Raw genomic sequence first — 68,410 nt, forward strand, 5'->3', positions numbered from 1 at the left:
CACCTTGATGACCAGCTTCACCTGGAATGCTTTTCCAACAGTCTTAAAGGAGTTCCCACATATGCTGAGCACTTGTTGGTTCTTTTCCTTCACTCTGCAGTCCAACTCATCCCAAACCATCTCAATTGGGTTGAGGTCGGGTGATTGTGGAGGACAGGTCAACTGATGCAGCCCTCCATCACTCTCCTATATGTCAAATAGCCCTTACACACCCTGGAGGTGAGCTTTGGGTTATTGTCCTGTTGAAACACAATTGATAGTACCACTAAGCACAAACCAGATGGGATAGCATATCACTGCAGAATGCTGTTGTAGCCTTGCTGGTTAAGTGTGCCTTGAATTCTAAATAAATCACTGACAGTGTCACCAGCAAAGAGCCCCCACACCATCACACCTCCTCCTCCATGCTTCACGTTGGAACCACACATGCGGAGAACATCTGTTCACCTACTCTGTCTCACAAAGACTCGGCGGTTGGAACCAAAAATCTAAAATTTGGACTCATCAGACCAAAGGACAGATGTCCACCGGTCTAATGTCCATTGCTCATGATTCTTGGCTCAAGCGAGTCTATTCTTATTATTGGTGTCCTTTAGAAGTAGTTTCTTTGCAGAAATTTGACCATGAAGGCCTGATTCATGCACTCTCATCTGAACAGTTGATGTTGAGATGTGTCTATTACTTGAACTCTGTGAAGCATTTATTTGGGCTGCAATCTGAGATGCCGTTAACTCTAATTAATCTATCCTCTGCAGCAGAGGTAACTCTGGGTCTTCCTTTCCTGTGCGGTCCTCATGAGAGCCAGTTTCATCATAGCGCTTGGTTGGTTTTATGGATTGACTGACCTCCATGTCTTAAAGTAATGAAGTAACGTGCCCTCTATTTTCTTATATGAGCTGTTCTTGCTGTAATATGGACTTGGTCTTTTACCGAATAGGGATATCTTCTGTATACCAACCCTACCTTGTCACAACATAACTGATTGGCTCAAACGAATTAAGAAGGAAAGAAATTCCGCCAATTAACTTTTGACAAGGCACACCTGTTAATTGAAATACATTCCAGGTGAATACCTCATGAAGCTGGTTGAGAGAATGGCAAGAGTGTGCAAAGGCAAATTGAAGAATCTCAAATATAAAATATATTTTGATTTGTGTAACACTTTTTTGGTTACTAGATGATTCCATATGTGTTATTACATAGTTTTGATGTCTTCACTATTGCTCTATAATGTAGAAAATAGTACAAATATAGAAAAATATAGAAAACCCCTGTAATGAGCAGGTGTGTCCAAACTTTTGACTGGTATGTAAGTATGTAGCACTCTTATGGCTTGGGGATAAAAGCTGTTCATGGTCCTGTTGGTTCCAGACTTGGTTCATCTGTACCGCATGCTGTGCGGTAGCAGAGAGAACAGTCTATGGCTGGAGTCTTTGACCATTTTTAGGGCTTCCTCTGACACTGCCTGGTATAGTGGTCCTGGATGGCAGAGCGCTCGGCCCTGCTGATGTGCTGGGCTGTAAGCACTACCCTCTTTAGCGCCTTGCTGTCGGATGCCAAGCAGTTGCCATACCAGGCGATGATGCAGCCAGTCAAGATGCTTTTAATGGTGCAGCAGTAGATATTTTTGAGGACCCATGCCAAATATTTTCAGCCTCCTGAGGGGGAAGAGGCGTTGTCGTGCCCTCTTCACAACTGTGTTGGTGTGTTTGGACCATGACAGATTCTTAGTGATGTGACAGAAAGGAACACAAAGCTCTCAACCCGCTCCACTACAGCCCTGTAGATGTAAATGGGTGTGTGTGTGCTCTGCCCTCCCTTTCCTGTAGTCCACCATCAGCTCCTTTGTCTTGCTTAAGTTAAGGGAGGTCTCTGACCTGCTCCCTATAGGCTGTTTCATCATCGTCGGTGATCAGGCCTACCACCGTCGTGTGCTCAACAAACTTAATTATGGTGTTGGAGTCGTGTACAGCCATGCAGTCGTGGGTGAACAGGGGGTACAGGAGGGGACTAACTACGCACCCCTGAGGGGCCCCCGTGTTGAGTGCCAGCGTGGCAGATGCATTGTTGCCCACCCTCACCACCTGGAGGTGTTCCGTCAGGAAATCCAGGATCACGTTGCAGTGGGAGGTGTTCAGTCCTAAGCTTAGTGATGAACTTGGAGGGCACTGGTGTTGAACGCTTTGCTGTTGTCGATGAAAAGCGTTCTTACGTAGGTGTTCCTTTTGTCCGAATGGGAAAGAGCAGTGTGGAATGCAATAGAGATTTTGGCATCCGCGGATCTGTTTGGGCGGTATGTGAATTGGAGTTGTGTCTGGGATAATTGTTTCTGGGATGATGGTGTTGATGTGAGCGATGACCAGCCTTTTAAAGCCTTTCATGGCAACAGATGTGAGTGCGATAGTCATTCAGAAATGTTACCTTGGCGTTCTTGGACACAGGGACTATGGTGGTCTGCTTGAAATATGTAGGTAATACAGATTGGGTCAGGGAGTGGTTAAAAATGAAATGTCAGTGAAGACACTGCCAACTGGTCAGCGCATGCTCTGAGTACGCCTCCTGGTAATCCGTCTGTTGAAGGTTAACCTGTTTAAAGGTCTTGGTCACATCAGCTCCGGAGAGCGTGATTGCACGTCTGGAACAGCTTGTGCTCTCACGCATGGTTCAGTGTTGCTTGCCTCGAAGAGAGCATAGAAGGCATCTTCATTTGATCACGCATTAGGAAATGCGAATTGTAGTGTTTTTGAGGTGTAGAATGCTTTGAAAGTTTGTAATTGCCACATTAAATTGTCAGACTGGATTTATCCTAACTGAAAATGTATCAACCTGTCACGTTCTGACCTTAGTTCCTTTGTTATGTCTTTGTTTTAGTTTGGTCAGGGGGTGAGTTGTGGTGGGTAGTCTATGTTCTTTTTTCTATGTTGTGTTTATGTATTTGGCCTAGTATGGTTCTCAATCAGAGGCAGGTGTCGTTCGTTGTCTCTGATTGAGAATCATACTTAGGCAGCCTTTTCCCACCTGTGTTTTGTGGGTGATTATTTTCTGTTTAGTGTTTTCTGCACCTTACAGGACTGTTTCGTTTTTTTTGTTTATTCACGTTGTTATTTTGCATTTCAGTGCTCAGTAAATAAAGCATCATGAACACATACCACGCTGAGCATTGGTTCGATCTCTCATACTCCTCGTCAGAGGAAGACGAATGCCGTTACACAACCCCTCGAAAAATGTCCATTCATTATTATCCACATAATAATTCACATGTTCTGTTTCTGCAGGATTATTTTCCTGCTGTGGTCAAACTGGTCAAATTAAGAGCATAACTTTAGACCCTAGACATTTTAATAGGTGTAGTAGGCTGAGGCAAAAATATCCTTCAGGTATGATTGTAATTTGGTTTATGCACAGTGCTGAGAGCTGTATGATGGAAAGGTTATTCAAAACTCAAATCCTGCCCTGAGGTGATGTACAGAACTTGACTAGTTTTCACTTCTGTACTACAGGTAATCATCATATAGCTTCTCTTTATGATAGTCTCACTGCCAGTGCCTGAGCAAAGGGAATGTCCTACTGCAAATCAGCCAGCACTGAAAGAGCTAAGTTCACCATAATCCCACAGAAAGAATAAGTAATATTGCATAAAATAACAAGTGCTACTGTTGTTTACTGTTACATATGCATTCCTACTGCTCTCCAGTATGTTCTCCACTATTTGCATTATATTCCTTGGCATAAAGACACCGGTAATAATGATATGAAGGGCTCTTTACCTCAAGTATCTCTTCTCCTCTATTAATGGCTGAGTCAGAAAGTGGGCTATGGAGAGCAGCACCCACCCCCAGTCCAAATCCATTTACTTTGATTTCCACTCAGCTAGGCTGACAGCTGCTTACATTGTAATCAAATCAATTAGTAGTGTGGTTGTGGAAACTTGTGGGCAGAATCAAACAGGTTCGGGGAATAATAAAGATGGATAGCAGTGGGCTTTGGTTACTATGGCAGAGCTACAATAGTGTCAGAAGGTGAGTGTAGCTGGTGCATGAAGTCAGGCGCAGGAGAGCAAAATGAGTGAGCAACGTACTTTACTCAAAAAATAAAGGCACAAGTTAAACAAATATACTTGACCAATAACCCACGGTAAATAGTACGCACGGGTGAACACAGCACCCTTCGAAAAAACACAGCCATCATGAACCAAACTGAACATAGAAATAAACACGCACAACAAACATGGGGGAAACAGAGGGTTAAATACATGAACATGTAATTGGATAATGAAAACCAGGTGAGTAGAAAATAAAGACAAAACCAATGGAAAATGAAAGATGGATCAGCGATGGCTAGAAGACCGGTGACGTCGACCGCCGAACGCCGCCCGAACAAGGAGAGGGACCGACGAAAGTGTACACTTTAGATCTTGTGTATACTTAATTATAAATACAATAGTGAAAATTAATTAATTAAAGGAGGACAGGGGCAGATTACCGAAAGGGGCACACAGGGCACGTGTGTATAATTGCAGGAAATTAGCTTTAAAACAGCTAAATATTCTCTCAGACTCATGGCAAAATGTGTATAATTGCAAGAAATTAGTTTTACAAAGGCTAAATATTCTCTCAGTCTCATTAAAAAATGTGTAGAATAGCAAGAACTTTGCTTTGAAAAGGCTAAATGTTCTCTCAGCCTCCTGGCAAAATGTGTATAATTGTAGGAGATTAGCTTTAAAACAGCTAAATGTTCTCTCAGCCTCATGGCAAAATGTGTAGAATTGCAGGAAATTAGCTATAAAACAGCTAAATGTCCTCTCAGCCTCATGGCAAAATGTGTAGAATTGCAGGAAATTCGTTTTAAAACGGCTAAATGTTCTCTCAGCCTCATGGCAGAATGTGTGGAATAGCAGAACATTACCTTTAAAACTAGGGGTAAATTAAATTGACCAGCTAATTGAATGTTATCTTATAGCGGATAAGACACAGCCACCTGCTGAGAAAGTCCAATTAAGAAGAGACACTACTGTCTCTAAGGCCTGGAGCAAACAAACGTGCACTCTCCCTCCCCTTCTGTGCTAGATATAGAGACATACTGGCTGCCAAATAGATATGCTTTATTCTAAATCCAACTACAATTTTGGAAATAGTCCTTAATGAAGAAACAACAATAATATTTCATATTATTCAGTCCAAATTATTGGCGAAGATGTTTTTTTTTTGTTGAGTGCACTCAACTATAGAGAAATATTTGGCAGATGGAACATTGGTTGAAGCTGTTGATTTCCTGATAAAATTAAAGAAGGTTTTCTGAAGATAGAGATTCTAGAGGGAAATCCAGCAAACTCAACAATACTCCCAATTGAAAACGTTTGCTATTTTTGGACTTTTCTATCACTGTTTTCTCCTAAAGGGTTTCTTTTTTTAATCCATTTGGGTCTGTCCCAGATTCCATAATGTACTGCAAGCCCATTGGCCCATGAACCAATCTACAATCTACATTCCCATGCAATGATAATGTGCATTCTGCCAACTAAGTGTTCCAGCTTCTATAGAACACTGTACATTTGTCTCTGATAACGACTGATAAGGAGTTAGAGTATGTACCACCCGTTGATATACAGTAATCTACAGCAACCTTACCCCAACCTTATAACAACCTTACCACAACCGTATTTCAACCGTACCACAACCTTATAACAACCTTAGCTGACGCTGATTTGCAACGCAAAAGTTTGTTGGCTGCCAAACAACAGTCTCTAGAGTCTGGGCCTCTGCACATTGACACAAACCATGACTGTGACCTGCATGATCTTACACACCAAGTTATTCACAACAATCTGTTCATTAAAACCTCTGAGCGGTATTTGTAGAGTCATCCTGACACAACAGCTGGTAACTGGAATTCATTAGCCTAACCTCAGAAAGGAAGTTGCTAAACTGACACAGAGTATTTCTCAACTATGGAAACTTCAATGACTTCAAATGGCAAATATTAGCATTTTGAATGTATGGATATGACTAGTTTTAATATAAAACCAGGAGAAGTGAATGCCTCTTCAAAAAGGTAGCATCATTTCAATATTATACGCATGGCTGGCTTAGTTAATGCCTCTAATGAGAAAGGGATCCTGCGGCGGATGTAAATATGTTCTCTCTCCTTCAACCTCCTTCATTTTCCAATGCTGGCTCATTTGCTAGGAAAAACACAAGTGTTTGTGGGATTATGGGAGATTAAGCAGAGGAATCACGAGCTGACAGGTGGATCCCTAAAATAATTTTGTACTCTTTGAAGACCGGCTTATCCAAAATCCAAAGGGTTCACCTTGGTATTCCCCATCTATCGCCCACCTCTGTCTGACTGTATTCTCTCCTCAGGTTTAGTTCACTGCATTGTGTTGTGATGCTGTCTTCTACAAGCCTGTCCAAGATGCAGTATCAGAATCTCAAATGGGACTCACCTGGGTAAATAACGAATAGAAAAAAATTAAGATTAAATACATTTTCTGGCACAAAAGCTCTGTAAGGATATGCAGTTACTCAGTGCAGCAAGTCCAGCTTCTAAGTTTCCAGACAGCAGTGTGCATTTGGAGACAATACCATGTAAACTTGAGCACCTCAATGGTATGCCGTGTTTTATCCAGAGTGTTTTATCACACGAAGACTGCTAAGGTTCAGATGAGCCCCTCTTTGGAACGGCAAAAAAACTACAACTGGCCTAGACATCATTCTAATTTACCACGGCAACCGTGAGGCACTCAACAATCGGTGATCTGAGTGGGCAGAGGCAAGAGTTGAATTGATTTTGTGGTTGGATTTCAAAATTGTCCATTTCAGCAGGGTTACCAAGAATACCAGAATATCAAAGGAGCTCCAATCAATACGCAAACCCCTACTCCTCCATCTTGTGGTAATATTGGTCTAAATCTATGCGAAAATATCTTGGATTTCACTGATATTTGGATTGAAGAAAACATGCTGACATAGAGCTGGTGGTGAAAGTGGTCTTATATGACAGCTTGTGTGTAGTGAAGGGTTTTTAGGGTGAGAGGGGGACACTGAGGTACATCACTCATTGGCTGACGTTAGAAGGTTGGATTAATCCTATTTTCTTTCCCCAAAGGCCCATAAAAGTGCCACTTTGGGCTCAATGAGAGTACACCCATAGAAAAAAAGGTGCTACCTAGAACCAAAAAGGGTTCTTCAAGCTGTCCCCATAGGATAACCCGTTGAAGAACCCCTTTTGGTTTCAGGTAGAACCCTTCTGGTTCCAGGTAGAATCGTTTTGGGTTCCATGTAGAACCCTCTCCACAAGGGTTCTACTGTACATGGAACCCAAAAGAGTTCTGCCTGGAACTAAAAAAGGGTTCTACTACGGGGACTTTTTTCTAAGAGTGTAGGGACTATAGCCAGTACGGGAAGGAGTGATGGGGGAAAAAAAGAGCCCCAAAGGTGCTTGGGAGCTTGGGTCATACATTCACCATGAGCGTATTCACTATAGGTTCCGTATGACTTGTTTTGCCTCAGTGTCTATTGAGGAAGGCAAGAGAAAGCACCCAAGTCCATATTTATTGGTATTGAAAAACGAGCTTTAACACAATGTTGGTACTTCAATGTTCCACGAGAGATTGAATGTTTGCGTCAAACCATCGCCTTTGCCTGTGGCAGAAGAAAATAGGTTACCCAGAGCCACAACACATGGATTCAGCTGTCTCCTTCTCCATGTCTTTGGCCACAGGTAACTGACAAAATATTTTCATATGAATAATTGATATTGCTACGGGAAGTCAAGGCACAGACATTCATATTCACAAACACAACTTGTACCTCTGCGTACTGTTGGCTGGGTGTGATTCATCGCTCAGGGGAGGCTTTCTTACTCAGACACTGTTAGCCTGGGACTTTGTCTGGCTGAGGCTACCTAGAATAATGGTTTTGGGGAGGTTCATGAAATTATGTTTTTTAATTAATCCAAATTCAGCTGAGACCCAGCCAGCCCCCCAGAGTTCTCATCTCCCCACGACTGGGCTACAGACAACCCATCTGGAGCATGGCCGCCCTGCCTGGCTACCACAGTGGTGTGTGTGGGACTGCTGCTGCCTGGCAGAGACACCACAACTGTTAATCTCTGCTATTAATTATATGCAGACCGGAGGAACTGTAGGGGCTGATTCACAAGAGGATTGCTCTGGACTGGGTGTGATCTGTTGCTATTTTTATCTTATTGTTGTTGTGTTATTGGAACAGGCAGGTTTGGAAATCTGCTGAATATGTGGGGAAAGTATGCATTACTGTAATCACTTTTAATCCACTTCATGGATTTGTACTGAAATGAATGTAGAATATACATACACATATTTTACTCATTTAATATACTGGTAAGCACTGTATGTGCATAACAACGATGAATGAAGTCATATAATGACTTGCACAGAGACAAATGAATGTAATCCAAATGAATGCACCTGCCTTGGGCTCTATCCAGTGCCTCTCCACTTTTCACAGAGATCAGGCTCACCACAGCATCCCTCCATCCCTCCATCCCTCCAGCATGTGATCCCTCCATCCCTCCAGTACTGTGTCGACCGTCCCCGACTGAAGAAATATGTGACTTCTCTCATCTCCCCCAGGATCCTGTCAATTCAATTAGTGCTACAGCCTTGCTAGCCATGCACACTGTAGTACAAAGTGCACACTCCGCCTCTGTATGCTCCGTCAGCCGTGAATACTGGTGGGTGAGCGAGACCTTGTTGAAAAAGGGAGTGCACGTGTGAAGGAGCGCCCACGTGAGCCGAGGACTTTGGAGGGAACCTCTCACCCTTTCCTGGTTAGATTAAAAATACCGCCTCGCTGTTACTTAAACATCTCCCATTGCCCAGGACTAGATCTATTTCTGACCTTAACTCTCCTCCCACTGTGTTCTGTAGATGAAAGCTAAATGCAGAGGATGGTAGCAGTAGCGATCGGGGTGTTTTGTAAACTAGCGGCTTTTACATGCACTATTGGTAATATTTGGGCCCTGACATGGGGGAAACCAGCCTTATGGATCTGTTGCGATACTGTAGCTCCAAGTGCAAACACGCTGGGAGATAATGCAGAACTTCTAGTAAAATCACATTAGAATTCTTAACACATTTTAACTTAAGCTGATAAGCAAAGAATAATGCTGTCCTGTTTGATCCTCTTTGAAATGAGCTTTTCATAATTTGACAATAGTACTGCTCCTTCACATCCTGGAGTAACTGAGTGTTTGAGTCAGGTGACAAACCAACCATTCAGGTACAGTAGCTCTACATCCTGTGAGTGTAGCGTGTCAGGACTGGATTAGACTTTGTGGTAAGACCCAGGGTTTCTGGCCCGGACTGTGAAGGGGAATCCATGCGGAGAAGATCTGGTATTTGGGCCCTTGTCTCCCCTTGTCTCTCAAAGGAGACATCAATAGTGCTTCCTTTGTTCATCACAGTTGCGTTCCAGTCTTTTAGAGGCCATTAAGCTCTGTTTTGGTCTCCTTTTTGATTGTTCAGTCAATGATTTTACTGTTGGAAGGTTTTGGAACAGACTGCCAGCTGGTTCGGTTCAGAGACTGGACATCACGTTTTACCCTAGACGGAGAAGGACCACACTCTACTGTTTTTTTGGGCTCCTGTTGACTGTGATCTACAGTACCAGTCAAAAGTTTGGACACACCTACTCATTCAAGGGTTTTTCTTTATTTTGACTATTTTCTACATTGTAGAAAAATAGTGAAGACATCAAAACTATGAAATAACACATATGGAATCATGTAGCAACCAAAGAAGTGTTAAACAAATCAAAAAATATTTTATATTCTTCAAATAGCCACCCCTGGCCTTGATGATAGCTTTGCACTCGCTTGGCATTCTCTCAACCAGCTTCACCTGGAATGCTTTTCCAACAGTCTTGAAGGAGTTCCCACATATGCTGAGCACTTGTTGGCTGCTTTTCCTGCGGTCCAGCTCATCCCAAGCCATCTCAATTGGGTTGAGATCAGGTGATTGCGGAGGCCAGGTCATATTATACAGCACTCCATCACTCTCCTTTGTGAAATAGCCCTTAGACAGCCTGGATGTGTGTTTTGGGTCATTGTCCTGTTGAAAACTAAGTGAAAACCAGATGGGATGGCGTATCGCTGCAGAATGCTGTGGTAGCCACGCTGGTTGGTAACCATACATGCGGAGATCATCCGTTCACCTACTCTGCGTCTTACAAAGACACAGCGGTTGGAATCAAAAATCGCAAATTTGCACAAAGACAGATTTCCACCGGTCTAATAGCCAAAACATTTCTATTTGGTTTTTACATGATTTAGTTTCAGTTTCAGTTTTAGTTTTAGTGTTAGTGACGGAACGCGTGAGTGTCACGATCGTTTGTAGAGTTCCACATAAAGTTTCACTTTAAAAAAAAGTGAAACTTTAAGGGCCTCCTGGATGGCGCAGTGGTCTAGAGCACTGCTCTAGCTGTGTCACCAGAGACACTGGGTCGCCGACCGGGAGGTCCGTGGGGTGACGCACAATTGGCCTAGCGTCGTCCGAGTTAGGGAGGGTTTGGCCGGTAGGGATATCCTTGTCTCATCGCGCACCAGCTACTCCTGTGGCGGGCCGGGCGCAGTGTGCACTAACCAAGGTCGCCACATTGGGGTTGGATGAACACTGTGTTAAGAAGCAGTGCAGCTTGGTTGGGTTGTGTTTCGGAGGACGCGTGGCTCTCGACCTTCGTCTCTCCTGAGCCTGTACAGGAGTTGTAGCGATGAGACAAGATAGTAATTACTAACAATTGGATACCACGAAATTGGGGAGAAAAAGGGGAGGTCAAATAAAAAAATAAAAAAAGTGAAACTTTATCCAAAGACAAAACAATAAACAATCAACTAACAAACAACGAACCGTGACTACAACACTAACTCAAAACAATATGCCATAACCCACAGGTGGAAAAAATGCTACTTAATTAAGTATGATCCCCAATTAGAGACAATGATAGCAAGCTGCCTCTAATTGGGAATCATACCAAAACCCCAACATAGAAAAAAACAACCTAGAACCCCACATAGAAAATATAGTCACGCCCTGACCTACTCCACCATAGAAAATAAAGGCAGGACAGTAAAAAAAATATAAACTAGACTACCACCTTTCTACCTCCTCCCATGTCGTCACTGGATCGCACCTCGGCTCTACCGACCACCCCGTGTGCCCCCCCCAAAATAATTGGGCTGTCTTTTGGGCTTATTCTGTGGCCGCGTCGTCGCTGTTCTCAAAAACATTTACCCCCCCAAAGGTGCGGACACCGGCCGCAAAACCTGAAACCAAAAGGGAGGGTTATGGGGGAGTCTAGTGTCGGTGGCAGCTCTGGTGCGGGATGAAGAACCGGCTCATCCCGCAGATTCAGCCATAGACCCAGGCTGAACCCTGTGCCTGGCCTGGACCTAGATGCAGAAGAAGACTCCTGCCATGGAGCGGGACTAGACGCCATGTCTAGATAGGGGCAGAGAAGGGCTCCTGCCATGGAGCTGGACTGGACGCTGTGCTCAGACTGGGCATCGGCGCAGGGGAAGGCTCCTGCCATGGAGCGGGACCGGACGCTGTGCCTGGACTGGACACCTGCGCAGAGGAAGACTCCGGCCTTGGCATCGGCGCAGGGGAAGGCTACCGCCATGGAGCTGGAGGTTCCGGACTGTTGACCATCGCAGGAGGTTCTGAACCGTGGACCGTCTCAGGAGGTTCCGGACCGTGGACCGTCTCAGGAGGCTCCGGACTGTGGACTGTCTCAGGAGGTTCCGGACTGTGGACAGTCGTTGGAAGCTCTGGACTGGGAACTGTTGCCGGAAGCTCTGGACTGGAGATCGTCGCAGGAGCCTGATGCGTGGGGCCGGTACAGGTGGCACTGTACAGGTGGCACCGGACTGGTGACACGCACTTCAGGGCGAGTGCGGGGAGAAGGAACAGGACGAACTGGGCTGTGAAGGTGCACCGGAGACCTGGTGCGTATAGCTTGCATCAATGGTACATGTTCGATGACACACTTCACATGGCGAGTGCGAGGAGCTAGCACAGGACGTACTTGGCTGTGAAGGCGTACATCTGGGCGAGTGCGAGGAGCAGGCACAGGACGTACCGGACTGGGGAGGCACACTGGAGGCCTGATGCGTGGGACCAGCACAGATTGCACCGGACTGTTAACACGCTCCTCCAAACACCTGCGTTGCCATATACTCCTCGCCAACTTCATTCTCCGGTATCCCTCCTCGCACTGTTGCACTCTCCCTGGGTCGACCGACCACCTTTCTACCTCCTCCCATGCTGTCACTGGTTCACACCTCGGCTCCGCCGACCACCCCATGTGCCTCCCCCCCAAAAAAGGTTTGGGCTGTCTTTTGAGCTCTGTGGCCGCATCGTCGCTGTTCTCCCTTCTCTCCTTGCTTCTCCCACCAAGGAAGGCGATTCTGTCCTGCCAGGATTTCTTCCCAAGTCCAGGATACTTTCTCCTCCTGGGCACGCTGCTTGGTCCTGTTATGATGGGATATTCTGTCACGATCGTTTGTAGAATTAACGTACCAAGTTTCAGCGTGCGTAGAGTTCCACATGTTTAATAAAGAAGTGAAACTTTAGCCAAAGACAAAACAATAAACAATAAACTAACAAACAACGAACTGTGACTACAACACTCACTCAAAACAAAACAATATCCCATAACCCACAGGTGGAAAGAATGCTACTTCAGTATGATCCCCAATTAGAGACAGCGATAGCCAGCTGCCTCTAATTGGGAATCATACCAAAACCCCAACATAGAAAATATAAACTAGACTAACCCCCCAGTCACGCCCTGACCTACTCCACCATAGAAAATAAAGGCTCTCTGTGGTCAGGACGTGACAGTGAGAGGCTAGACGGGGACGCTACAGTTACATATCGAAATATAATTTTTTAGGATAATCGCATCGTTTTGACAATATCGCCATATTATTTTTGCACTAGTTAGCTGTAAAACGCCTTCCTAGCGTGTTCTCCATCTTCTTTTAAATAGGGAGCCAATTTGTTCTCAGCACTTTTATTTCCATGACTGATTAAAACTAGTTTTCACGTGCTCTCTCTCGCTCTCTGCAGAAGTGAGCAATGTGTTTGGAACATCAGTATCGTGATAAAATCGTATCGTGAGGTCCCTGGAAATTCCCAGCCCTATGGTACAACAGAGAGAAGTTATTCTAACAAAGAAAAGGGCGTTGACTGTGGTTTGCTAACAACATATTCCTCTACATGTAAGCACATAAGCACAAACGTATAATATACTGTTAGCCCATAAGAACACAGGCCAAAGGTATCATATAAGTACGTACAGTATTATAATGGGCCAAAGGAGACATTGCCGAGGTAAAGGTATAATGGGCTAAATGTATTCTAAAAGATTTCGAATGAAACTCCAAGATTTTTTTTTTTTAAAGACAAGTCACCTCATTTCACCTTTTTATTTTCCGCTGGGCAGGCTGATGCGTTTTGGCAGTTACGCCTTCATCAGAGCATCAAGAGATATTATAAAAGCACTCATTAGGCTAATACTATGGCCTCATCCGTCTTGTCTTTACACGGTTATACTATACATTAGCATTCTGGGTATGGCTGGTATTTGACCTCTGTGTCCATGTGTGACATGTACAGAGCACTCCCATCCTCCTTTAATCCTATTATATTACACAGATGAGTGTTGCCAGGCATCACTGATTTCAGAGCATGGAGTCAGGGGCCAGGGGTCAAAAAATGACCATGAATCAGACCGGGGAACCAATGGATTGTGAACTCTCCGAGACTCTATGCAAGGCAGTCCAAAGCTCTGGCAAACATCAGAAAGATATCGTAGTACAAGGAAAATGTGAGAAATGTCATGGATCCACAGTATTTGTTAGTGGTAGGGAATGATGCTGGGACAGCCATTTGTAGACACTGATCATATTGTATATAAAAAAGAGGTAGCCCCTCCTGGGACTCAAAGCCCAATCCAGCGATTGTCAATAGTGTTGCGAGATGTTGGGTTAAGATCACTACAATATGCCATTTCCTGAGACAAAATGCACCACCATGTTGTCTATTGCAGCCATTTCCCTATTACTGTAACAGAACAGAAAGTTATTCTGAGTGAATGTCCTGAGCGTGTCCTCCTGCACACTCACATGTAAGGCCCAATGAGCTGTAATCGTTAGTGACATGGTCAGTCTGAACTTTTCCCTTCTCTTTCTCATTATAAGCCTGAGTGGAAAGTGGAAAGGATATAAAATTGTCCCCCTTAGCAACCATTGAAAGTCAGTTAGTACCCAGAGACACTGTCAATGGCAGACTACAGCCCTGTAAATGACTGGTGTGGAGTGCTCTGAAATACATGACCTGCTTTGCCCTGACACAAACTCATTTTTGCGACATTCAACATAACATGAATAATATCACTGTGATAATAGCTCAAACCTGGTCTACACTGTACCATTCACCATGACTACAGTTCAAAAATATATTCTAAAAAATCCCATTGAAATCACCAGAAAATTCCAGACATTTTAAAACACCTTATTATATTTTGTGGCAATAGAGAAGAGCAACAGAACTATACTACAATCATACAGTAGCTGGGTGGCTAAACAACAGAACACAAATATCTATTTTCTCTTTGCCACCGGGGCATGCTGCTGCCTCTCCCGTTTATTAGCTATGCAGAGTCACTTTACCCCTACCTACATGTACATATTACCTCAATTACCTCAACAAACCTGTACCCCTGCACATTGACTCAGTACCGGTACCCCCTGTATATAGCCTCATTACTGTTATTTTATTGTGTTACTTTATATAATATATTTATATAATGTTTGTTTATTTAAATATTAAATATTTTCTTACTCTGCATTGTTGGTTAAGGGATTGTAAGCATTTGTAGCACAGTAAGGTCTACTAGCCCTGTTGTATTCGGTGCACGTGACAAATAACATTTGATTTGATTTGATTGGCTAAACAACAAAACAAGACTCTCTCTCTTTTCTCTTCTCTACTGCGGCAAGTAGTACTGCTCACAATTCAGTTCAGATACGTGCCAGGGGAGCACTGCTCAAAAGGTGAAGTGAAAGGACAAAGGAAAGAGTCTGTGTATCATATTCCTGATGTGCTGTCTGTGGCTAGGGCAGAGATGACAGGCAGAGGCCACAGATACAGCCGGCGCATATGCTCTCTTGACAGCTCCACACTCTACTGCAATGCAGAGGAGAGATAAGAGAGACAGGAAGTGGAACACATTATCACAGGTATTACCAATTGATACGGAACACCTACAGGGTCTTATTCTGTTCTGTGAACTCTGATATGCAATTCTACACAGACATGATTGACACTTAACCAAGGTGCTTGAAATAGAGCTCGGGTCATTTTTAGGTCAGGAATGGATATCGTGCTCAGCTGTTTGCGACTAGTTACAGTGCATTCGGAAAGTATTCAGACCCCTTGACTTTTTACACATTTGGATACGTTACAGCCTTATTCTAAAATGGATTGAATAATTTTTCCCCTCATCAATCTTCACACAATACCACATAATGACAAAGTTAAAACATACATTTTTACTAATTTATTAAAAATAAAAACAGAAATACCTTAGTATTGTGTCGAGGCACAGATCTGGGGAAGGGTACCAGCAAATTTATGCAGCATTGAAGGTCCCCAAGAACACAGTGGCTTCATCATTCTTAAATGGAAGATGTTTGGAACCACCAAGACTCTTCCTAGAGCTGGCCGACCGGCCAAACTGAGCAATCGGGGGAGAAGGGCCTTGACCAAGAACCCAATGGTCACTCTGACAGAGCTCCAGAGTTCCTTTGTGGAGATGGGAGAACCTTCCAGAAGGACAACCATCTCTGCAGCACTCCACCAATCAGGCCTGTATGGTAGAGGGGCCAGACGGAAGCCACTCCTCAGTGAAAGGCAAGACGGCCAGCTTGGAGTTTGGCAAAAGGCACCTAAAGAACTCAGACCACGAGAAACACGATTCTCTGGTCTGATGAAACCAAGATTGAAGTCTTTGACCTGAATGCTAATAATCACTTATGGAGGAAACCTGGCAACATCCCTATAGTGCTGCATGGTGGCAGCATCATGCTGTGGGGATGTTTTTCAACAACAAGGACTTGGAGCCTAGTCAGGATCGAGGGAAAGATGAACGGAGCAAAGTAGAGTAGATCCTTGCTGAAAACCTGCTCCAGAGGGCTCAGGACCTCCAAGTGGATGCGAAGGTTCACCTTCCAACAGAACAACAACCCTAAGCTCACAACCAAGACAACGCAGTTGTGGCTTAGGGACAAGTCTCTGAATTTCCTTGAGTATCTCAGCCAGAGCCCGGACTTGAACCCGATCAAACATCTCTGGAGAGACCTGAAAATAGCTGTGCAGCAATGCTCCCCATCCAACCTGAGCGAGCTTGATAGGATCTGCAGAGAATAATGGGAGAATCTCCCCAAATACAGGTGTGCCAAGCTTGTAGCGTCCTACCCAAGAAGACTCAAGCCTGTAATCTCTGCCATAGGTGCTTCAATAAAGTACTGAGTAAAGAGTCTGAATACTTATATAAATGTCATATTTCTTCTTTTTTTTATACATTTCTAAAAACCAGTTTTTGCTTTGTCATTATGGGGTATTGTGTGTGTATATTGATGAGGAAAAAAACATGGCTGTAACGAAAAAAATGTGGAAAAAGTCAAGGGGTCTAAATACTTTCTGAATGCACTGTATATCTGAAAGGATGTCAAAGTCAGATTGACATTACATGAAAAAAAGTTATGTAGCTCAGGGGAATGTCAAGCTCTCGTAACACACATTCTGATAACCATTTGAAATGCAGTACTTATATCAGACAGGCAGGTCTGAAAAGAGAAAAGGGGGCATGGGAAATGAATCAGTCTCTAGCCCAGCTTTTTCTAAACTTGGTCCTGTGGACCCCAAGGGGTACACATTTTGTTTTTTTGCCCAAGAACTAGACAGCTGATTTAAATGATCAACTCATCAAGCTTTAAATATTTGGAACAGCTGTGTTGTGCTAGTGTAAAAAAAATGTGTACCCCTTGAGATGCTGGACATTTCCCATGTCTCCCTTTCTCATTCATTAAAAATACACCACCATATTTTACAGTAGGTATGTGGTTATTTTCTGTTCACGCATTCTCATTTCGATGCCAAACCCACTACCGGTGTATGTGGCCAAAGAGCTGTATTTTCATGTCATCCAAACCCCCGAGTTTGTAAAAATGCATTGGCACTTGGACTGGAACCAGTGTGTTGGTAAGATGACATTAAAATAGAGATCTGTGGCTACACACCAGTGGTGGGTTTAGCATTGAAATAAAAATGCACAATAATTCATGATCTTTGATGTTATGGGGCTATTTTGCTTCCACTGGTCCTGGAATCTTGCTAAGGTCAACGGCATCATTCACTATACCCAGAACCAGGACATTTTAGCCAAAAACCTGGTTGCCTCTGCCAGGAGGCCGACACTTGGCTGCAAGTGGATCATCCAGCAAGACAATAACCCCAAGCACACATCAAAATCAACATTTTGCAATGGCCATCTCAGTCTCCAGGATCTAAAACCCTTTGAAAACCTGTGGTTTAAATTGAAGAGGGCAGTCCATAAGTGCAGACTAAGAATATCAAGGATCTGGGAGGATTCTGTATGGAGGAATGGCCTAAGATCAAGGTGAGGTATTGAAAGGTATTGAAAATAGGGGTGTCAATATTTTTTAACCCTACCTTTTTAAGACAAAAAAGATGACTTGTTAAACAACTTATCTTTCTCTGAACAATTGTATTAGTATAAAATAATCAAATTTCAGTTTTTTTTTAACAATATATGTCAGTATTTGAAAAAACATTTTTGCTCATCTTTATCAAAGGTGTCAATCATTTTGGACCCTACTGTATATAGGAGGATCTTCTGGCCAGGCCTGACAGATGCCTGCTGGCAGGAATCAAGGCCAGTGAGTGCAAGTGCTGAGTCATTCACTCTGAAGAAAATAATAATAATGTGGCACGTGTTTCCCGCATAAGTGTGTTTCTTTCTGCTAATAACAGTTCAGTCTTGTTCGCAGCGAGTGAGTGATGTAGGCTAAAGTGGAAAGAGATGGAGGAGGAGGAGTAGAGGAGGAAGAGGCCGGTAGAAAAACAATCTACAAAAGCTAAAGATAGCACATGCGCTCCCAGTCACTCTGACCATAGGCTCTCTCAAGGTTACAGCACACACACACGCACACACGGCTTCTACATTGAGGGCCCTCGTTGAATTGCTGATGTAGAACTACTGCAGGTCGGAGAGTAGGCTTCACAGAATTATGGTGGGCTTACAGTATAAAATTCAGGAATGTACTGTATACATGGTTGACTGATACTGGCTGTGAGGAATATTACGTAATCTGTTTGTGATTATCTTGTGGAGCTATAGAACTGAACTGGCACTGAACAACTCCAAAATAGAGCTATGGTAGTAAACCTTTGATAATCGGTCTGAGACACATGTCTGGCCCTGTGGCTGCTGTTGATAATGTGGGTTCCTCTGAGGTGCGTGGTGGTGTAATGTGTTGGCCAGGTAGTCTAATATTTATTTAGGACCACTCAAGACACCTTGTTTTAGCCAGTCGTCTAGCAGTCGCTCCTCACCTTTGACCCACTCCAGGCTTATTATCAGTTACCGCCAGAGCCGGGCGGCCCAATACGCTCACTACGCCAGTTGCGTAGGGCCCCACAAATTACGCAAAGGCCCCGCCTCCCCCTCGTGTCAAAGCGGGTGCCAATGTTTACAACTTCGATGAGAGGATGAAGCGGAACAATCCTTCTGGTCACGTAAAGAGAGATAAAAAAACACACCATGATAGTTAATTGCGGGAACAGCAATCAGGTAAACTTGTGTTATCTCCTCTCCAAGTTTGTTGTCAGCAAATAACAGTAACGTTAAGTTGATGTGCTGTCTGGCTAACCTAGCTGGGCAGTGCATCTCTTGGTCAGTCTGTGTCTTCCTTGCTTGCCAGCCACTTCCAGGGCTGTGTTCTGTGACTTTGTGCCTGACAAAAGTGAGAGTGAAATTCAGCTATTTATTAGGTTTGATCAACAGGCAACGGTGTTTATAAACTGCAGCTCGGAAATGATAACGCGTCACGCGTGAACATGCGTTCATAAGCGCGTGCACGAAATGAAACTCGCGCTTTCCAGCAGCAACCTCTGTGGGGACCAGTCCAGATAATATATGGGCGTGGTGACACTCCTCATAGGCGCACATAATTTTTAAACAACACAATGAGGATCTAGTCTCTCAGTCAATGTTACGTTACAACTCTGGACTAATGCAAGATGGAAAGCAATGGATTGACATTGACTATTGATTTATATATTGAATTTCAAATATTGATTAGCTGGGCATACTGGGCAATATGGATGCACATCTCTCAGTACATAATAACCATCAAGTATTCAGCCAAACCATAGTACAAATAATATTTTAGATTTGAAAATGTATAAAAGGAAATCTGGGGGAGCCAGATTGAATGTGCCTGATGCAGCTGATAAAATTAATAATAGTATTGTTATCTATAATCAGCCAGTACTAACACAGACCCAGTACAGCTGGCTTCAGCAAATACTAACACAGACACAATACAGCCATCTTCAGCAAGTACTAACACAGACCCAGGTGAAGTACAGGCAGCCTCAGCCAGTACTAGCACAACCAGAGGTGTACAGCCAGTACTAGCACAACCAGAGGTGTACAGCCTCAGCCAGTACTAGCACAACCAGAGGTGTACAGCCTCAGCCAGTACTAGCACAACCAGAGGTGTACAGCCTCAGCCAGTACTAGCACAACCAGAGGTGTACAGCCTCAGCCAGTACTAGCACAACCAGAGGTGTCCAGCCAGCCTCAGCCAGTACTAGCACAACCAGAGGTGTCCAGCCAGCATCAGCCAGTACTAACACAACCAGAGGTGTCCAGCCAGCATCAGATACAAGCAGCTCAGACCCTAATAGAACAGTTGCTGCTCCACCAAATGACCCAGCAGATTGGCCCCCAGTCTTAACAGACTTTATGAGGACTGAGTTAGTGCGCAGAGGTCCATTCAAACCAGGACTGGATTTTTCTTACCCTAAAGACAAGTCTAGATGTCACGTTGGTATGAATAAATCGGGAGACAGATGCAGGAATGCGTAATAGTTTTTTTTATTTCACCCAAACGACGGCGTGCCGTGTAAAGGCACGGGAATGAAGACCAAACAAACACTTAACAAAACACAGGGTTGAAACCCAAACAAAAGAGTGAGGAGTACCTCGAATGAATAACACATGCGTACAATGATTATCACAGGGGACGAGTCCTGTAATCATCTGCGCAATCCACAAGGGCACGAAAGCCCAAAACACACAGCACAGGTACTCACACGCACCAACGGACATTGTAACAATAATGGACAGCACCATGGTGAACAAAGGGCACATGTATACAAATACAATCAGTGGGAATAGTGGCCAGGTGTGCACAATGAAAGTTCCAGAGGGATCCGTGACACTGGAAGAGGTATCCATTCAGGCTTATTACAGAGACAGCTGTCAAATGGGGAAAAGATTACCAGGAGCTGGCTTTCATACTCAATCAAAAACAACGCTGTGCATTGTTTTTGCTGTAAACTGTTTTCTACAAAAGACTACAAAAGAATAAAGGTGTGAATGACTGGTCAAATATCAATGCCATTCTGAAACACCATGAGGGCCGTCCTCAACACACAAACAATATGATTAAGCGGAGAGAACTCGATCTGCGCCAAAGTCGGGGACAGACTCTTGACCAGGTTTCATATGACAATTTTGGAGGCTGAAAGAAAGAGATAGCGGGATGTCCTTGCACGTTTAATAAGTATCACCCAGTCCCTGGCTGAAAGAAACACAGCATTCAGGGGTTCAGCAGACAAACTCTTCCAACCAGATAATGGAAACTTCCTAAAAGAGGTTGAATTAAGGGCAAAATATGACCCCGTTATGGAAAATCATCTCAGCAAAATGAAAGATGGAGAGACACCTGCTCATTACCTTGGGAGGCGCACACAGCATGAGCTGATACAGATTGTGAATGACAAGATTCTGGACGCAATAGTGACTCAAGTAAGAGACTCAAAGTACTTCTCCATTAACTTGGACTGTACACCTGACATTAGTCGCCAGGAGCAAATGTTCATTATTCTGAGAAGAGTGGCTTTAAAGGGATAGCCAGAGATCAAGGAGCACTTCCTCAGCTTTGTGAATGTTGAGGTTACAACAGGCTTGAATCTGTCCACTGTCATCTTAGATAAGCTGAACGATCTGAAGATTCCATTTGAATATTGCAGAGGGCAAGCTTATGATAATGGGGCCAACATGAAGGGCAATCACCAAGGAGTACAAGGCAGACTGCTCCAAAAAAAATCCCAGAGCCGTGTTCATCCCATGTAGAGCACATACTCTAAACCTTGTCATTGCAGATGCTGCCAAATCTTCAAAAGATGCAGTTGGGTTTTTTGGGCATGTGCGAAAGCTCTTCACCTTCTTTTCATCTTTTCAACACGTGAACATAACTGTGAAGTCATGGAGTGACACAAGATGGGAGAGTAGGTTCCAAAGTGTTCATGCAATCAGGTATCAGGCTTCTGAGGTTCGGGAGGTATTACTGGAAGCTAGACAGATGATCAACGATCCTGTGGCCAAAGTGGAGGCACAAGCACTTGCAGAGGAAGTTGGGCCCTACCACTTCTTGATTTGCTGTGTCGTATGGTGTGAGATACTGACAATGACAAACAAGGTGAACAAGCTCCTCCAATCTGCCTCAATGCAGTGAATTTAATCTCAAATGCAAAGGCCTCCCTCACTACATTCCGGGAAAGTGGATTCTCTGAGGCCCAGAAAACAGCCAAAAGCATTTGTGAAGAAATGAATGTGGAGGCTGTTCTGAAAGGGAAGAGACTGAGCAACAGCGAAAGGCATTTCAGCTATGAGACTCCTGATGAACCAGTGACTGATGTACAGAAAAACCATGAAGTCAACTACTTCAACATTGTGATCGACTCTGCTGTGACATCCATGGATGAGAGATTTGAAACACTCAACCAGGTGAAAACCAAATATGGAGTGCTGCTGAACGTCAGCACTGCCTCTCAGATGTCCAGTGAATCTTTAAAGACTCACTGCATGGAAGTTGAAAACACTCTAACCTTCAGAGATGACCGTGACATCAGTGGAATGGATCTGGCACACGAGATTCAGAATTGACCTGATCTGCCATCAGATAAGATGACTGCCTTTGAGCTGCTTTCCTATCTCTGTGATAACAACCTGGAGGAACTCTCTCCTAACCTTTTGGATAGCCGTAAGAAATGCAGTCCCACTACCAGTAACAGTAGCATCGGCAGAGAGGAGCTTTTCAAAATGAAAGTTCATCAAAAGCTGCCTGAGGTCTTCCATGTCACAGGAAGGTTTGAGTGGTCTGGCCATCATGAGCATAAATCATGAGCGTTTGAGTGGTCTGGCCATCATGAGCATAAATCATGAGCGTTTGAGTGGTCTGGCCATCATGAGCATAAATCATGAGCGTTTGAGTGGTCTGGCCATCATGAGCATAAATCATGATGTAGGGAAACACATGTCCTATGATGACATCATTGATGATTTTGCCTCAAGAAAGTACAGAAGAGGAACATTTTGATAAGATTTTAATTCAAACAATCAAATGTTTAGACACTTAATAACATTTAAGATTGTATGACAGAAGTGCATTTGTGTAAATGACTGCTTAACTAACTATGTGACTTACTTTCTTAATTTCTTCCAGACAGTCCAGATAGACTGGTGTCCATGCTGATGCTGAAAATGCCCAGGCTGTTGTCACACAGCTGTATAGGTTTTATTTGACTATTTTGAGACATATAGCTGCAGCCAGAGCCTATAGGCTTATGTTTACATTGTATAGACAACGCTAATTGTATAGTATTGTGAGGACTGGACTAATTACCAGGCAGCAGAGCCAAAGCTCAGTGTTATATTTTATTATTTTCTACATTTTATATTTTCTACAATTTCTTATTTATGTTAATTTTAATATTCATGTATTTTAAGATTCTATAGAAAATATTATATTAAATAAATATAGTTTGTTTATACCTCAGTCTGTTCTGTACTGGTCTACTTATTCTTAGACCGACAGATGGAGCAAACTGTTTTAAAGAAGGGAGGATTGTAGTAGGAGCACTGGGGTGTCGGGTGTGAGTGTGTGGCAATTACAAATGGTTTACATGGCTCACGGGTCAGGTAGGAGGGCCCCTTAGCAGAATTTTGCTTAGGGCCCCAGGGAGGTCAGGACCGGCTCTGGTGGGATGGCCTATATTTAAACAAATGGGATCCTATTGCATAGACTAGATGTACTGTGAAATAGATGCATAGAGGTCACAAATGAAAAAATAAACTAACACAATGTATTCCAGCTACCCTTGCAAATGGCTCCACAGTGATTTGCTCAAAGTCGGTCCAGTGTTAAAAATAAATAAATGTATCTTTACGTAGAGTGGATCACAGAACATTGGAACATGGCCGGCTCATTTTCATAATGACTGACAATCACGAGGAAACCCGTACGGAAAGAGAAAACATATAACTAAATCCAATTAAATATTGGGCTGGGACGTAATCAGCCAGTCCAAGATAAAATGCTATGGAAGTTAGAAAAGCTATTGGGACACCATGCAATGCCTTCTTTAAAAAAAAAAGCCATGCAACAAATAGAACACGCAAATACAGCATTAGGCTCTTATAAAAGCAATGACAAATGTTCATGCTCAGCTGTGGATTTGGATGTCTAAACAGAAAATAAATTACCCAGTAGATGTTGAGTGAAAACAATGCACTCATCCATTCTATGTAAAAATCCAGTTACATACATTATACAATTCTGGAAAACAACAAGAGGCTATTAGCATGTGTAGGAGGCAAAATTGTACATATTGACCAGTCCGTACAGTGCCTGCGGACTGGTCTGCCTGCATGATTTTAGTTAAGTCTACTCCATGCAGTGCTTGACTTGGACTGAAAAAGGTTCCGGGACTCATTTTGGGTGGGGGTACTGTTTATATTTAGGTGCTGGAGCTCCACAATAGTTTTGAGCTAATATTCTATAAGAGGAACAGGAGCTCAAGCAGTAGAACATTTGAGGTGCCTGTATTCAGCTGTGGTTTACTTCTGCCCGAGTCGAGCACTGACTCCACTATGATCTGACAGCATCCCATTGTCGGCCTAGGAAAAGAGATTCCATTATTTTATTGAACCTTTATTTAACTAGGCAAGTCAGTTAAGAACAAATTCTTATTTACAATGACGGCCTGCCTTGTTACTACCCACACTCCCACAAACACTTTTGCTGCGGTCAATATTTGATGACCCACAAACACAGATACGACTTGGCTCAACACTGGGTTGCTTGGATAATCACCTGATAGTTGAAATAGGATTAGAATGAATCGGGTTGAAAACAGGGCCTTTGTTCATCCACGTTGACACAGGGGTTGTAAATTAGATTGCAGAAAGTGCTAAAAATCCTTTCCACAAACAAGCCCGTTTGCTGATGCCATTTATTCGCTTGGTTGCCTAGCGAACGCTGTAATTCCACACAAATGTCAATGTCAAAAGCCCAAAATGAGTCCTCTTATCCTTTTAGGCACTAGCTAGATATTAGCTCATATGACACAAAAACCTTGTTCCGTATTATAAAATTATAAAAATCTAGCCTATAAAAAGAGAGGCAGACAAAAGAATATGCTGTGTATGACTAATAATGATTTTAATTAATTTCGCTTTATTGCGGGGAATAAGGCAAGGAATAATATTATTCTCAGTCAACCGAATCGTGTGGGTGGCTATATACAGCCAGAATAATTCCTCTCTCATAGAATCAAAAGCCATTAACTGGAGGCCAATCCTTCCTGCGTCTGTAGTGCGAGACAACATTGATTACCCCCTATGCATCTACCAGCCACTTGTGGTGAACTGGTATGAGCCACTGGGCAAAGCAAGGTACGAGCAGGTCCAGTGACTGCACACATGCCTCACTGCTATTGACAACACTGAGGAGAGAGGAGGAATGGAACAAAATAGTACAACAGATGCTCCTCTATGAGAGATGCCCGGTCCAAGCTGATTCAATTTAAAGTGTTCAATAGGATTTATTGGACTCCTCTGAGGCTGAACATAATAGGTTTGATAGAATCCAATCCATGCTGGAGAGTACAGGTGACATGATCCATATGTTCGGTAACTGTCCAAATTTGGGTACCTTTTGGCAGAGGGTAATGGAAAAGATTGGGGATACCCCAAATCCTGCTTGTCTATTACTGAATATCACTAAGGATTGTGATAGACTGAGAAGCTCATGTTTAAACTGGCTCCAAGTTGCTCTAACTACAGCCAAATTATTCACATTGAGACACTGGAGGGAGAAGGACCCTCCCTCATATAAAGGAATGGTACATAGCCCTGGCAGAAACAGCTTTATTTGAAAGATTGACTTAATATTAATATTAATATTAATGGTAAATTCGATAGCTTTTTGGGCCATCTGGGGACCCTTTCTCTCAGAGATAAAGAAAAAAAGAGGAATGAACTGATAGACTACAGACATACAGTGGGGCAAAAAAGTATTTAGTCAGCCACCAATTGTGCAAGTTCTCCCACTTAAAAAGATGAGAGGCCTGTAATTTTCATCATAGGTACACTTCAACTATGACAGACAAAATGAGTAAAACAAAATCCAGAAAATCACATTGTAGGATTTTTAATTAATTAATTTGCAAATTATGGTGGAAAATAAGTATTTGGTCAATAACAAAAGTTTCTCAATACTTTGTTATATACCCTTTGTTGGCAATGACAGAGGTCAAACGTTTTCTGTAAGTCTTCACAAGGTTTTCACACATTGCTGCTGGTATTTTGGCCCATTCCTCCATGCAGATCTCCTCTAGAGCAGTGATGTTTTGGGAGCCTTACTGTTCTGGGCGGAGCAGTTGCCGTACCAGGCGGTGATACAGCCCGACAGGATGCTCTCGATTGTGCATCTATAAAAGTTTGTGAGTGCTTTTGGTGACAAGACAAATTTCTTCAGCCTCCTGAGGTTGAAGAGGCGCTGCTGAGCCTTCTTCACCACGCTGTCAGTGTGGGGGGACCAATTCAGTTTGTCCGTGATGTGTACGCCGAGGAACTTAAAACCTCAACCCAATTGAGATGGTTTGGGATGAGTTGGACCGGAGAGTGAAGGAAAAACAGCCAACAAGTGCTGAGCATATGTGGGAACTTTTTCAAGACTGTTGGAAAAGCATTCCTCATGAAGCTGGTTGAGAGAATGCCAAGAGTGTGCAAAGCTGTCATCAAGGCAATAGGTGATTACTTTGAAGATTTTGAAATATAAAACACTTTGTTGGTTACTACATGATTCCATATGAGTGTATTTGCTAGTATACTACAATGTAGAAAATATATAAAATAAAGAAAAACCCTTGAATGAGTAGGTGTGTCCAAACATTTGACAGGTACTGTACATGGTTTTTACCCTAAATAAAAGGGCAATTTAGAGACCGGAAGGGCAAAGTGGCATGGGGCTCTGCACAGGTAGTGCCCAATCTGTGCACATGGCAGTTGGGATGCACTTATTTTAATATGAATCACAGGAGGTTGGTGACACCTTAATTGGGGAGGACGGTCTCGTGGTAATGGCTGGAGTGGAACCAGTGAAAGGGTACCAAACATATGCTGTCCATGTGTTAGATGCTATTACATTCCCTCTGTTCCAGCCATTATTCTGAGCCGTCCTCCTCTCAGCAGCCTCCGCTGATATGAATGGAGAATAAGCTAAAAAGCATCCTATGCTAATTGCTTCACCATGGAATAATAACACATAGAGGGGGTGCATACAATGATAGAGTACTGCACATGCAGAGACCAACTTGATGAATGCATTTAAGGTATTTAGAATCAGGTATCGTTTCTTTTTTTTTTTTTCATAAGTGAGAGAGACCCCTACTGGTTAGTCAATGTCAGGAGCTGAAGTGTTGAGAATTTAGTCCGGAATGCACATGCATTCAAAGGCAAAAACAGTATAAGACAGACACAACTATGCCACATTTACTATATCCTTGAATGGTATTGTTGAATAAAGCAGTATGAACATTACAAGAGATACTCCTTTTGCTGTCACTAAAACGTTTCCTATCAATCAAGCCCACCCCCTCCTCCAAAGTCAGACAGAGACCCTGCTGGTGTGTGCTGAGATTATATCCCTCCGTGGGAAAGGTCTTTATTCATGGTTAACTGACATGTACTGCCCCTGCCTGGGACCAAGTCAAGGACAATGAAGGGCAAGAGTATGCCCCGGAACAGAAACTATCCCTAGCCCCTACCGATCCCCTAGGCACCTGTGTACTGCAGCTCTGAAAGGATTGGACTGGTATGCGCATAGTCCATCCAGCTGATCAGAGGGCAAGGTGGAAAGACAAAGGCCTATGTGACATGATTGGGGAATCTAATGGATGGCACCTGTAAATGTGCTGTTCACATTTCATGTTAACTTATCAAACTCATGCAGCAGCTAACATGATTTACCCTGAATAGAATTTGGATGGGCTCTTAGATTTACAGCTTGGACCCAGGTGGTGAACGTTCCAATCAGCTGGTCAGTATGAGGAATGACCCGGAGGAAACTGTCAATAGAGATGCTATTAAATCAATGCCCTGCCAGTATCCTATCAGCCAGATGGGCTCTTCCATATAGATCCTATTAAATTAGTATTGAGTATTCTAATTCATTATTCTATGGGCCCTTCCCTCTCAGCTAGAAATATCACTCATCTAGAAATATCATCTTAGATGGACTCACTTAAAGAACGAAGTCATAGATTAATTGACCTGATAGCTTATGCCCAATAGCATACACTGAGTGTACAAAACATTAGGAACACCGGCTCATTCCATGACATAAACTGACCAGGTAAATCCAGGTGAAAGCTACGATCCCTTATTGATGTCACTTGTTAAGTCCACTTCAATCAGTGTAGATGAAGGGGAGGAGACAGGTTAAAGAAGGATTTTTAAGCCTTGAGACAATTGAGACATGGATTCTGTATATGTGCCATTCAGAGGGGAATGGGCAAGCCAAACTATTTAAATGTCTTTGAACAGGGTATGGTAGTAGGTGCAAGGTGCACCAGTTTGTGTCAAGGATTACAATGCTGCTGGGTTTTTCACTCTCAACAGTTTCCCATGTGTATCAAGAATGGTCCACCACCCAAAGGACATCCAGCCAACTTGACATAACTGTGGGAAGCATTGGAGTCAACGTGGGCCAGCAGCCCTGTGGAATGCTTTCTGGGTGGGAGTGCAACTCAATATTAGGAAGTTCCTAATGTTTTGTACACTCAGTAAATGGACCATTATTACACAATAATATTGAAAGCTTATCTTACTGGCGTTTCGGATGTATGGTAAACAGCTGATACAGCTAGAGCTTAATCAGTATGAGCCCTGTATGTTAGTGTTGGAGTGAGAGAGAGAGAGAGAGAGAGAGAGAGAGAGAGAGAGATGATAGCATTTCATGGAATAATGATGTTGCAACTCCATCTAGTGGTGATATGGGAAGATGCATAGACTGGCCAAAAGCCATGACAACAGCCAGATCCAGAAGAGACTGGAAGCCATGATACCGACCACAAAAAAAAAATATATATATATTTTGACCTACTGTATACTATATCGTCACTAATAATTTATTTATCGAAAGTACTTCGTTACAGTCTACTATGTTAATTAAGTTGAAATATCACTAAAGCAAATTGATGGGCCAAAGTGGAAAGAGAAAGTTATGATGTAATAGATGCAATTTTTAGATGCAATATCTTGTTGTAGGGGTAAATGACATTTCTGGAGGTTTCAGTATGCAAAGGATGGGGTACACTGACCCCTTGTGGGGAAGAATATGGACTCAAAAATCAGAGAGCTTCGCTGTAGGCTACAGCAGGTGCATACACCTGTCACAGAACTGGCTACTGTGTTGAATATTGACCTGCACATGTACACATTAACATGTTGTCCATCATTTTGGTAGATTATGTTAGAATATACAGGTAACTGCCAAAATAATGGAAACACTTGAGTAAATGAGGGATACAAAGTATATTGAAAACGGGTGCTTCCACACAGGTGTGGTTCCTGAGTTAATTAAGCAATTAACATCCCATTATGTATAAAATACCCAGTTGCCCATTATTTTGGCTACCATGGCTAGAAGAGGTCTCAGTGACTTTGAAAGAGGGAAAGGAGCAAAGGAGCATAGCGGGTTCAAAGGGGGGGTGTCTGTCTCAGTCCATCTTTTCAAAAGTTATCTGGATTCCGGCTATCGGATAAGATTAAATGCATAGAAATTGAATGAATAGAACATGACTCCCCATTCAAGTCAGTGACCAGTTATTCTATTTTTATGCATTTAATCCTATCCGACAGGCAAAATCCAGATAACTTGTGAAAAACTGGGCTGAGATCTCAACCCAACTGAACACTTATGGGAGACTCTGTAGCGGCGCCTGAGACAACGTTTTCCACCACCATCAACAAAACACATCCATCCCTCTAATAGTGTGCCAGACACTTGTAGAATCTATGCCAAGGCGCATTGAAGCTGTTCAGGCGGCTCGTGGTGGCCCAACGTCCTATTAAGACACTTCATGTTGGTGTTTCCTTTATTTTTGCAATTACTTGTATCTATCTTGGCACTTACATAATCTGGAAATATCAATCACATTCCGTTTTCCCCATCCATTGGCAGCGTGCTTATCCACGCTGTGTGATGCAGAGCCATAGAAAGGCCTATATGTCTATATAACTAGCTCTAGTGTGACCTCACTGTCAGGTGCGATCAATGTAGTTTCGGTCACTATTCGTGGAGACTGACGAGCCTATAAGACCTAGACATGCAAGACTGGCTGTGATGCAACAGGGTTATGTAACTTTGCAAAATCTTTAGGGCACCAATTACATTATACTGTAGTCATAAGACCTAATGTCTTACTTAAAGACCCATAAGACCCAATGTCCCAACTTAAAGGCCCAGTGCAGTCAAACTAGATTTGCCTGTGTTTTGTGGGGGGTACATATTTCCACATATATATTTGCACACTATGAGGTTCGAATTATGCTCTGAAATTGTGAAAATTATGACAATGCCCTTTTAGTGTAAGAGCTGTTTGAAAAGACTGCCTGTTTTGGTGGGACAGATTTGGCATTCCATGGTGACATCACCAGGTGGTAAATTAGTTAATAGACCAATAAGAAAAAGAGTTCCAAATTTTTCTGCCAACACCAGCTCATTTCCAGTTTTCCACTCCCCACTCAGAACACTCGCAGACAGTCCAAGCAAAATTCTTGCTTGTGAAATTGAACTTAGCTGAGAAGCTATTTTTGTTTGTTTTTGACCATTTTAATTGAAAACAATCACAGTAAGGTATTTAGTTGTTAAATCAATTACAAAAAATGGCTGCATTGGACCTTTAAGTAAAAATGCATGGACATGGGTTATCATGACTGAATAGGTGAATGCACTACAAGCTATAGGTGCAATGATTCATTAAAAGTTACAAGGACAACAGCAGCAGGTCTGCACATTTTGCAACAGTGTTACTGTGTCGACTGTTGGGTTATTCATTGCTTATGAAGGTGCTATTTAAGTCTTAAAAAACGTATTCTGCAAAGTCAATGATCAACTGCAACCTTTCCCTGGAATCATAAGAAAATTATATTATTTGAAAAAAGTAGACAAAGGGCTATATTCCAAAGATGTCAAATATTGTTTTAGAGAGAATATGCTATGTTCATTATCCTGTTGGTTATTGCTACTTGTTGGATAAACAATGGAAATACAATGGACCTCTCCACTAACAACCAATATAATCTATAGATAGCTTTTGCATTAGGCCTATATAACTGCTGAATACTGACCAAATGTTACTAGGCTTATCAAAATGTATGCAGGCAGAAATATCCCTTAGACATCAGTAGCAGCCCTAATTAGCTAATTGACTCAATCAAGATGATTTTTTAAAACTGCATCGTGGATGAGTCTACTGTAACTGAATGACGGTGATGCTGTGGTGGGATGCTTTAATATAATCTTCATTCATTATGGTCACCAGTATTTTCCAGTAGTTTGTCGGGCGTTACCTCTTCCCAGCTTCAGCAAGAGCATAAGAGATGCCATTCGAAAAGCAAAACAAACGTAATTGAGTGGTCTCTCCAATGGCGCCCTCTCTGCCTTGTTTATAGCGTCTTCGTTTACCACCCTTGCGCGCGCGTGCCGCTGTCGTCAACCAATTCCTGTCTGGAGTGTCTGACCGCCGGTGGGCGAGTGGGGTGTGTCTGCAAGCGGAGAGAGCGTGCGATTCAGACTCCTTGTACACAACACGACTCGAGTGAGAATAAAATGCTGCAAAATCTGAAATTGACACGACTCAGAGTCTAGCAGCAATCTGACACTTTTTTGTTCGCCAGTTCGGGGAGAGACTGCCTGGAACCATGAAGAAATCGAGCCCGGCAAAGCAACAACCACCACCTCCGGCTGAAGTCACAGTGCCAGATAACGAGGTTACTGTGCAACAACTGAACGAGCTGTTGTCAAACAGCAGCGGATTTTACAGTTTACCAACACAGCATTTCAACGAGGTCTTCCCTAGAATATACGTTGGTAACGCGTAAGTCATTTTTATTTGACCAAAATTCTGAGGAATCTGTGCACGATAGTTTTTTTTTCCTTCCCTTTAAACAAACAGTAACATACTATATGTATCAGATTACACCGACAGGTAGCATATTGCTTCATCGTCCCTAGCAACGCATCCCTATCTGTTCAGACATACACGTATATGGCAATATTGAGCACAGAAAATGTCAGAATAATGTATATCAATATTTGCAGGCTATAGAATGTCATTGTTGACACCCATTATTTAAAACTCTATTGTAAACGAATATTTTCCAATTTAACAAATTACAAAATTCCAGAAACAAAGGCTATAGCAACCTACCATCAATAAAAAGTGTTTTAGGATTCAAATGGATTTGACAACTAACAGTATGAAGGGGATTGGTGTTGATGTGCAATATCTTCATTCATAATATTTGTCACGAGCATGGAAGGAGGCTGTTCTCTCGCTCAGAATAGATTAAGGAAATAGTGCATTTTCTAGAGGCACATTGCTCTGAGTAGATGAAGGAAAAAGTGAATATTCTAGAGGCACATGTTCCCTCTCGAACGTTCGTATTTGAAGGGCGGTACAAAACGCCCGATTTTATTTGAAACGACTCCATTATATTATCGGTACCATCTAGTCTGTGGATGATCTCCCGCGGTTTCATTCAACGCCCCCATTCTATTAGACATTTACATATACAGCCGTGCTGAAATAATCTGGGTTTAAATGTTCGTACGAAACAAAGAATCGGATATGGAATTCATACACACAATTTTCTCAAACTGTTGGATTGTGAGTTTCAATGTAGGCTATATTGATGAGGGAACTAGACATTGTGCAGCCTAAATGAATGAAGCAGACGAGACAAAAACATTTTCATTATTATATATTTTTTTAACGAATGCACTCGCTCTTCAATCAGTTTAGTTCCACCTGTGTAAATAATGCTGATGTATGCACACCGGTCCCCAAGGCTCTACTTGGGTTTTCAATATTGTTTCCGATATTGAAACACCTTTTAATTGATAACACCCCTCTACACACCTTCGTCTCTCACTTACCTTTACACACACACACACACACACACACATACACTCTCAAAGGGGAGTGGAGGGCTAGACCAGTCTCTCATGCTATTCCCTTAACTGGTAGTACCACCCATTAGGTGTCTTTTGAGTAGTGTCAGAATAATGCATAATCAGCCATCACTTCTCTTGGGACAGGAATCTTGTGTGCAACAGGGAGGGGTAATGTAATGCAAGCTTAACAAGAAAATGGCATTTGTTAAAACAATTCTAGTCTATCTACAGTATGGGTAACAGGGTTGATGTGTTAAGCTCAACCCGCTAAGATTTCCACCACAAACCACAGAAAATTGCCAAAAAGAGTAGAACCAGCCCCCCCTGCTTTTACATTATGATTTGACTAATTTGACTGAATTAAAAAAAAAAAAAAATTATAAACATTTTCATCACTTAACAGGGTTGACCATAAAATGAATTGCTAATCACATTAAATAAATAATAACCTTCAGGAATAACTTTGTCAAAGTAACAAAATAGCTTGGTATTTAAAATAATGTTAAACATTTGGAGAAATGTTGGGGTTAAGTGGGTTAAAATCTTCTTAGAAGTCAGAGGGTGCATAGAGGGACAAAATGCTGAATTTTGGCACATTACCAAGTCTTTATTAAAATAAAAATCTGATTGAAAATATAGAATTTTCAAAGTGTTCTACAGTGCATAAGGGATTCAGAACCCTTGTCTTTTTCAGCCTTATTCTAAAATGGAAAAACTGAAATATGACATTTACATAACTATTCAGACCCTTTGCTATGAGACTCGAAATTGAGCTCAGGTGCATCCGGTTTCCCATTGATCATTATTGACATCTTGGTTGGTGTTCACCTGTTGTAAATTCAATTGATTGGACATGATTTGGAAAGGCACACACCTGTCTACAGTGCCTTGAGAATGTATCCTTGAACTTTGCGACCTTTTGCCACATTTCAGGCTTCAAACATAAAGATATAAAACTGTATTTTTTTGTGAAGAATCAACAACAAGTGGGACACAATCATGAAGTGGAACGACATTTATTGGATATTTCAAACCTTTTTAACAAATCAAAAACTGAAAAATTGGGCGTGCAAAATTATTCAGCCCCTTTACTTTCAGTGCAGCAAACTCTCTCCAGAAGTTCAGTGAGGATCTCTGAATGATCCAATGTTGACCTAAATGACTAATGATGATAAATACAATCCACCTGTGTGTAATCAAGTCTCCGTATAAATGCACCTGCACTGTGATAGTCTCAGAGGTCCGTTAAAAGCGCAGAGAGCATCATGAAGAACAAGGAACACATCAGGCAGGTCCGAGATACTGTTGTGAAGAAGTTTAAAGCCGGATTTGGATACAAAAACATCCCAAGGAGCACTGTGCAAGCGATAATATTGAAATGGAAGGAGTATCAGACCACTGCAAATCTACCAAGACCTGGCCGTCCCTCTAAACTTTCAGCTCATACAAGGAGAAGACTGATCAGAGATGCAGCCAAGAGGCCCATGATCACTCTGGATGAACTGCAGAGATCTACTGCTGAGGTGGGAGACTCTGTCAATAGGACAACAATCAGTCGTATATTGCACAAATCTGGCCTTTATGCAAGAGTGGCAAGAAGAAAGCCATTTCTTAAAGATCTCCATAAAAAGTGTCGTTTAAAGTTTGCCACAAGCCACCTGGGAGACACACCAAACATGTGGAAGAAGGTGCTCTGGTCAGATGAAACCAAAATTGAACTTTTTGGCAACAATGCAAAACGTTATGTTTGGCGTAAAAGCAACACAGCTCATCACCCTGAACACACCATCCCCACTGTCAAACATGGTGGTGGCAGCATCATGGTTTGGGCCTGCTTTTCTTCAGCAGGGACAGGGAAGATGGTTAAAATTGATGGGAAGATGGATGGAGCCAAATACAGGACCATTCTGGAAGAAAACCTGATGGAGTCTGCAAAAGACCTGAGACTGGGACGGAGATTTGTCTTCCAACAAGACAATGATCCAAAACATAAAGCAACATCTACAATGGAATGGTTCAAAAATAAACATATCCAGGTGATAGAATGGCCAAGTCAAAGTCCAGACCTGAATCCAATCGAGAATCTGTGGAAAGAACTGAACTGCTGTTCATAAATGCTCTCCATCCAATCTCACTGAGCTCGAGCTGTTTTGCAAGGAGGAATGGGGAAAAATTTCAGTCTCTCTGTGCAAAACTGATAGAGACATACCCCAAGCGACTTACAGCTGTAATCGCAGCAAAAGGTGGCGCTACAAAGTATTAACTTAAGGGGGCTGAATAATTTTGCACGCCCAATTTTTCAGTTTTTGATTTGTTAAAAAAGTTTGAAATATCCAATAAATGTCGTTCCACTTCATGATTGTGTCCCACTTGTTGTTGATTCTTCACAAAACAATACAGTTTTATATCTTTATGTTTGAAGCCTGAAATGTGGCAAAAGGTCGCAAAGTTCAAGGGGGCCGAAAACTTTCGCAAGGCACTGTATATAAGGTCCCACAATTGAATGTGCATATCAGAGCAAAAACCAAGCCATGAGGTCGAAGGAGTTGTCCGTGGAGCGCCGAGACAGGATTGTGTCAAAGCACAGATCTAGGAAAGGGTACCAAAACGTTTCTGCAGCACTGAAGGTCCCCAAGAACACAGTGGCCTCCATCATCCTTAAATAGAAGAAGTTTGGAACAACCAAGGCTCTTCCTAGAGCTGGCCACCCGCCCAAACTTAGCAATTGGGCGATAAGGGCCTTGGTCAGGGAGGTGACCAAGAACCTGATGGTCAATCTGACAGAGCTCTGGTGTTCCTCTGTGGAGATGGTAGAACCTTCCAGAAGGACCACCATCTCTGCAGAACTCCACCAATCAGGCCTTTATGATACAATGCTGAACCGGTTTATTTCTCATTATGGGGTATTGTGTGTAGATTGATGAGGGGAAAAAAACAAGTTAATCCATTTTAGAATGAGGATGTAACAAAATGTGGAAAAAGTCAAGGGGTCTGAATACTTTCCGAATGCACTGTATACGATCTTACAGTGTTAGGCTTTCACAACGCAAATCAGAGAAACGGATTGTAATTTTGGTGCGCATAGAAAGTCATGAGTGCATTCTGGTGCATATGCCGGGGTGACTTTTCTTCCCAATAAACGAACAGGCTCATTCTGTTCCGTACAACCCAGGGTGTGACGCCATGTCATCTTGTAACTGTACATCAAGCATAGTGATCAGAAATGTTGACACATTATGCCATGAGTTTTATGATTTGGAAATGTGAAGTGCACATTTTGGACTCTCTGTGTTTGGCTTGCTTGTATGACGTCAAAGCGGTATATATTATAATCCCCAACGTTTCATCTTTAAAAATACATAGTCCTCTTAATGTACAGAATTTCCCTCAGGGGGATGGGGGCAACTTCTTGTTGCGTGCGGTGCTCAAATTCAGAATGGCTGTCAGTCAAAACCCATACAGCGCTTTGAAGCGCAGAGCCAGAGCTCTGACATCATGAATAGCATGTAACTGTACAGCCACTACGCTGCCATTTTAAACCCTTATACAGGTACGAGTGTAAAGGGCTACAATATCCAAGGCAGGCAAAATGCACTCATTTCGTGGAACGACCCAGCTATAAATGCGATGTGGTTGGTTGACTGTGTACTATGTAATGAGGGTGCCGTGTCTTCCCCACAATTTACAGCCCACCATTCCAGTGAGGTCAGTTCCTAGTAATCCCTTATGCTGTGCGCATGTCGGAGGTGTGTCAGCCCCAATGTATATGTAAAGTCCAGCACACAAACACTACACACACCTAGTCGAGACACTATGAATAAGATGTCATGAATGAAGTCCATGTGTGTGTTTTACATGTACTTGGGTGAAAGAAATCCACATTGAGGACAAGCACAGTAACGTGAAATAGCTCGGTCTTAGTGGCAATATGTCACTTTTTGGGTGACCTGACCAAAATGTACACCAGCTTCAAACAGCTGAAACAACAATATATTTGGTTATGGAAAATATATTTCACAGCGGTTTAGATTGTACAATGATTCTTTACACTATACCAGCTTATTTTGTCACATAAACTGAAATTAGGCGAACTATTCGAGTTTTAGTAACCAGGACATGGAGGAGCAATTTCTGAATAGTGCAACTTTAATATACAGAATTTGACAATCAATAATAGATTGTATAGTTTTCCTTTACCCATGTACAGGAAACTCCTAAGTCTCTCCCTCTTGTCTAATGATATCCATCACTTGGCTGCAGTCATTGCCAAGAGAGCATTAAGAGGGTGAGCTGGATAGAAAGCAAGGACATTATCTCTGTGTTACAACAAAATCAATTTGAATGTGCCACTCTCTCGGGCCAAGAGACAACTGACACATTGACAAGACATCTTGTCTTCGACTAAGCTTACACAATGGTCATGTTCTAAGTGGTTAAATGTCGTCTGGGTTTTTTACCTTTATTTTGAAACGCGTAAAGAAGACCCTTAGATATTGGAGACCGCACAGTAAATAGAATGTGTATATCCTTTCTGCTTACAGTACATTTCATGACAAGATATTTCACTGCCATATTCATTGTATTTGTGAGAGAACAACCGATGCTTAAAATAGACCTCATATCTTGAAGTGCATCATCGTCCAAAGTAGAGTAAAGGGTTTATGGCAGAGGTACCAGGAAGATGTATGGATTGCCTATTGATTAGGGTCGACACACTGACCACTCACACCACTGTCTGTTCCACAGGAACCAGTGGCTTCTCACATGTTCTATGTTGAAGGTCAGCCAGAGAAGAGGTGTATTCAAGCGGAAGCAAACAGGGCAAACGTAATGTAACGAAACTGAATTTGTCCAATGGAAACAGACTACACATTTTGCAACAGAATCTGTGTGATGATTAGACCACTGTTGCCACATAGCTCAAGCTGATAAGTAGCTGGCTGCTGTTAATTTAAAACAATGGACAGACAAACACACACACACACACACACACACACACACACACACACACACACACACAGTGTCATGCCCATTAAGTCTGAGGGGGCAGATTGATCAATTTTCACACAAAAAAAACCATATATATATTATAGAAGATATTGTTTATTTTAACCTATAATTGTCATTATTTAATTATGAGTTGATTTTAACCTATAATTGTCATTATTTAATTATGAGTTAAGTTTCATTGTACATGTGGGATCTTGACACCAAAATGCTCGTAATATTTTCCAACAGAGCTCTGTTAGCTTTAGAAGCTATCATGTTAAAACACTCCCTGCTTGAAAAGTCTAGTAGGCTCGTAACACAAACTTGAGTAGTGAGTTTCTCTCTGAAAAAAAACACCATCCATGGAACCCGGATGTCGATGGGAGCCATGATGTAAGGTGTGCTAAAATGCTTTCGTCGACGCCCACTCAGGCTTTAATATAAAAGCGCTGGGCAGCCCCTGGTTGATGGCACACTTTGGCTCTTTGTAAAGGCTTGTATTAATAATGGATAGACTGGGACTGCAGAGAGGAGGAGTATGAGTGGAGGACATGTAAACACACACACACACACACACACACAAGCAGGTATGCACACATGCGGGCAGGCACTGGTGTACACACTCACATTCAGACGCACGTACGCATAGATGCTCAAGTAATATTGGCTATATCTGTAGACTCAGGAGCTTATATGTACATACTCTGAAACGCATACATGCACTGTACACATGCTCAATGTGACACACACACACACACCTTCCTCTCACACAGTCATCGTCATTACAGGAGAAATATGACCGCAATCTTCCATGGCTCCACCAAGATAGACAAAGCCTCACAGCAGGAAGAGCGAGAGAGAGAGAAGAAAAAAGGGTAGACACAGTAGGGAGAGAGATGGATAGACACAGTGGGGAGAGAAAAAGCGAGAGAGTGCAAGGGGGAGAGCGAGAGTGTGTGTGTGTGAGTTATGGGTCTCTGTGGGCAGATCTGAGCGGCTGAGCCCCATGTACAGAAGCCATCGCTCCAGCACCTCGGAGGAGCCTTGGCCTACAGGCAGGCAGACAGATGGGCTGCCTCATCCCCAGTCATAAAGAAAGATGGTGGCAGACTGGATCTTTATTAGTCAGCCCGGCAGCGTGAGGCAGCGTGGGTGTGTTGACCCTCTGTCTCAGGGGACCCATCCAGGGTCACTCAGCCTCTCCACACCCCTGCCTGGAGCCGGATGATATGCTTATCCAACTGTAGAGCACTCGGGGGCGAGATGATGTAGAGCAGAGTAAGTACAATTAACAGAAACTGTATTCAATTAGGTAGGTAGGTACAGGGCCTTCAGAGAGTATTCACACCCCTTTTTCTACATTTTGTTGTTTTACAAAGTGGGATTAAAATGGATTTATTTGTCATTTTTTTGTTAGCGATCTACACAAAATACTCTGAAAGTGTAAGAAAAATGTGAACGTTGGTAAAAATATATATATACAGTACCAGTCAAAAGTTTGGACACACCTACTCATTCAAGGGTTTTTCTTTATTTTTACAATTTTCTACATTGTAGAATAATAGTGAAGACATAAACTATGAAATACCACATATGGAATCATGTAGTAACCAAAAAAGTGTTAAACAAATCAAAATATATTTGAGATTCTTCAAATAGCCACCCCTGGCCTTGATGACAGCTTTGCACACGCTTGGCATTCTCTCAACCAGCTTCACCTGGAATGCTTTTCCAACAGTCTTGAAGGAGTTCCCACATATGCTGAGCACTTGTTGGCTGCTTTTCCTGCAGTCCAACTCATCCCAAACCATCTCAATTGGGTTGAGGTTGGGTGATTTGTGGATTGCCAGGTCATCTGATGCAGCACTCCATCACTCTTTAAGCATCAGCTCTCAGAGCAGCTCACAGATGCACCTGTATGTAGCCAATCTGTAAATAGCCCACCCAACTACCTCATCAACATATTTATTTTTGCTCCTTTGCACCCCAGTACTGCTGTTTGCACACTCATTTTCTGCACATCTATCACCCCAGTGTTTAACTGTAATAATTTTGCCACTATGGCCTATTTATTGCCTCACCCCCCATTATCCGACCTCATTTGCACACACTGTATATAGACTTTCTCTATTGTATTATTGACTGTATGTATGTTTGTCGTTTGTGTCGCACTGCTTTGCTTTATCTTGGCCAGGTCGCAGTTGTAAATGAGAACTTGTTCTCAACTAGCCTACCTGGTTAAATAAAGGTAAAATAAAAAAACTCCTTCTTGGTCAAATAGTCCTTACACAGCCTGGAGGTGTGTTGGGTCATTGCCCTGTTGAAAAACAAATGCCACTCAGGTGGGATGGTGTATCGCTGCAGAATGCTGTGGTAGCCATGCTGATTAAGTGTGCCTTGAATTCTAAATAAATCACAGACTGTGTCACCAGCAAAGCACCCCACACCATCACACCTCCTTCATGCTTCACAGTGGGAACCACACATGCTGAGGTCCTCCATTCACCTACTCTGCATCTCACAAAGACACCGGTTGGAACCAAAAATCTCAAATGTGGACTCATCAGACCTAAGGACAGATTTCAACCAATATCAATTGCTTGTATTTCTTGGGCAAGCAAGGCTCTTCTTATTATTGGTGTTCTTTAGTAGTGGTTTCTTTTCAGCAATTCGACGCAAGGCCTGATTCACACAGTCTCCTCTGAACAATTGATGTTGAAATGTCTGTTACTTTAACTCTGAAGCATTTATTTGGGCTGTAATTTCTGAGGCTGGTAACTCTAATGAACTTATCCTCTGCAGCAGAGGTAACTCTGGGTCTTCCTTTCCTGTGGCGGTCCTCATTAGAGCCAGTTACATCATAGCACTTGATGGTTTTTGCGACTGCACTTGAAGAAACATTCAAAGTTCTTGACATTTTCCGGATTGACTGACCTTCATGTCTTTAAGAATTATCTGAGCTGTTCTTATCCTAATATGAACTTGGTCTTTTACCAAATAGGGCTATCTTCTGTAATACACCCCTACTTTGTCACAACACAACTGATTGGCTCAAATGCATTAAGAAGAAAAGAAATTCCACAAATTAATTCCACAAATTAAATCTGTTTAATTTAAATGCATTCCAGGTGACTACCTCATGAAGCTGGTTCAGAGAATGCCAAGAGTGTGCAAAGCTGTCATCAAAGCAAAGGGGGACTCCTTTGAATAATCTCAAATACACAAATCCAAATATATTTTATAACCCTTTTTTGGTTACTACTTCCATATGTGTTATTTAATCGTTTTTATATCTTCACTATTATTCTACAATGTAAAAAAAAAATTAAGAAAAACTTGAATGAGTAGGTGTGTCCAAATGTTTGACTGGTAGTGTGTGTGTCTAATATATACCTAAAAATATATGGGGGATTGGAAATGATGCTGACAATTACATTGAGGGAAGCCACAATCTATCTGCAATATAAAAAATATATATGTATCAAAAAACTGTCACTCGGCCACTTAGGAACATTCACTATCTTCGGTTATTGTCCTACTGAAGGTAAATGAATCTCCCAGTGTCTAGAGAAAAACAGACCGAAACAGATTTTCCTCTATGATTTTCTGTACAAGCTTCCTTATTTTCGCTCTGTTAATTAGGCTGGTATTGTCGAGTAACTACGATGTTGTTGATCCATCCTCAGTTTTGTCCTATCGCAGCTATTCATCTCTGTAACTGTTTTGAAGTAATCATTGACCTCATGGTGAAATCCCTGAGCGGTTTCCTTCCTCTTCGGCAACTGAGTTAGGAAGGACGCCAATATCTTAGTGGTGACTGGGTATACTGATACACTATCCAAAGTGTAATTAATAACTACACCATGCTCAAAGGGATATTCCATGTCTGCTTTTTTTTAAACCCATCTACCAATAGGTGCTCATCTTTGCAAGGCATTGGGAAAAACTCTCTGGTCTTTGTAGTTAAATCTGTTTTTGAAATTCATTGCTCGACTAAGGGACCTTACAATTATCTGTACGTGTTGGGTACAGAGATGAAGTAACATTATTTGTGAATGATTAACTATTATGGCACACAGAGTCCATGCAACTTATTATGTGACTTGTTAAGCACATTTTTACTCCTGAACTTATTTAGGCTTGTCATAACAAAGGGCTTAGAATACTTATTGACTCAAGACATTTCAGCTTTTCATTTTTATTAATTTGTAAAAAATTAAATAAAACAATTCCACTTTGACATTATGGAGTATTGTGTGTGTGTGTGTGTGTGTGTGTAGACCAGAGACTAAAAACACTCAATTTTAAATTCCAGCTTTTACACAACAAAGTGTGGAAAAAGTAAAGAGGTGAGAATACTTTCTGAAGGCACTGTATATACCTAGTGATAGGAGTATCTGGAAGGTGGCTAGTTTAAATACCAGGTAGGGTGTCTGAACTGGCAACTGGAGAGATAATGGTTTCAGGTCATAGCTACCATCCTGTCCTACCCAATATTTTTTGTTTTGTTTGGGGGGGTATTTTCTGTCAGGGTTGAATTTGTACCCTTGATCATGTGATAAATCTGTGCCCCATAGTGGCCATGAGTTGAAACTAAACTGCAATAGTGCAATAGGGAAACGCATGAAGGAAGGGAGCAGAGATGGAGGAGAGCAGAAAGAGATGTATAGTTGTCTGGAAGTTGAGTAGATGGAGATGCAGTCACTGGAGTGGAGCTGGCTGTGTATGGAGCGCTCTAGCCTCTCTTCTCTTTCTGGCCTTGTCTGAAATCTGTCTTTCCTATTACTTACCAAAATGACATGCTGTGTACTAATCATACTACATTCTATTTAGATACTGTTTACTGTACTGTTTAGTAAAAACGTATGCAGTAAGCAACAAACATGCTACTCAAACATGCTGAGAAGACGTCATCTAATGCGCAATTCCCCAAAATGTTGTTTATTTTTGTAGAGCACGTCCCCTATTCTGATTATCAGCTGTTGTCAAACACACTGGAGTGTAAAAAGACGATTATCTTCCTTAATAGTGTGCTGTGAATTCTCCTTGATGAAAAGCCGAAATGAGTATGACATCCTGGCATTTTGGACACGACCCCTCTATCCTTCATTCTGTCTCTCTTGCCCTATCTGTATCTCTTTCTCTCTCCTCTCCCCCTCTGCACTCTCTTTCCTCTCCCCATATAGTTTTTATTTTCTTTATTTTCTTTCCTTTCTTTCGTTTTCTTTTTATTTATCTTTTCATTTTTTATTTATTTTTTATTTTCTTCCTTTGAATTTTTTAAATTTTCTTTTTTCTTTCTTCTTTGACCTTTTTTTCATTTATTTTCTTTTCTTTCTTTTTTCTTTTCTTTCCACCTCCCTGAGTTTGCGTAGCTCTATTTCGGTCAGTGCTCAGGATGCCCATGGCTTTCTGTCTTCCCCTGGGCAGCACCCAAGATATCCTTTTCCTTGGCATGTCTCCATTGCTCCGGACATTCCCCTGTCCCCTGGGGGGGCACTAACATAGGCAGACATCTCCACTGTCTAAAAGCGGCTCCACCATTTATTCCGTTCAAGCTCCAACCAGCCATGGCAGAGCAAGGCCACGTCGACAGCTAGGTCTGAGACCGGGCTAGATGGGGTGGCCTGTGTTGGGTGTGAAAATCGACATGCAGTAAAACCCATTCAACACAATTTTCACAACAATGAGCTAAGAGTGCTGTGGCAACTCCGAACATTTAGGGTGACGAGCTGGAGAGGCGTTGAGATATTGTTAGGACAATGGCTTGAATAGCAGGTTTGGGACAACTTTGGACTGTAGTTTTAAAACAGTCAGCTGCTAAAACTTGGTTTTGTGGAACCTTGTACATTGTGATGTTTAGTTTGACAGCCATTGCTTATTTACTCTAACTTGTCTTGAGTAGCTACTCTACAAAGCTGATAATAGTGACTCTGGAAGCCACTGTTCTCAGATGGGGCCCATTCATAATCAATGTCTGATGTCTACCTCATAGAAATATCTATTTCTATGGTCTACCTCCCCAGGTTTGTGGGCCAGAATCTGATGCGTCTGCAGAAGCTGGGTGTGACCCACATCCTGAACGCGGCGGAGGGCAACTCCTTCATGCACGTCAACACCAACGCAGAGTTCTATGCTGGCTCGGGCATCACCTACCACGGCATCCAGGCCAACGACAAGCCTCAGTTCAACCTCAGTACATTTTTTGAGGAGGGGGCAGACTTCATCGAGAAGGCTCTGGCACACAACAATGGCAAAGGTGAGAACTGATTACTCTGGGTTCTCTTTTACCACAGGAGGCTGGCGAGGGGAGGACGGCTCATAGTAAATGATGGAATGGAGTGAATGGAAGGGTATCAAACACATGGAAACCATGTTCCGTTCCAGCCATTACCGCCTGTTGTTACTGAGCTGTTTGTTCGACTAAGTGACAATCTGTTTGGCATTCCATAGTGATGTACATTGAAGAGGCCCAGTTCAATTGACTTCAGGACATGGTTGACTGAGGTGAATTGATATGCCTTTAGCATTGGTCTCCATGTGGTCTCTGTCTCTCTTCTACAGTAGGTTGTCTGATGTAAATAATTGGGGGAGCTTTATTTTAAGCTACTGTTTCTACAGGTATTTACTTTGTATGCGTTATTGTGTATTTACCTTTTCACCATGTAATTTAGAAGCCAAATACCTGATTTATTTCTGTACTGGAAAATGGAGCGCCAATCGCCCCTTATTGGTCAAAGAGCAGTATGCTGTTTCCCCTCAGTTTATTTATTTTTTCTCATTTCAAAATATTTGTTCCCCTGGTTAAAACTGTATGATCACCTCTTGTTGCTCCAAGTCTGTTATGAGAAGAGGAGTAACAGAAACGGTCCTTCAGGGTATAACATGTTTAATGATGCATTCTCTGTCACCGGTAAGAGATATTGCTGTAAACGGTTTCTCAGGCTAGTCCTATTGCACATTGCTATATCATCGGATGTTTCGATTGGCTACATGTGGTGAGAAGAACATTTGTGGTGATCATAGATGGATCTATTGTACCAAACCAGACACTCCACATTTTTCCAGAGAGAGCAAGCACAGACACCGGTTTGGCACACATCATTTTTCCTTTGCGCTGTGTTCCAGTAAAATATGCTTAGAAGATGTCACTTCAAGAGGGCCATTTTGATGTGATAAATTACCATGACACTGTTTGAAACTTTGCATTGAACAGCACATTGAATGCGTTTGACAGTACTATTTAAAATATGTGTCGGAGATTTGTAACAGAGCACCAACCAAGACAAAACAAAGGGAAATCTAGCAGGGAAGCCGAACAACAAAAGATAAAGGGAGTGCCATTCACTTCAACCAAACCCCTCTAACTCATACCAGCCTCTGTAGACCGAAAGAACAAGAACAGCCATCTATCTCTGACTACAACTCTGGCTCCCCTCTCCCAAAACATTACTGGGGTGTTGACATACCCTCGGGGCCTATTTAATTGGAGCCCTGAACCCTGTGTTTTATGGCATTGATTTAATGTAATCTTTGACACAGCGGAACAATTATAAAGCGTCTTAATTCCCAAGCAATTTGGCAGCAGCAGCGTCTACACCCCAGTCAATCACAGTGGCTACAGTAGGAGAGGAGGAGGACACTTATCTTTCCAACAAGCCGGAAACACCAGCTCACTCTGGTGGATATGGTGTCTTGCTGTAACCTTGATCAGTGACATTTTGTGATCCCCCCCTGCCGAGCTGTGGAAAGGTCAGGGACGGAGCTTGTGCATGTGCCTCGTCAGCAAGTGTGTGTGTGTGTGTGTGAAGTGATGAGCAGCTGATTCCGTGTGTATGTTCTGAGCGTCTACAGTCAGCCCTGGATTGATTGGCGGGAGGCAGGGTGATTGGGGATTGGACAGAGGTCACTTAAATGGCAAGAGCCCCGAGACGCTGGGAGCGGTGTCAGGTTTCAAACACTGCAGAGTCGGCATATCGGAATTGAGCACGAGCAGATTGGCTTCTCAGTGAAGTTGGCACTGTATTCCTCCTGGGGAGTAGGGGGGTCGATAATAAATACATGAGTTGAGGAGTGGGATGTTGAGTGTATTTATGCACACACAAATGCATGCGTAGTTTACATATCCATTGTATCCATTCCTTCAAGACAACTGATCTGAAAGCATTTGATGGGTTTAAGCAGTATAGTGGAACACTATCCAGTCCTCTCAACTATTAGTGTTCATGAAGGAGTTGAGTCAAGGGGGCCATTGAGGAGAATGGGGATGTAGCCCTAAGTGTCTGTCTGTGTCCATCAGGGAAGGTGTACGTCCACTGCCGAGAGGGCTACAGCCGCTCGCCCACCATTGTCATCGCTTACCTCATGCTGCGCCACAACCTGGACGCCCGGGTGGCGGTTGCCACGGTGAGGCTGAAGAGAGAGATCGGCCCCAATGACGGCTTTCTGCGCCAGCTGTGCCAACTCAACGAGAAGCTGGCAAAAGAGGGCAAGTTGAATGGGGTGATGCCAGTCGTGGCTGCCAGGTTAAAGACAAAGTAAGAGAGGGAGAGAGACCCAAACCCTCTTATTCTGCCTTCCATAGGAGACAACCTGACTCAATCCACCCTGACCGCCAAACGTCTCACACACATGCACATACATGTAACATGCATGCACTGTACATACATGGTGACAGTCACACAATAACTTTCTCTCACACAAACTCTCCTATCTGTCATGCTGCCGTCCTCTTTCTCACTCTGTCTCTCGCTCTCTGTCTCTCACTCTGCTGGTCTCCTTGGGTACATTTGTTCCGATAGTGGGGGAAGTATGTTAGACCGAGGGGTGTGGAAAAGAGGGTACCTGGGGCATGCAGGCATCCATCTAACCATGGCTCAGTGCTTTCCAGTTTACTCGGTCACCCATCTTCTCTCTGTAGATTCCAGAAGCATACGTCCCACCGCTGGCACACACAGCCCCAAAGTTTTGTGTGTGAAGTTTTGACTTGACCAATGAAGCATTCCCTAGACCATATGTTTAAAACACTGAACATTTCTCTCCGTGTTCCACTTGGAGCTCTGAGGTCGGAAGAGTACAAATAATATATTATAGCACAATCATTAAACAGAATCCCACTGCCGGGACTGTCGGACTACAATGATGTCATGACACCAACAAAATGATCTCTGACCAGTCTGGAATGTTTTGGGACATTTAGACTATTCCTGATTGGGTGTGACAATGAAGCACCCTGACATCACACAAGGAAGTGGCATGGGTAGTGTTGGGTGGGCTAATTTGGTGTATAAAAAAACAAACATTCCATAGAGACTGGCTCCCCAAGATGTCATACACACACACACACCCATCATGTCTAAGTAGAAGCAAGCAGCAACACACACACACACACACACACATCATGTCTATGTAGAAGCAAGCAGCAGCACACTTTCTTTGTGTGCATTTACAGGGATGGAACCTATTTACAAAGGAAAACGCACTTACCATGCCAGACAGGTACCCACTGCCAATTCCAAAGTGCACATCCATCGTTGTGTCCATCCCATAGATATACAGCTCCACTGTCAATCAATGCCAGAATTGGCTGTTATATGTCAACTGCCTTGAACCAATATGTGCATACTAATGTTATGCCAATTTGGAGGTGAACTCCCAAGGCTTTTCTGTTTGTCTGTATTAGTACATTGCAGTATACTGTATGTCTCAATGCCCTGCCATCCTATTGAAGTATATATTTAAGCAATAAGGCATGAGGGGGTGTGATATATGGTCAATATACCACGGCTACGGGATGTTCTTTCGCACAACGCAACCCAGAGTGCCTGGATAAAGCCCTTAGCCGTGGTATATTGGCCATATACCACAAACCCCCTAGGTGCTTTATTGCTATTATAAACTGGTTACAAATGTAATTAGATCAGTCAAAATAAATGTGGTATATGGTCTAATATACCACGTATTTCAGCCAATCAGCATTCAGGGATCAAACCACCCAGTTTATGATCACAACCAAGAGAAACGTCTCAGAAATGATTATAACCGGTGTTGCACATGAATTGAGATGAATTGTGGAAGGCTCTACAGCTTTCTGAAACAATTTCTGTCTTTAAATGACATTCGAATCAATGGAAAGACCCAAAGGCTCCAGGCAAGCTCACAAGACATCTAAGCCTGGGGCAGGGGGGGGGGGGTTTACCCCTCAAATGTCCCTGTTGCATCCGGAGTTGTCTTTGACTTAACTTCATGGTCAAGTGTGATAGACAGTCACTGGATCCAGCCCCACTAGCAGGGACAGCGAGTCCTAACGAACCATCATCACTCCATTTTGGAAACGATGTACTAAAGAGGGGTCTAGCATAGCCACGGTTAGTTCACCCGGTTCTTCCCATGTGTCAAATCCGATAGAGCTCAGTCGCTCAGCATAGAGGCCTACGGGCTTATTGGTGCATCCATGGGTGGAATGAATAGAAGTGGAAATAGTTATCTCTGTCTGAGAAATTGAACTCTGAAAACGAGGTTACGTTATGTCATACGGCACCATCTATTCCTCATTTTATACATCTATATACATAGAAATATTATACATGTATATACATATTTAAGCATTGACATATATGAATGTAGAGCAATGTGTCTATAATGTGTAAGTATCGTTAGTACATGTGTATATCACTGTAGCACTTATACTGTAGTTCTTATGTCAACATTAGATCACTCAGTCCTCTACTAACTCTTCTACATTCCTCCTATATTCCAATATCTGTATTTAAAGATGCCTTCATGCTTTTTCCTCTGCGTTCTGTTGGGGATATACATGGAGGGATTGTAGATCTATTTTTATTCGAATCTATTGATTCTGTGACTCATGCTGATGACTGATGGGATGTTCTCTCTGACTCGGATGCTCTATGCTCTGACCCCAACTTAACTTATCATTGACAAGTCAACGAGGAGGCTGGTGGGAGGAGCACTATGAGCATGGGCTCATTGTAATGGCTGGAATGGAATTGTATCAAACATATGGAGTTCCATTCCAGCCATTACAATGAGCCCGTCCTCTTATAGCACCAGCCTCCTCTGTCACACTACTATTTATAAGCACCATCACGGAAACTGCACAAAATTGCATTTTTTCCCCCCCCTAATTAATCCATTCTAAAAACAAAACGATATTCCGGAAGGATCTCTCTAACATTCCTGTATGATCTGGAGACCAACCTAACCCACTGTAGTTACTGAGAACCTTTTGTGCCGTCAACGCAAACGTATTTCATAGATTTCCTGTGCCAAGCAGCCTATAGTAGCTGTTTATGACTGGCTTTGTTTTCTCTGTCGTTCTATCAGGCCAATATACCATGAGGCTGTTTTCCTACTGCCCAACAATAGACAACAAGACACTGTTGGAGACATAAAAAATAAAAAAATGGGAGGGGGTCATTCAAACCCTTATTGATTACAAATGAAAGGTTCAGCTATTTAACCCATTTGGAGAATTTTGGTGTATTGTTCTAAGATGAGGGTTATTATTTATTTGTTTCAGCATTTGAACTGCCTACAGCCTAGCGATAGTCCTTTTGTTAGTATTTGCTTTACCACAAATTAGGTTAAAGGGTTAACTTTATAACATGCATAAGGGGTTGTAAAATACATTGAACCAGATCCATAGATCAGAATCAAACACACCATTCTGTTAATGTGTTGAAGGATAGGGGAAACAGTGTCCCCTGCTGTTTCAAATGTTTTTGCACAATTTATTAAATAATGGTAATGCCGTTAAGCAGACACTTTATTTGCCAATTATCGTTACTCCTGGTTTCTGCTGTGTCTATTATACAGTTGAGATTATTGTAAAACATGGACTGAAGTGGGACAATTGTTGTCTATTTTTGAATGATATGTCATTGATGTACTGCAGGGGGAGGCAACCCTGGTCCTCGAGTGCTGCAGGCACGTTGTGTTTTTGATTTACCAACCTGAAAGACCAGGTGTGTTGAATTTAGGTAATCACTGAACTGATAAATTAGGTCTGTTGGCCAGGTGTGGTGCCTTGTTGGAACAAAATCCTGCAGTACCTGCGGCCCTCCAAGAACAGGGTTGCCTAACCCTGATGTACTGTATATTCACTCTTGAATATAATATACTATTGAATTTTCAATGTGTTAATGTTACAACATCTCTGTGCTTATGGTTTTGCTATGTGTTGTAATGTCAGGAATGGGAAATGTGATATTCCTCATCTATATGAGGGATATTTCCAGTCACCTCAAATGATTGGCACACTTGATAAAGATGCTCAAACATTTTGAAATGATTGTATGATCTGAGTAAGTAAGAGTAATTTTTAACAAAAATAATACAACAAAAAGTATTTAAAAAAAAGAGCCATCTGACCATAGAACCGGTTTTAATCTATGTGCCAATTCCGTTTAGCAAGTTTATGCTGTACCTAGTGTAAAATATGGTGGTGGATCTTTGATGTTATGGGGCTATTTTGCTTCCACTGGTCCCAGGTCATCGTGAACATTACCCATTACCAGGACATTTTAGCCCACAATATTGTTGCTTCTACCAGAAGGCTGTGGATCTTCCAGCAAGACAATAACCCCAAGCACACATCAAAATAGTTAATTGACCACAATATCAACATTTTGCAATAGCCATCTGTCTCCAGACTTGAACCCCATTGAAAACCTGTGGTTTGAATTGAGGAGGGCCGTCCATAAGAGCAGGGGAAGGATATCAAGGATCTGGAAAGCCTCTGTATGGAGGAATGGTCTCAGATCCCTCCCAACATGTGTTCTCCAATGTCATAACAATGTTAGAAAAAAACTTAGTGTTGTAATCCTCGCAGGGGGAGGGTGCTGGAGTACTGGAAACAGGGGCCCCAATCATTTTGACATATCTTATAGATTACTTGTTAATAAACAAAATCTCTTTCTCTGACCAATTGTTAGTATAATATAATTTCCTTGATGTTTTGAGCATACAATAAATATCAGTATTTGATATCTTTTTTTTTTTGCTCTTCTTTATCACTGGTGCTAATAAGTTTGGAGGTGTGTTACAGTAACTGCACTCTGGCCATTGTGAGTCACTGCATTTTACCATAACGAGAAGGTATTTAATCAGCCCTATAGTAATGTAATATCCTTGTGTGTTCAAGTATGCTGTTTGTAAAGAGAAAATGAAATAATGGGTATGGTTTTATTGTTAATGTGCATTTCAATGATCACCGTGTGTGTGTGTGTGGTGTTACCCACTGGGCACAGACGTCAGTTCAACGTCTAGTTTTGATTTACATTTGGTTGAGTTGTCAACGAACGTGAATTCAACAACAAATGGCACCATGTCATTGGATTTAGGTTAAAAGTCGAGTGGAAACAAAATGAATTTCCCTTAGGTTTATTTATTTATTTTTCAAATCCAATCAGTTTTCCACATCACAGATTTTTTTAGAATTTATTCAACCAGTTTTTGCCCAGTGGGTAGTTTCTTGTCTCATACTTAGATTATTTTGCTGTACTAATAAATGCTGCTCTTTTTATTATTGTTATAAACACTCAACAGTTAATATACCGACGCCGCCTTCCCCAAGTCTCCTTTCACTGAAATGTCTTCCATGTTTCCAGCCCCATCTGATTTACCTTCAGATAGACATAAAGGTGATTGATATCTTAAGGTTAAAGGTCACTGATATATTTTTCCTACTCAGTTGCCATTGTGGCCCCCTCCATTACGTTCCCTACAGGCGTTAAAGAGTAGCAGGAGATTTAGCACAAATGACCCCACACTGCCTGGCTTCCACAGCCCAGTTATCCTCGCACGTTCTCACAATGTTGCATTCATGTTTTATTAATGTCACTGAGGATTTCCACTATCAACAATATTTGGTTGTTTTGTGTTGGGTTCATTCCGATCTGTCCCTTTTCATACTAACAGTAGCGGGCACTGCCTGGAGATGGAACAGGATACGCATCACAGGAAATGCATTATGACATTAATGACACAGAATCCTACCCAAAAGCCTTACACTGAAGATAGAATCAATCTCTATATTTTAGTTCTGTGTACTTACTTCACACAGTATGGAAGGACGGCTCCCTTGCAGACGGAGATGACGCTGTTTGTTGAAGTGCACTTGGTTTTAAATTGTAGTGTTATTTTTTTCTTACCTTGAAAAGTCGACTCTTTCTTGTGTTAAACAATAAATGGCTAAGATGTTAACCTTGTTTTGGTTCATGGCTCATTTTTATAGGTTGCTGTATAATGATATACAGTATTTTTTTTTCTCTCCACAAAGAAACCCCAGTTGAACTATAAACATCTTTAGATATTCTATATCTCCATTTCATGTCTTTGCTCTTTTCTCTGTGATTTCGGTCAAATCAATTACCTTGTAAAAACATGCTAAAATATACTGTATATTATGGCCATCATTGCAAAATACTATAATAACTCATAATTCCATGTTTTCCTGGTAGAGCGGATCCAAGTAGATCCATGCATGAGAACGACTCATTTTGGTGTGGCTTGCATGACAATACCCTATTACTGGAGCATTTTCCATCATATGTTGCTGTAAGCTATCCCATCCTCTGCCTTGATGGGCCCTTGATTACCAATGCAGAGAAGAATGCATTTAGGAAAACAGAGAACACAATAGCTCCAAATCACTCGAGGCCTCAAATTCAACTCTGGACCTTGAAGCCAGTTCCACTGCTTTTATTTTTTATTTGTATACTATTCCCCTCTAACCAGGGATCGATTTTTAGATCTGGGACACCAGGTGGGTGCAATTAATTATCAGGTAGAACAGAGAATCGGCAGGCTCCGGACCTCGTAGGGTTAGAGTTGAATACCCCTGCACTAGAGTATACGAAGCAGAGACAACACCACGACCATCCACGTGATATGACCTGGGCCGAGACTGGATCAAACCCAAGCAAAAAACTATTTGGTGGCCAAATGAAAATGCTGATCAAACCGAATACGCATTTTCAAAGGCCCTAAGAAGTGCTTACTTGAGAGCTACTTTGGAATATTTTATGATCAGGCTTTGGTGTTTTTAGCCCTGGAAAATAGACTACATTCCTCACTCTAAAACCCTTCTAGCTTGGCAATAAAGTAGTCATAGTTGTCAGCCCTGTATCACTGACACGTTAGACAGGAGCAATATAGCACACTACCCTAGTGCATTATTTTACTGGCTCAGTCTGTTCCAAGCTTCAGCTAAATGAACTTTGGACAACAATGAACACACTGCTGTGTTTCTCCAGTGCAACAGCTGTGATACACATTTCTACTGGGGAGTTCTTTGTGATAAACCTGTCAATCCAGTGTTGGCACTATGATGAACCAGCACAGCTTGCCACGTTGGTGAGGTGACACTGGCCCAATGTGACTTCCTCTCTCCAATTCTGATCTCTCTTTCACTAATTGGTCTGTGTTTGTCTTTTGACCAATCACATCAGATCTATTCAGAGCTGATCTGATTGGTCACAGACTAATTAGTGAAAAGAAAAAAAAGATCAGTATTGGGTTGCCAGTCTAAACACAGCCTAACTACAGGATTCTACTTCCTGAATGACATTGTATCACCTGACCATTAGATGGAGACAAACTTAGATGGAGCCTTGTTGAAACAAAAAAAAGCCTCCACATCTCTCTCTCCCTCCCTCCCTGGGATCCTGAGTGGCGCAGCGGTTTAAGGCACTTCATCGCCGTGCTAGAGGCGTCACTACAGACCCAGGGTCGATTCCGGGCTGTATCACAACTGGCTGTGATCTGGAGTCCTATAGGGTGGCACACAATTGTCCCAGAGTCGTCTGTGTTAGGGGATGGTTTGGCCGGGGTAGGCTGTCATTGTAAATAATAATTTGTTCTTAACTGACTTGCCTAGTTAAATAAAGGTTCAAAATAAGTTGTGAAGCCTTTTCACACAGCGAGACAGCAGCCCTGATTTGATCTAAATGCTCTTTTAGGTTTAACAACATTGAAGCAGCACACACCCGGGGATGGAGCCTCTCAAACAGCATGTGTCCATGGACTATTGAAAAGACTCAAGTCAATTGGCCCGATTTTGATTCTGCAGAGACTCCCCGCTCTCACTGCGGCTGCTTGCACTCTGCAATTACTGCAGCCCAGCTGTAACAGTCCCCAGGGGGCCCCATATCCAGGGCCCCTGCCGAAGAAACAGGCGGGGAAAGAGTCCAGGAGGGAGAGCGGAGGTCAGTGAGTAGCAGGAGTAAAGTGGAAGGATTATGTGTTGGATGTAGCAGTTAATGGATCTTTGCGGCTCAGTGTAAATCCAGGATGGCTGTATCCGGAATCTCATCAATAATCGAGTGCCATTCAGTTCAGCTATTTGCTAGTGGTACCACAGATAGAACAATGAGACCGATATTTCACTGGATGTATGAATGTGAATCCTCCGACTTGCCACGGATGTCCATTCAATGTTTATTCCACGTCGGTTCACATTGAAGTGACGTGGAAACAACGTTGTTTCAACCAGTGTGCCCAGTGGACTCATTCCTTTTGCTGTATTAGGGAATCAGATACTCTGAAGATGGATCGGAATGCTGGAAGAGAGAGACTTGTCAACAGAAACCAGTGGTGGCTGCTGAGAGGAGGACGGCTCATAACGTCTGGAACGGAGCAAATGGAATGGCATCAAACACTAGCCATTATCACGAGCCCGTCCTCCCCAATTAAGGTGCCACAAACCTCCTGTGACAGAAACATTCCCTCGTATAGAGGTGTCATTACATCACCATCAACCCAGCGTGTGTTCAGACTAGGATTCATCTTTTGTGCAAGTTTTATGTGAATATTTATTAGCTTAGGGAGGAGATGCTTCAGTGGTGCAGTATACTAGTCATATATGTAAATATCATGGGTTTCAACCGAAGACAATTATCTATGTGTTGTTCCCATAATTCCATCAAGTAAAGATGTCAGGTGTCTTTTGAAATGTTTATCCTTAGTTGACTCATTTATCCCTTTCCCCTCAGGTTTATTGAGTCAGAATAACAGAGGGACAATTTCCAAATTCAAAAGGAACTCTGCGTTCTGGGTGAAATCCACATTTGGGTTCACCCAACATCCAACCGCTCCGTTCTGAATTCCTTCTTTGCAGCGATACTGTAGGTTCTCGTGTAATTATTTACAGATTTTTTATTTTTCACGTAGGCCTTTCCGCTTTTATCTTTGTCCTCTTTTTAATGACTTTATGCAATTAAAAGCACATGATGCTCCCCTTTACTCCTCGGCCTAATACTCCACGATGCTCACTTCACAAAAAAAAACAGAGGGATGAGGGGGAGAGAGGGAGGAAAGAGGGGGGAAATGCACATCTGTGGCGCAGCGCTAATTATTGGGAAATATCGTAGAGAATGGGGTTTGGAATGGATGGCCCTCAGATCCTCTTCCAACTGCCTGTGCCCGTGGTGGTGTTGCTCTTTTCATCTCCTCCTGCTCTGTTGTTTTACAGCGCTATGTGGATCCTGTGGGGCCGAGCCAAGCACGCCTGTCTGATGTTTATTAAGGCGAAAGAAGAAACTGTCATGTCAGGCTTGACACAAGATGGCCGCCATGCTCTTTGGAACGCCCCATCCCCTTTAGAACTGAGGTGAGAGCATAGAATACAGATGTAGGATCTTAATTTGATCACTTTTGTTGCTGAGAACTTTGGAAATTAGAAACTTGTGGTGTATTCAAGGTTTAAAAAGGCTTCTAAAGTTTGTGATTTTCACTTTCAAATGTCGGACTTGATTAGCCCTAACGAAAAAAGTATCCACGCATATAAAAAGTTTCCATTAATTATAATCCACATAATATTTCACACTTCCTGTGGCTGCAGGATTATTTTCCTGCTGTAAAAAACTGGCTCAAATTAAGATCCTACATCTGTATTGCCCCCCCCCCCCACAAAACAGTAAGGAAGAGAGAAAAAAATATGTTTTTTCTGCCCTATGAGGGAAAGCGCAGGGGAGTGTATACCTCCATCTTGGCTGTGGTGGGATGTCTGTTATTCTTTCCAAATGTTTTCATTAGATTTGTGTTGGGAAACATGCAGAGTAATGGTAATAATACTGGCAGACAGCAGTAATAATATTGATCGATTAACGTCATAGGGAACATAATGTAGTCAAATGATCCACATACATAACATCCACATGAAAAGCTTGCTGTTCTGGGGTACTGTAATAACATGTCATATAGAGGAGACTGGGGTGATATTGTCAGACTGGCTCCGTACTTGGCTTACATAACCTCACGGACAAGGTAAGCCTTATATAGCGTGTGTTTGGAGACCAATTGTGTAAAGTGACATTGAGTACTACTTACATTAAATTACTCTGGATGGCTTGGTGTGCGTGTGTGTACCACCCAAATAACATCAAATAGATTCAAAGTTAGCTTGACAGGATGATGATGTTGGCTAAAATACAAAGTACATCTGAAAGTGAACAAGAAAGTTACAAAATATACTTCAGGGTATATAAAAATATACATCCTATGTTTGCACACTATTATTGCCCCTGGTTGTGAAAAGGGCGACTCTGGTCTATAGGATAACAGGCAACATTCTTGCAAGATGTATTCATAGCATGACCAAAGAGATGTTTGCTATACATGTACTGTTTTTCTTTATTGTCACCTACAGTACCTTCGGGAAGTATTCAGACCCCTTGACTTTTTACACATTTTGTTACGTTATAGCCGTAAACTAAAACGGCAATCTACACACAATACCCCAAAATGACAAAGCGAAAACGGGTTTTTAGACATTTTTGCTAATGTATACAGTATATATAAATATACAAATAAATACCTTATTTACATAAGTATTCAGACCCTTTGCTATGAGACTCGAAATTGAGCTCAGGTGCATCCTCTTTCCATTGATCATCCTTGAGCCATTTCTACAACTTGATTAGAGTCCACCTGTGGGAAATTCCATTGATTGGACATGATTTGGAAAGGCACACACCTGTCTATATAAGGTCCCAGAGCTGAGAGAGCATGTCAGAGAAAAAAACCAAGCCATGAGGTCGAAGGATTTTTACATTTTATTTCACCTTTATGTAACCAGGTAGGCCAGTTGAGAACAAGTTCTCATTTACAACTGCGACCTGGCTAAGATAAAGCACAGCAGTTCGACACATACAACAACAGAGTTACACATGGAATAAACAAACGTACAGTCAATAAAACAGTAGAATACAGTGGCGAAGTAATTACAATATAGTAATTAAACACGGTAGATGTGCAGAAGATGAATGTGCATGTAGAGATACTGGGGTGCAAAGGAGCAAAATAAATAAATAAATACAGTATGGGGATGAGGTAGTTGGATGGGCTGCTTACAGATGAGCTATGTACAGGTGCAGTGATCTGTGAGCTGCTCTGACAGCTGGTACTTAAAGCTAGTGAGGGAGATATGAGTCTCCAGCTTCAGTGATTTTTGCAGTTCATTCCAGTCATTGGCAGCAGAGAATTGGAAGGAAAGGTGGCCAAAGGAGCAATTGGCTTTGGGAGTGACCAGTGAGATATACCTGCTAGAGCACGTGCTATGAGTGGGTGCTGCTATGGTGACCAGTGAGCTTAGATATGGCGGGGCTTTACCTAGCAGAGACTCGTAGATGACCTGGAGCCAGTGGGTTTGGCAACGAGTATGAAGCGAGGGCCAGCCAACGAGAGCATACAGGTCGCAGTGGTGGGTAGTATATGGGGCTATGGTGACAAAACGCATGGCACTGTGATAGACTGCATCCAATTTGTTGAGAAGAGTGTTGGAGTCTATTTTATAAATGACATCGCCGAAGTCGAGGATTGGTAGGATGGTCAGTTTTACGAGGGTATGTTTGGCAGCATGAGTGAAGGATGCTTTGTTGCGAAATAGGAAGCCGATTCTAGATTGGAGATGCTTTTGGATTGGAGATGCTTAATGTGAGTCTGGAAGGAGAGTTTATAATCTAGCCAGACACCTAGGTATTTGTAGTTGTCCACATATTCTATGTCAGAACCGTCCAGAGTAGTGATGCTGGACTGCAGGCAGGTGCGGGCAGTGATCGGTTGAAGAGCATGCATTTAGTTTTACTTGCATTTAAAAGCAGAGTGGGTGGCCCAAGGGAATGCCTGCTTCTCTATTATGCTCACCTGCTACCTTTACGTGACAAGCCGTGGCATGACCTCCTTTATTATTCTGGCTTATATTTAGCCTTTAGTGCAGGGCTCCCCAACTGGCGGCCTGTGGGCCGTATTTGACCTGCAGTGGTTTTATTTGGCCCGCCAAGATTTCTGAGCAAATAAAATGATAAAACGTTTTTAAAAGTATTATAATATATATTTTGGGGGGACATAAAAGACTGTAAAAACACCAAAACGAGCTCCCAAGTATTCCAACACATACAATAGAGAGATGTGATAGTTTACAAATGTAAGCAAGGTTTGAAATTATTATGTTTTAGTCAAACATTACAGTATATCTGTTTGGGCTTCTTACAGTCAATATGCAGTCTACAAATGATTTGTAATTATAAACTGGGTGGTTTGAACTCTGAATGCTGATTGGCTGACCGCTGTGGTATATCAGTCTGTATATCACAGGTATGACAAAACATTTATTTTTACTGCTATAATTACGTCGGTAACCAGTTTATAATAGCAATAAGGCACCTTGGGGGTTTGTGGTATATGGGCAATATACCACGGCTAAGGGCTGTATCCAGGCACTCTGCATTGCGTCGTGCAGAGAACAGCCCTTAGTCGTGTAATATTGACTAAATATCCCACCCCCTCGGGCCTTATTGCTTAATTATGTTCTGGCCCCCCGACCAATCACTCAAGAAAAAAGACGGCCTGCGGCTGAATCTAGTTGATGATCCCTGCTTTATTGCATTAGATACCAGAGCTGGAGAGTATTTTAACATGCTTGTTATCTCGTTTTATTAATCCTGTAAAAAGGCAAAACGGTGAGGCGGTTTCTCAGAACGGCTCTAAGAAGAATGCTGTTTGTACTTTCATGGCTAATTAGAATACCTAGCTATGTATTCTGGGAGATTATGACACTCCATTGGAATGTGTTAACTTTCTCTGGGTTCTTATTCATTGATATGTACCATGCTTCCTATAGTTAAGATTCAGGCGGGCCATGCTGCTAGTCCTTATACTTTCTCAATTTGGCTTTGGGTGTATACTGTGCTCCCTATATTTGCTCAGGTTGGCTTGGGCAAGGAATATTGAAAGCTTGAAAAAACACAGTCAGGGAATATTTGGCAGGAGAAGAAATACTTTGGAAATACCACGTCATACATTGGACCAGAGGGTTCAATAACAACATTTCCTGGATCGTGTTAGCTTAGTGAAAAAGGACAAATTCAGTATCTCTCTGGCATACCACAGGCATACCACTATATGGACACACACACATAAAAAAATAATACAGTTTACTATAGAATACTACAGTACTTACTATAGAATTCTGTAGTAAACTGTAGCATACTGTAGAATACTATACTACACACTGTAGTATCCCTCGATCATTTGTAGTACTTACTTTAGAGTGTGCTACAGTATTATCCACCAAAAAAACACTAATACATACTACAGCAATGTCCGCAAAAACACTACAGTTCACAAAAACAGTAAACTTCTTTGACTATAGTAAAAACTACAGTATTATTATTAGCATATACCCTGCCCATTCATCTCCCCCATATCGGAATTTGTGCCACCCATAAGTGAGAAACCTACATGCCCAGTATACAGCATATATTGTGTTCCCTACAGGTTATAGAAAAGAGCAGAAGCTCTGAACTGTCCGTTCATACCCCAGTCCTACCTACAGGTAATGGAAAATGTTATCTTTTAGTATTTCTGAAGGAGAATGCCTCTACTTCTATTGTATGTCAAAAATAATAAAACAATTAGGAAATACTACAGTAATTTCTGCAAATAAACACTACAGTAAATATTACCATATACTACAATCTGCCAATACCCTACATTAACCATTATAGAATATAATACAATTGTATTTTACTACAGTATTATACTATAGTTAACTGTAAATACTACAGTAAATACTACAGTAAAGTCAGCAAAAACACTAAAGTGAATGCCACAGTATTTATAGTGCATTCGGAAAGTATTCAGACCTCTTGACTTTATCCACATTTTGTTACATTTTGTTACAGCCTTATTCTAAAATTGATACTCATTAATCTACACACAATAGCCCATAATGACAAAGCGAAAACAAGTATTTTGAAATTTTAGCAAATTTATTACAAATAAAAAACATAAATATCTTATTTACATAAGTATTCAGACTCTTTGTTATGAAAAATTGAGCTCAGGTGCATCCTATTTCCATTGATCACCCTTGAGATGTTTCTACAACTTGATTGGAGTCCAGCTGTGGTAAATTCAATTGATTGGACATGATTTGGAAAGACACACACCTGTCTATATAACGTCCCACAGTTGACAGTGCATGTCAAATAAAAAAAACAAGCCATGAGGTCGAAAGAATTGTCCGTAGAGCTCCGAGACAGGATTGTGTCATGGCACAGATCTGGAGAAGGCTACCAAAAACCTTCTGCAACATTGAAGGTCCCCAAGAACACAGTGATCCTCCATCATTCTGTAAAATGGTATGGAATCAGCATGATCCCCTCTGTCGAAGACAGTTGGAACTTCTTTTTTGATATTTTCAAAGGTATTGTAAACAAACACGCCCCATATAGAAAAATGAAAATTATAAACAGGTTCAGCCCCTAGATTCGACCATGATCTTGCAGAGTTACTCCAACTCAAGAATTGCATTTGGCGAAAGGCTCGGCACAAGTGTAACAGTATAACTTTAGACCGTCCCCTCGCCCATACCCGGGCGCGAACCAGGGACCCTCTGCACACATCAACAACAGTCACCCTCGAAGCATCGTTACCCATCGCTCCACAAAAGCCGCGGCCCTTGCAGAGCAAGGGGAACCACTACTTCAAGGTCTCAGAGCAAGTGACATCACCGATTGAAACGCTATTTAGCGCGCACCGCTAACTAAGCTAGCCGTTTCACATCCGTTACACTCACCCCCCTTTTGACCTTCCTCCTTTTCCGCAGCAACCAGTGATCCGGGTCAACAGCATCAATGTAACAGTCTAACTTTAGACCGTCCCCTCGCCCATACCCGGGCGCGAACCAGGGACCCTCTGCACACATCAACAACAGTCACCCACGAAGCATTGTTACCCATCGCTCCACAAAAGCCACGGCCCTTGCTTAGCAAAAGGGAAACCACTACTTCAAGGTATCAGAGCAAGTGACATCACCGATTGAAACGCTATTTAGCGCACACCGCTAACTAAGCTAGACGTTTCACATCCGTTACACAAGCATACTCAGGCTGACTGGCTCTCGTTCAGGCAAATGAGAAATAAGTGCACTCAGGCTATCCGGAAGGCCAAAGTTAGTTACTTTAAGGACCACTCTCTCTGTGGCTCTAACCCCAAGAAGTTCTGGAAAATGGTTAAAGACCTGGAGAATAAACCCTCCTCTTCACAGCTGCCCATGTCCCTTAAAGTTGATGATGTGGCTGTTACTGACAAGAAGCACATGGCTGAGCTCTTTAATCACCACTTAATTAAGTCAGGATTCCTATTTAACTCAGCCATGCCTCTTTGCCCATCCAACATTTCCTTATCTCCCACCGCTTCTAATTCGACTATCCCCGATGCTTCTCCCTCTTTTTCCCCTGCCCCTCTACAAAGTTTCTCCCTGCAGGCAGTAACTGAGTCCGCGGTGCTAAAGGAGCTCCTGATACTTGACACCCAAAAAACATCTGGATCAGATGGTTTAGACCCTTTCTTCTTTAAGGATGCTGCCCCTATCATCGCCAAGCCTATCACCTACCTTTTTAACCTGTCTCTCCTTAAGGGGGAGGATCCCATTGCTTGGAAGGCAGCCATGGTTCAACCTTTATTTAAAGGAGAGATCAAGCTGATCCTAACTGTTATAGGCCTTTCTATTTTGCCCTGTTTATCAAAAGTGTTTGAAATATGAAAGTGTGAATATATGGATAAAAACTGCCAACGCTGATGTATTTATGCTTTCTGAAACCTGGCTTAAAAAATCTTTCACAGACAAAAATATTGGCATAAATGGTTACAATGTTTTTCGTACAGATCGTAAATCTAAGGGTGATGGTGTTGCTGTATACGTAAAAGACAAGTTATCGGTGGTCGTTCTGACTTCTGTTACTAAACCTAAGCAATTTGAGTATCTGTCTTTGTTTCAAATATTTTTATTGAACACACACAAGAATGATGTATAGGTATAAAAGACAGGTATACAATTCTTATCTAAACATAAAAGAGCAGACAGGAACAACAAGACCCAGAGTTCTGGGTACAAAACAAATATTACAAAACAAGACATAAGGGGGCGCTTCCCTCCTTTTCCAAAACAACAAGATTAGTTTTTTTGCCGAAATGAGACTGTAAGAGATTAGTTGTTTTGGGAGGTTGGTTAATCCGTTTAGGGACTCAGATACTCCCAGGATTATCAGAAGCGGGTCTGGATCTATTGAAGTCTCCAAAACTTCAGAGAGGATCCCAAAAATTCCACACCAATAACCACGCAAGCTAGAGCATAGGGCAAAGCAGTTATCACACATAGGGGATGTATCAGGAAATATTCTATGCAGTTTAGTTTTGGAATAGTGTAATCTGTGTAATACCTTGAATTGTATGAGACGATGTCTGGAATTAATGGAGCATGTGTGGATATACTCCAAGCTCTCTTCCCAGTCTGCCACCGAAATGTCAGTCCCTAGTTCTTCCTCCCATTTTGCCTTAATGGCATCTGTAGAAGGTGTGCTAACAGATTGAAAAGCATCATATAGAAGCGATATCAGTTTGTCTGAGGTGGGGCATATTTTTATGCATCCATCAGACATGGAAGGTTTAGCATTCCCAAATGTTGGGAGGTGTTTTCTAACATAGTCTCTAATTTTTAGGTATCTGAAAAAATTACTTCTGGAAAGATTATAAGTTTCCCTCAGCAACTCAAAGGAAGCAAAGGTCCCTTCTATATATAAATCCCCTATGGTACTTATCCCCAACTCTCCCCATCGCTCAAAGGTGTTATCAAGGTTAGAGGGGGCAAAGGAGGGATTCCTGGCGACAGGGAGCATGAATGACATTGGTCTAAGCTCAAAGTGGACTTTAATTTGCTTCCAGATTCGAACTGTGCTATGTATAATAGGATTGTTACAATAAAGTGACATCTCCAGATTGACAGGCAACAAAATCACAGCCCCAATAGAGAAAGGGTGACACTCCTCACGCTCCATACTAAGTCAGCTGGATGACAAAGTGCGTCATCCAGCAGAAACGTAATAACGCGGAGGTTAGCGGCCCAGTAATAAAATATAAAATGTGGGAGAGACAATCCTCCTTCCATCTTGGATTTACAGAGGTGTTTTTTACCTATCCTGTGTGTTTTATAATCCCAGATGAAAGGATTGATAATTGAGTCCAGTTGTTTATGAAAGGATTTAGGTATGAATACTGGGATGTTCTGGTATAGGTAGAGCAGTTGTGGGAGGAAGACCATTTTAATGGCATTAATTCTTCCGAGCAGAGAAATTGGGAGAGTTCTCCAAAATTGTATGTTTGCCTTGAGTTTTTGCATCAGAGAGGGGAAATTCTCTTTAAATAGTAAGGAGTATTGTTTGGTAACTACAATTCCTAGGTAGGCAAATTTTTCTGAAGATAACTTAACTGGGAGATGTTCTAGCCAGCAGGTGTTTTGCAACCGTATGGGCATTAATTCACTCTTGTTCCAGTTTATTCTGTATCCCGAGAAGGTACCAAACAAATTGATCACATCAAGAATAGCTGGAATACTAGCCTGGGGTTCTGTTACATAAAGGAGGATGTCATCTGCGTATAGGGAAATCTTATTTAGAGTTTCTTTAGTATTATAGCCGTGTATTGCTGCATGAGATCTAATCGCCTGAGCGAGAGGTTCGATAATTAGGGCGAAGAGCATAGGCGACAGCGCACAACCTTGCCTTGTCCCTCTGTAAAGGTTAAATCGGGGCGACAATGATTGGTTAGTGAGTATTCTCACACAGGGGTTCCTATATAAAAGCTGGTTCCAATTTATGAACCCATCTCCAATATTACAGTTCTGTAGGACCTTGAATAGATAAGGCCACTCAACTTGGTTAAAGGCCTTTTCGGCGTCAAGAGATATAACGGCAAGGTCCACGTTGGGTAACCTCTGAGAATACATAATGTTGAAGAGGCGCTTGAGATTGAAGAATGAGTTTCTGTTAGGGATAAAGCCGGTCTGGTCCGAATGTGCCGGTAGGGAGAGAGCAGGTTGCTGAATATTTTATAGAATTCACCAGGGTATCCATCTGGGCCCGGGGTCTTGCCACTCTTTAGAGATTTAATTGTTTCTCAAATTTCTTCAAGAGATATTTCCTTATTCAGGAAGTTAGTATCTTCCTGGTTCAGGGCAGGAAGATTACAGTCCTCCAAAAAGTTTTGCATAATTAAGGGGTTAGGATCCGCTTTAGATGTATATAGAGTCTCATAAAACTGACGGAATCTGTCATTGATGTCTTTGGGGGAAGAGAGTAATTCCCCAGATGCAGATTTAACTTGTGAATCATTTGGTCACTCACATTTTTTCGAAGTAGTAATTTGTGTGGTTTGTCACCAAACTCAAACTATTTTTGCTTGGCATAGAGAAAAGATTGAGCAATTTTAGCTAAAAGAAACTGATTATATTAACATTTTAAAGAGGTAATGTTTTTATGCTTCTCCATAGATGGATGGCTAGCATTCTCCCTATCCAGTAAGTGAATTTGTCCCTCCAGTTCTTCCTGTTTTCCTCTGTTTTGCCTACTCCTGGCAGTGTGAAAGGAGATGATACAGCCTCTCAGATAAGCCACAATAATGCTGAGGAAGTCTCTGTGTTGTCGTTGGTATCAAAAAAAAAGTAATTTGGTCTTTAAGATGTTCACAAAATGTTAGTTCTGTGAGGAGCTGACCCTCTCATTTGATACAATGTCACCCAATCTTAGGGAGAAGGTGAGTGGACTGTGGTCCGAGATTATAATATCATGATACCTCACATTACAGGTTTAGGGGAGTAGTTTAGCATCAACCAAAAAGTAGTCAATTCGAGTGTAAACATTGTGAACATGAGAGTAAAAGAAGTATTCCCTACCCGTAGGGTTAGCGAGCCTCCATATATCAAATAAGTTCGAATTTTTTATGTAGGTATTCAAGAATTTGCTTGAATAGGAGGTAGGGGTTCGGCGGGTAGAGGATATATCCAAATATTGGTCTAGCACACAGTTAGGTCCCCTCCAATGACCAGGTTAGTATGGGAGATATCTGGAATCAGGGCAAGGACTCTTTTGAAAAAATAGGGGTTATCAAAGTTTGGCCCATAGATATTTAGTAGAGTTACTGAAGTAGAGTGGATTTCTCCTATTACGATCACATAACGACCCTCTTTATCCGCAATAGTGGTTTTATGTAGAAAGGGAATTCCTTTCCGTACCAGAATCACTGTGCCTCTCGTTTTGGCAGAGAAGTTAGAGTGATACACTTCCCCCACCCACCTACAATTAAGTCTGCTATGAGAGTTATTTTTCAGATGGGTTTCTTGCAAAAAATATCATATCCAACAAGAGTGCTTTCAAGTGGGCTAGGACCTTGCCTCTCTTAATTGGTTTGTTTAAACCTTTGACATTCCAGGAAGTGAATGTAAGCCCCGCCCTCCTCTCGTTTGTAGTTCCTATGGTGACCTGCATAACATGTAACTTGATAAAAAGGTAAGAAAGCGCACCAAACCATCACGATCAGCATATGTAGCACCTACACCCGAACAGTATCCAACCAACCCCTCCCCCCCTGCAAGCACCTTTACTTCCCACCCTGTTCCCCAAATTTCTCCAATACTTACCCCCCCCCCATCAGCCCACATTTAACAGGCATGCACAAATAGGAGAGAAAAAATATATAAATAATAACCACATTGTCTGGCCGATGCCAAAAAAGCACGGCGCGACCTCGAACAAGAGGTAAAACAAAAATAAAATCCCAACTATACATTCACCTCTCACTATCCTAGAACTTCTATTAACATATGAACTGAGGAGGCTCCTGCAAATAAAGTGTTCAATTAGCATCTAATAAACCTAAACATAATAAATTGCAACTTAAACATATTGCGCACTTAAGCATCATCCTGGGTCAATCCCTGAGATAAGCAAGATATGGCATCGCAAGATTATAATGCTACGCAATGCCGGTCTAAACATAAACCATCCGCATCCGACATAGACAGCAGTACCTTTACATATTGTGGGTCAGGAGATCGGAACAAGGATTTTGCTCAATTAATCATACCCCCCCCAATCAAAAAATAAACCAAATATATATATATATATATATATATATTTTTTTTCTTTTTAAGATAAAAAATTAAATAAAAAAATAAAATATAAAAATGTAAGATGTATATATACAGTGTATATATATATATACACTGTATATATACATACATACATACAGTGGGGCAAAAAAGTATTTAGTCAGTCACCAATTGTGCAAGTTCTCCCACTTAAAAAGATGAGAGAGGCCTGTAATTTTGATCATAGGTACACTTCAACTATGACAGACAAAATGAGAAAAAAATCCAGAAAATCACATTGTAGGATTTTTAATGAATTTATTTGCAAATTATGGTGGAAAATAAGTATTTGGTCAATAACAAAAGTTTATCTCAATACTTTGTTATATACCCTTTGTTGGCAATGACAGAGGTCAAACGTTTTCTGTAAGTCTTCACAAGGTTTTCACACACTGTTGCTGGTATTTTGGCCCATTCCTCCATGCAGATCTCCTCTAGAGCAGTGATGTTTTGGGGCTGTTAATGGGAAACACGGACTTTCAACTCCCTCCAAAGATTTTCTATGGGGTTGAGATCTGGAGACTGGCTAGGCCACTCCAGGACCTTGAAATGCTTCTTACGAAGCCACTCCTTCGTTGCCCGGGCGGTGTGTTTGGGATCATTGTCATTCTGAAAGACCCAGCCACGTTTCATCTTCAATGCCCTTGCTGATGGAAGGAGATTTTCACTCAAAATCTCACGATACATGGCCCCATTCATTCTTTCCTTTACACGGATCAGTCGTCCTGGTCCCTTTGCAGAAAAACAGCCCCAAAGCATGATGTTTCCACTCCCATGCTTCACAGTAGGTATGGTGTTCTTTGGATGCAACTCAGGATTCTTTGTCCTCCAAACACAACGAGTTGAGTTTTTACCAAAAAGTTATATTTTGGTTTCATCTGACCATATGACATTCTCCCAATCTTCTTCTGGATCATCCAAATGCTCTCTAGCAAACTTCAGATGGGCCTGGACATGTACTGGCTTAAGCAGGGGGACACGTCTGGCACAGCAGGATTTTGAGTCCCTGGCGGCGTAGTGTGTTACTGATGGTAGGCAACACGTAGCTCCCCCAAAGCCCGGGTAAGTTCTGTAAGTGTCATGTTGTTGCCTGTGCCTTCCGCCATGTCTGTCTCGTTGTTTAGTGGGGAGTAGGCCTCCGCTGTGGATTTGGTCGCTTATTACTCGCCATTTTCACATAGAAAGTTACAATCTTGTATTAGAAAGAAACGTTTGTTGTAAAAAGTGCCATAAAGTAGGTTAAATTAGATTATTTCGCAAAAACGTTGCAGGAGCCTCTCACACACAGCCGTTCACTCCAACCTGCTAGCTCCGCTCGAGTATCTGTCTTTAAACATAAACCTTGGCTCATCTTTAAATATTGGTGTATCTTGTTGTTTTAGACCTCCATCTGCTACTGTTGGCTCTCTGGATTGTATTTTTGAATTGATATCAGAGAATGTCAATTCTGAGTTTGTCCTGATGGGTCATCTGAATCAGGACTGGCTAACATCTAGCTCTGATCAACTCAAAATTCTATGCAATACTATAATCTCACTCAGATTGTCAACAGTGTAATAACTAGGTTGAATATAAAATATTGTCTGAAATCCTCTTTGATTGATGTGATCTTAACCAATAATCCTCATTGTTTTAATGCTTCTGGTATTTTTTCAAATGACATAAGTGATCACTGTGCTATTGCCTGTTTGAGAGATTGTCAAATTCGTAAGAAATATCCACGTGTCATTACGAAAAGAAACTGGAAGCGGTTTGATATTCAATGTTTTTTACATGAATTAATCCCTGATGTTGAACTTGCCTTTTCTTACTTCCACAACGCATTCCAGGATGTATGCAATGGGCATGCCCCTTTAAAAAATTCAGGATTAAGGGCAGAGAGAACCCTTGGTTTACTAAGAAACTTACAAAAATCACAAGGGAACGAAATGCTGTGTGGGCTCAAGCAAGAGGGACTGGTTTGACAGATGATTGGATGGCTTTTAAACGTCTTCGAAATATGGGTGTGACTATGATCCATAAATTGAA

The 68,410-nt window shown here is 42.1% G+C and overlaps 1 protein-coding gene and 1 long non-coding RNA gene across 2 annotated transcripts; both read left to right on the forward strand.

Annotated features, from left to right (window-relative positions):
* Nucleotides 1–18,747: 18,747 nt before the first annotated feature.
* On the forward strand, nucleotides 18,748–22,912 carry LOC109865374 (uncharacterized). The gene is made up of 2 exons (XR_002251560.2): nucleotides 18,748–18,920; nucleotides 22,867–22,912. It is a non-coding gene; the product is annotated as an uncharacterized LOC109865374 (long non-coding RNA).
* Nucleotides 22,913–31,355: 8,443 nt separating this feature from the next.
* dusp3a (dual specificity phosphatase 3a) lies at nucleotides 31,356–52,106 on the forward strand. The gene is made up of 4 exons (XM_020454386.2): nucleotides 31,356–31,528; nucleotides 31,608–31,807; nucleotides 43,902–44,134; nucleotides 46,175–52,106. Exons 2-4 carry the CDS (start codon nucleotides 31,632–31,634, stop codon nucleotides 46,414–46,416), a joined length of 651 nt encoding a protein of 216 aa, XP_020309975.1. The 5' UTR covers nucleotides 31,356–31,528; nucleotides 31,608–31,631; the 3' UTR covers nucleotides 46,417–52,106.
* Nucleotides 52,107–68,410: the final 16,304 nt, after the last annotated feature.

The sequence above is a fragment of the Oncorhynchus kisutch genome, linkage group LG20 (genome assembly GCF_002021735.2).
Source record: "Oncorhynchus kisutch isolate 150728-3 linkage group LG20, Okis_V2, whole genome shotgun sequence".
Taxonomy (NCBI): Eukaryota; Metazoa; Chordata; class Actinopteri; order Salmoniformes; family Salmonidae; genus Oncorhynchus; species Oncorhynchus kisutch.

Coding starts and splice junctions, on each gene's coding strand:
- dusp3a (XM_020454386.2), top strand. CDS start 31,632: ATGAAGAAATCGAGCCCGGCAAAGCAACAACCACCACCTCCGGCTGAA. Junction 31,808..43,901: donor AGAATATACGTTGGTAACGC/GTAAGTCATTTT, acceptor CTACCTCCCCAG/GTTTGTGGGCCAGAATCTGA. Junction 44,135..46,174: donor GGCACACAACAATGGCAAAG/GTGAGAACTGAT, acceptor TGTGTCCATCAG/GGAAGGTGTACGTCCACTGC.